General features: G+C 37.0%; 1 protein-coding gene across 1 annotated transcript; it reads left to right on the top strand.

The window, feature by feature from the left end:
* The first annotated feature begins 19,159 nt into the window (after positions 1–19,159).
* On the top strand, positions 19,160–55,384 carry LOC111151112 (T-cell receptor-associated transmembrane adapter 1). The gene is made up of 6 exons (XM_022508898.1): positions 19,160–19,374; positions 33,049–33,159; positions 42,231–42,267; positions 49,039–49,100; positions 51,129–51,217; positions 54,494–55,384. The coding sequence occupies exons 1-6, from the start codon at positions 19,368–19,370 to the stop codon at positions 54,749–54,751; spliced, it is 564 nt and encodes a 187-aa protein (XP_022364606.1). The 5' UTR covers positions 19,160–19,367; the 3' UTR covers positions 54,752–55,384.
* The last annotated feature ends 16,705 nt before the right edge of the window (positions 55,385–72,089 follow it).

Raw genomic sequence — 72,089 nt, 5'->3', positions numbered from 1 at the left:
TTGAGGTGGAGTACTTAGGCAAGCCCAGAGTCAATGTGGGATACAGAACATGAAGACAGTAGAAAAATTTGATGCCTCTGACAGCTACAGAAAATATTAAACAAAGCCCAACTCCCAGCTGAATTAACAAAAATCCTCACACTGGAGGCCTATTTAGTGGAGTTCCTATTTCTCAACACAACATATCTGGCTTTCAAAAAGGCATGACAAAAAACAAGAAAAAGCAGTCTTAAAAAAGACAAGTCTTCAGAACCAGACTCAAATATGACACAGATGTTGGAATGATCAGAACATCATAAACTAAATATGGTTATGTTAAAGGCTCTAATGAAAATGTAGGCAACATCAATAGCACATGGATAATACAAGCAGAGAAACGGAAATTCTAAGAGTCACCAGGAAATACAATGGCTGAATAAAGAACTGGTGTACCTAAAGACAGGTTACTAGAAAATCTCCAAGCTTAAACTTAAAGAGAATAAAAGATGAAGAAAATGGAACAGAATGTTGAAGAACTATAAGACAAGAAGAAAGAAAAGGGAATCAACTATTTGAAATAATGTCATGGAGAACTTTCCAAAATTCATGACAGACATCAAGCCACAAATTCAGGAAGCCCAGAGAACACAAAGCAGGATAAATATAAAAAAATACACCTAGCTATATCACAGTCAGACTTCAGAGAACCAAAGACCACTTGAAAAACTTCAAAGGAGCCAGGAGGAAAAAAGCAAACAAAGGAACTCCTTACCTATGGAAGAACAAGGATGAGAATGACAGCAGGCTTGTGAAAAAAGAGGAAAACCAGGGGAAAGTATAATGAAATATTGAAGGTGTTGAAAGAAAAAAAAATCCATCAATTTAGAATTCTATATGTGGTGAAATTATAGTTAACAAGTAAAGGAGAAATGAAGACTTTCCCAGACCAATTAAAATGGGATAAATTCCTCAACAGCACACCTACTGTGCAAGAAATGTTTAGAGAATTTTTCCAGGAAGAAGGAAAACCATATAAATCAGAAACTTGGATTTACATCAAGAAAGGAAGAGTTTTAGAGGAAGAATAAATGTGGGTAAAATATTTTTATTCTTAATTGACCCAAGACATAACTATTTAGAGCAATAATAGTAACAACATATTGGGTAATGATTACATCACAGATAATAAATGGTTGACAGCAATGTCACAAGGGGTGAGGGGGAGGAACTGGGAACTCTGTCAGAAGGTTCCTGCACTACACATAAAGTAGAATAGTTTTATTGAAGGCAGATTTAGTTACAAATGTATATTACAAACTCTAGGACAAATGGTATGTTATGTTTTTAAAAAGTATGACTGACATGCTAAGAGAGGAATGAAATAGAAAATAATTATAAAACACATGTTTTGAAGCATAGAAGGCAAAAACAGAAATCTCTGGCAATCAATAGAAAATAGTTCCAAAATTTGATATTAATCCATGTATCTCAATAATCATTTTAAATGTGCTGTTTTAGAGAGAGAGAGAGGGAGCATGCACAAAAGGAGAAGGCAGGAAGGGGCAGAGCGAGAGAGAGAGACAGAGACAGAGAATCCTAACTAGGCTCCATGCTTAGCATGGAGCTGCATGTAGGGCTCAAACTCACAACACTGAGGTCATGACCTGAGCTGAAATCAAGAGTCTGATGCTTAACTGACTAAGCCACTCAGGTGCCCCTAAATGTGAATGGTTTAAATGCACTAATTAAAAGACAGAGACTGTCAGGGTGGATTAAAAAACAATACTCAACTATATGTGATCTTGGAGAAATCGTTTAAATATAAAGACACTGACTTAAAAAAAAAGACACTGATTTTTCAGAAGTAAAGAGATGGAGAAAGATACACCATGCTAGCCCTTAAAATTGTAACAAATGTACCAATGTAAGGTAGGATTATAGGGGAAACTTGATGTGAGGCATGTGAAAACTCTGTGCTATCTTTGTCATAGTCAGTAAATCTAAAAGCCCTCAAAAATTGAAGCTTTGTTAAAAAAAATAGGCCTATAATAAATTCTTTGGGCAAGAAACAAGGCAAGACAGTTAAATGTAAAATTAAAATTAAAAATAAAATACTTCTGAATTAGAAAAGAAAAGAAACTGCTCTGAAATATGCATCTTAAAGATCATGGCATCTCTTAGCTTGCCACACCGCCCTCCATGATGAATGATCAGGCTGATAGAATATATAATTCAAAAACCAGTCTTCCATAAGTTCTGCTTATTGTTCACCAAGAACTGATACTAATTTACCCATTTATATACATTTGAATTTTAGGACAGATAAAAAATACAAAAGTCTATAACAATATGAAGTCCTTTACAATATTTAAGTGTAAAATGTGGATAAGTACGATTTAGGACTGTCTAGGTTTACTAGTTTGATTTAGCACTAAGTCCATTCTGTTAGGAAACGAACACTGGACAGCTCCTATATGTATGGAACTGTTTCAGGCATTACAGAGAATCATAAAAATGCATAAGAAACAGTTTCTGCCCTAAGAAGTTTACATAATACAATTTAAAGGCCTTTACATACAACTTCTATAATATTTACCCTTTCCTAAAAATCCAAATTCTTTTTATACTAATAGAGCCGCTAAATAAGTTGGACATTGGCCTGGTGGGGTTTTGCTGGACAGCGAGTTTGTGTGCTTCACCTGTGAGAGAGAAACAATACTGATTTCTTCTCCGCTACATGGTAGTTGACATTGAGCTATCAGTAGCACTATTTGATTTTTAAGAATTTATTTGCATTTCCTTACCTGACTAAAACTATTTTCTCATTTTTCTTGTGGATATAATTAATTCAGTGTTATTCAAACACAAGGAGGTTTCTGAAACAGCTGTGAAATTCCAATATTTACCCTCAGCCACGATTCTCAAAATGATTTATTAGCTTTTATTTTGTCCGGATGGTTTTAGGTGCTTCAAACTGGCAGCTTTTTGGTATCAAATGAGGACATGGATTCTGAGCAAAGTGATATCCTTATGCTGTAACCTCTTCCACCCAAATAGTTTTGCTTTTATTAATGACAGGACAATATTGAGCTTTTTGTATAATCATCATCGATTGCTAGCAATTTGTTTTGCTATTTTTAATACAACGTCTTCACTGACAGAAGAATGACAGCAAATAGGAACAATGTGTATGAGTATTTACTAGAATAATTAGCAAGGAATGGCTCTCAAGTATGAAAGTGAAAATGGGCAAAAGAGCCTTTTTAAAATTGTAATCTTCTCTGTAGTGAGAACAGGCTAAAGTTGAAAGGGTTTGTACCAATGTATGCAAAGCACTTCAGTAAAACTAAACAAATAACAGCTGTATACATAACACTTTTATGCTCCTCCCTTCTCTCCTTTTTTCTGTCTAGAAATGTGGATACTTAAAAATCATCATCATCATTGTTGTTGATGTTTGCTAACTCTACTGAGCTTTCTTGGAAATGATGCCAGTTAAGACTTGGTGGTGGGATGAGGAGGCTTAGGGGCAGAGTGGTGGTTTCCCACAGGAAATCCATCTTGCAATTTGTAGTAAAAATGATTTTAAGGGCAGGTTAACGAGATTACAACTTGCTAATCACCCTAAAACCCATCCCTTTGCAGTTTCGAAACAAGATGGCAACATTACACCAGAAGCCCTTAGGTCTATCTTTCAGTACTGCCATTGCAAATTCACCTATACATACAGTTTACAAAGAGTTTCAGAAATTGAATGGGTTTAGTAGCACGAACACCTCCTTACTCTAGTGAAAAACCACGCAAGTGCTTTCGGTGCATTCATTGTAGGTGAAATCATAGGGAAAATCCCTTTTCTCGAACTGTACTTACTATTCAGTTTAGCAAATATGTAAGAGAATACAGTGTGAAATCTTTGAGTTGGGCACTTTGAGAGGTACAAAGACAAATAAGGCAAGGCCTGCAAGCTGTGGCCAAGGCTAAAGAGAAGGGATTGGCAGAGGGACATGGGGCAGTTGTCATAATGCAGAAAAATGATGCTTTTGCTTTTTACTCCACCCCTATCCTTAGCTATCAGATGACATTTTGTCTAGTCCCACAAATATCCAGTGTCCATAGCCCCCTACTATAGAGCCACATCCAAGGGCATTATCACTGAGCTCCAGAAAAGTCCTCCATCTCAAACTGCTCCTCTCTCTGTCATTAACCAGATTCCTAATCACTGCAAGGAACACCAGTGACTTTTTAACCCAGCTTATAGAAAGCTTCAGCCACATCTATCCATCAGGCTGAGTTCTACAGAACAGTTTCCCCTGGGTCTTATAAGACCTTATGCTGACTACCCTCACCCTGGGGTTAACAGCTCACTGAGTCTTCAAAGTGACCGTTCTGGATGAGGAGGGTAGCAGGTTGGGGAAACCGCAGAATGGTGTCTCGTTAACTTTCAAAATCTCTTAATCAAATTTAGATAGCAATAATCACACTTCTGTCTATTGGCCAAGCCTATTAAATCCCATGTCGCCCCACACTTCCCACAGATGGCAATCAATAACTATTTGTTGAGTGAATAAATGCATGAATGAATTAGTATAAAATGAACTGAACTGCTTCTAGGAGCAGCAGTCATAATAACTGTTGTTATCCTCTCAGGCATTCCTGGCGGTTTTGAAGGGAAAGGAAAAGCACTGTATTTCCCATGGGGAATTTACACTGGATGTCAAACTAAATGAGGACTGTCATTCAGGGAAGTTGGTTAATGGTAGTTACTTTTTAAAATCCACAAATATTTGCTGAGCACTTGCCATGTGCAGTCCCTTCCTAGGCACTGGCGGGGGTGGGGGGGGAGTCAGTGCAGAAGGGACTGACTTCCTGGAGCTCAGATTCCTGTGGAGGAAAGTAGACTATAAACAAAAACATAAGCCAAGTAATTTCCATTCCAATGTGTCACACAGGAAATAGGATATAATAGAGTAGAGGGTACCTGGGGAGATGAGTGGCCTACTTCAGTTAGAGTTTGAAAGGAAGATGTTCTGAATATTTAAATTTGAGCTGAGCCACTGAGGAGGAGATAAAAGAAGCTTTATAAAGAAACATTTTACCCTCCCTAAGCAGTGCAAAGGCTGGAGGTAATATTGAGCTTATCTTGATCAAGAGGGTAAAAAAAGGCTGGTGAGGCTCTGGAGGAGGGCTCGGCACATTTTTTCTCTAACAGGTCTGACGGTGACTATTTTAGGCTTTTCGGGTCATGTGGTCTCTGTGGAAACTACTCAACTCTGCTTTGTAGCACATAAGCAGCAACAGATGTTCCTACAGGATTGAGTGTGGCTGTGTTCTAATGAAACTTTATTTGCAAAAACAGGTGATGGGGGATTTGCCCCATGAGTTGTAATTTGCTCTGCTCTAGATTATAGAGCAAAAGGAAAGTTATTACATGTTAAAGTTAGAAAACGTGCACAGTCCAGTGTGGGGCCTGAGGGCATACATAGTAAGGAGTTGGAATTTTATTCTTAGTGCAATATAATGTCATTGAGAGATCCCATTAAGCAAGGGAGTGACTCGGTCTAGTTCAGTTTTTAAAATATTATCCTGGATGATGGGTGGGCAATAGATCATAAATGTCATCAGAGTAGAAGGAGGAAGGCAGTGCTGGAGGCAAGAGATCATGATGCTTGGCCTACAGGGGGCAGCAGAAAGATGGTATGAATGAATGAATATGTCTTCTCAAGTCAGGACATGAAAACAGATTGGATGTTGGGTGGGGGGCAGAGGGGAAGGCCAAGGCAGCAAGAAGGAATTCTAGGTTTCTGGCTGATGATAGTGCTGTTATCAAAATGTGGCAGATGGAGAAGGAATCAAAAGTTCAGTTTTAGAACATTTTAGCTTGACGTGTCTGAGACATAAAATCATCCTTCAGAAGAGGAATGATTGAGTAACTGCAAGACAGACCATTCTGAAGCAGGTCAAAGAGAAGCAAGGCCAGTTTCCAGTCATTTACGCAGGACTGACTTTGTGGCGAATGTCCCTCAACCTTCTCTATAGGGGCTGGGGTGAGAAATTATATGAGCAAGTGCAACTCAGGGCATTTGTTGAAGTGACCACAACCCTTACTTCCTGTGTCAAAATAACGCCCTCCTTCTTCAGCATAAGAAGCTGGGCGTCTCCACATTATGTCTGTTTTAGCATAAAGCAAGCCTACCCAGGAGTGAAAGGGGGCTAACTGCAGGCAGATGGAGGACAAGGGGAGATGGAGAGGAGAAGGGAGTTGAGAGAAATTGGAAGGGGAGGTGAACCATGAGAGACTATGGACTCTGAAAAACAATCTGAGGGTTTTGAAAGGCCCTCGGGGGGGGGGGGGGGTGGGAGGTTGGGGGAACCAGGTGGTGGGTATTAGAGAGGGCACGGATTGCATGGAGCACTGGGTGTGGTGCAAAAACAAGGAATACTGTTACACTGAAAAGAAATAAAAATAAATAAATAAATAAATAAATAAATAAATAGGGGAAAAAACCCATAAATTAAAAAAAAAAAAAAAGAATTAGCATAGAGACACAGGATGTTAGTTGTGACCAGCAAACAGTTTGCAGGTTGGCTGTGACCTGCAAATGTGCTGCTCCATGTGTTTCTCTGCTAAGCTTTGACCACATCCTAAAACACAGACATACCAATATTTCCCAGCTAGTCTGTTTGGGTAATCCAGTCATAGTCACGAGGGGAAAAAAAAAAAAAAAGAGTCACCATGTTTGACTGCTTTTGCTTAATCCAACGTGAACTGGATGCTCCTAAGAATACTGCTGCAGAAAATAATCCCAGAAACAGGGAGTGAACCACATGTCAGAGCATGTGCTACCTGTTTCTTAATCTATTCCACAGAAGTAGGTGAAGGGATTTTAAAAGGTACTTTTTGGTCAAATACGTGTAAGAAGGATAAACTTTAAAACAGATTTATGGTAGAGACACCTGGGTGGCTCAGTCGTTAAGCATCTGACTTAGGCTCAGGTCATGATCCCAGGGTCCTGGGATCCAGCCCCTCGGGAGCCTGCTTCTCCCTCTGCCTGCCCCTCCCCTTGCTTGTGCGCCCTCGCTCTCTCTCTCTCTCTCTCTCTCTGTCAAATAAATAAAATCTTTTTTAAAAAATGAAATAGATTTATGGCAGAACCGTTTAATGCTAATAATATCATTCGTGTTAATATGCGGTATGCAACCCCAGAAGGGAAGCACTGTACTTGGTATTTTCAAACTTATTGAAAATATACCACAATTTGGTAACACACACACACATACATTAGATGTGTCAGTTCTACATTTTTTTTAAAGATTTTATTTATTTATTTGACAGACAGAGATCACAAGTAGGCAGAGAAGCAGGCAGAGAGAGAGAAGGAAGCAGGCTCCCTGCTGAGCAGAGAGCCTGACGCAGGGCTGGATTCCAGGACTCTGGGATCATGACCTGAGCCAAAGGCAGAGGCTTTAACCCACTGAGCCACCCAGGTGCCCCAGTTCTACATTTTCAATAGAGTTGTGATCCCATCTTATAACTCAACTCATTTTAGATTATGCTTTACTACCAGTGACAGAATATCCAATTTTAGCTACTTAAACAATTAGGAGTTATTTTCATTAAAGAGCAAGAAAGCCAGACGTGGGTTTGTGGTTTTATTCAGTGGTTCATAAATGTCAGAACAAACTCATAAAAATTCTCTTGACCTTTCCCTCTCAGGTGCAAGATAACTTCAACAGCCACAAGTACCACAGCTGTGTATGAGCTAAGAAAGAGGGAACTGAGAGGTCGTGAGAGGACATTAGCTTCATTTCTTCCTTTTAACCAGGAAAACAACCATTTTTCAGAATTCCTATAGAAGACATTTCCTTGAGTCTCATTATCTTATTATCGTCAGGCTATTTGACTACATCTAACCACGGCAGAGCGTGTGGGACAGCAGGTGGAAGCTCTAGGAAAGCAGAGAACAGGATTCTTAGAATTGGTTTAGACTCCGGTGTCATTTCCCCTGGCCTTGGCACATTGTTGTTTCAAACAAATTAGACCACAAGGAGAAAAAGCTGAATCTCGGCTGGGCAACTAACAGTGTCTGCTCGACAGACTGTGTTACAAGACACACTTCATGCAAGTGATTTGTCATTTTCAAACTGTAAGGCACACTGTAAAATATTGCCCAGATCGCCCCTCCGGCACAGAGCACTGATCACCCCGCTGCTGGGAGAGTTGCTCGAAGGCAGGCAGGCCTCAAGCTATCAGATCCCTGCAGGTATCGTCCCAACTGAGGCAGTCGCCTCACCAAGGACTCACCCCCTTCCCGGCACCATCTTCATCGACATGAACCTGCATAGGCTCGACCAGCTCCTCTGCCCCTTTAATCCCGCCTCCACCGCCCACACCCGCCCCACGACTTCTCCTACCTCTTTCCTCTCTCTCCCACTGTTTTTCCCACACTCCCAACAGCACTGGAAGGTCATCTCCTCTTCGGAGCTGGTGGTCTGCTGAAGGTTCGACGGAGACTGCATCGCAGCTTAACCCTCCCGTCTGCCTGATCCTGCTTTCCGTGCCTCTCTCCCGCAGGTGCGCTCAATGCCATGTGCCCCGCCAGGAAAGGTCCTGCCTGCCAAGGTCCGTCTGCGAGTCTCCTTCCTGGAGAGCCCAACCTGCTGCACAACAATAAAATAGGAAATTACATGTAGTCAAAACATGTTCCTTTCTCTATTTTACTTTTGATGCTTATATGGCATTTTTTAAAGATGTAATTTTAAAAATCAGAGTTATTAAAGTGAAAATGTAATTTGTAAGACGACCACGTGCCAATGACATTCTGTTATTTCGGCAGTGAATGCAAATATGAAGATATTTGCCATCTGCCTCGATTGTTCATTTCCCCAGTTGAACAGATATGTGATTTTGTTGGTTAAAAAAATGTATTTTTGAAAACAACTTTATTTTTCTGAATATTAAATGAACTACTGCTCATTGTAAAAAAAATTAAAATATAAAAACAAGTAAAAATATAAGTAGAAAAGAAAAGAAATCGCCTATAATCTTACCACCTATCTGTTATTAATCTTTGAGTGACATCTGTCCAGACTTTTAAAAAGGAGTTAACAGCAACTGTGTGATGGACATTAAGGAGAGCCCGTGATGTAATGAGCCCTGGGTATTATGTAAGACTGATAAACCGCTGACCTCTACCTCTGAAACTAATGATACATTATGTTAATTATTGAACTTAAAAATTTTTAAACAATAAAAAGAAAAACAGTTCATTAAAAAAGAGAGTTAACAGCTGTTTCTTTGACATTTCCTTCAGTCTCAAGAGCAGTCTGATGATCTGACCCATGTTTGATCCTCCTTGCAATATTAACTGAAAAAATCTGTATTAAAAAGAATCTGGCCAAGGACTAGGTATAGGACCAAATCACACCTTGTTGCGACCAAGTAATGACTCATTGGTATTTATGAGGCAAAGCTGTCCCAGAGAATTGGGGGTGGTTGCACACACCTGAGAGAGCTAGCTGATTTGCCAGGAATAAAAATGTAAAGGCTCCCAGAGCTAACGATTCCCTGAGCTGTGGCAGCATGCACATTTTCAGCTTCATTTCTTATGATCATGCATGTTCTGTAAGCAGTGTGGCAGACACATTGCAAGCCGTGCCTGGGAGGTACAAGACCATGGCTAGGTTGTTCTGTGGGCTACATTGTATCCTGTTTGCTTTTTTAAAAGGAAATAAATTTGGTGCTGGGTCAAGCCTAATGTGTGCTAAGCTGAAATGTAAAACTACAGCCAGCAGAAACAGACATTCTGTTATCACACAAACAATTGAGGACTATATTCTCATTGTAAAAGCTTCAAATAATGTATAGAATTTTACAAAGTAAATTCTCCACTGCAATTTCCCTCCTCTCTTGTTTTTTAATCACTAATTTGTCTTCTTTACTTTGCAGAAGTCTATTCAGACTTTCCATTACTTCTCAAGTCAGTTTTGGTAATTTGTATCATTCTAAGAATTTATCTATTTCTTCAAAGTGTTAAATTTGTAGGCATATAAAGTTGTTTATATTTCCTTAGAATTCTTGTAATTCCTGTAAGGTGTGTACTCACATGTATCAATTTTATGGATCTTTACAAAAACAGTTTGGGGTTCCACTGACATTTTCTCATGTTTCCCTGTTCCTATTCCATAGGTTTCTGCTCTGGTCTTCATTATTTCCTTCTTTCTACTTTGAGTTTGATTTCCTTCTTGCTTGTCAGGGAAGAAGATAAGTTTTGATTTAGATTTTTCATCTTTAACTGTGGAAGCATTTTATGACCTATATTTCCTCCTAAGCATTGCTTTTGCCACATCCCATACATTTTGATATATTGTATTTTTATTTTTATTTGGTTTAAAGTATTGTACAATTTCCCTTGTGAGTTCTTCTTTAACCGTCAGGTTTTTTTTTGGAAGTCTGTGATTTATTTTCCAAATATTTGGGGATTTTCAATTACCTTTCTACGTAATATTTCTTATTTAATAAATCTGTTATGATAAGAAGTACTTTGTATTATTTCAGTCCTTTTAATTTTTTTAAGACTTGCTTTATGGGATAGCATATAGTCTATCCTGAAGATTGTTCTGTGTATGTTTGAAAATGTGTATTTTGCTGTTGCCACGTGGAGAGTATTCTTTAAATGTCAATTAGGATCCTTTTGGTTAATACTGTTGTTCAATGTTTCTATATCCTTATTCATTTTCTCTCTGCTTTTATCAATTACTGAGGGAGGAGTAGCTAAATCTCAACTTTGGCTGTTGTATTTTCTAGTTCTCCTTAATTCTGTCAGGTTTTCCTTCATTTGTTTTCAGACATTGTTGTTATTAACGTATATAGTTAGTATCTGTTTCTGATGTATTGACCCATATATCACTATGAAAGGTTATAAAGAAAACCATCTCTAGTAATAGTCTTTGTGTGGAGGTCTATTTCATCTCAGGTAAGTATAAGCACTCTGTTAGGATTACTGTAGGCAGGCATTTTTTCCCATACTTTGACCCTCACTTATTTGTATCCTTGAATTTCAGGTATTTCTTTTGTAGACAAAAAGGAAGATCTGGCTTCTGGTTTTTGTTTTGTTTTGGTTTTGTCTTTTGTATTAAACAAAACTCTTTGGATACCATTTTAATTCCCTAATACTTTAGATGCATTGTTTGAGGTTTTTTTCCTTTTAGTTGCTTCTAGGGGTTAAAATATTCTTCTTTAAAGAAGCCAAACTCTCTCTCTTCAGAGATGACATATACTTTATGTGGAAAACCCAAAAGACTCCACCCACAAATTACTTAGAACTCGTACAACAAATCACTAATGTGGCAGGGTACAAAGTCAACCTACAGAAATCAGTTGCTTTCTTATACACTAACAATGAAACTGTAGAAAGGGAAATTAGAGAATTGATTCCATTTACAATAGCACCAAAAACCATAAGATACCTTGGAATAAACCTAACCAAAGAGGTAAGGAATCTATACTCAAGGAACTACAGAACATGAAAGAAATTGAAGAAGACACTAGAAGATGGAAAAACATTCCATGCTCATGAGTTGGAAGAATAAATATTGTTAAAATGTCTATACAGTCCAGAGCAATCTGTACTTTCAACACCATCCCGATCAAAATATCATTGACATTTTTCAAAGTTCTGGAACAAACAATCCTAAAATTTGTATGGAACCAGAAAAGACCCTGAATCACCAAGGAAATGTTGAAAAGAAAAACAAAGCTGGGGGCATCACGTTGCCTGATTTCAAGCTTTATTACAAAGCTGGATCACCAAGACAGCATGGTACTGGCACAAAAACAGACACATAGACCAATGGAACAGAGTAGAAAGCCCATACATGGACCCTCAACTCTATGGCCAAATAATCTTTGAAAAAACATGAAAAAATATACAGTGGAAAAAAGACAGTCTCTTCGATAAATGGTGCTGGGGAAATTGGACAGCTATGTACAGAAGAATGAAACTCGACCATTCTCTTAAACCATGCACAAAGATAAACTTAAAATGGATGAAAGACCTCAATGTGAGGCAGGAATCCATCAAAATCCTAAAGGACAACATAGGCAGTAACCTCTTCGACATCAGCCACAGCGACTTCTTTCAAGACACATCTCCAAAGGCAAAGGAAACAAAAGCAAAAATGAACTTTTGGGACTTCATCAAGATCAAAAGCTTCTGCACAGCAGAGGAAACAGTCAACAAAGCCAAAAGACAACCAACAGAATGGGAGAAGATACTCACAAATTGACACTACAGACAAGGGGTCGATATCCAAGATCTATAAAGAACTTCTCAAACTCAACAACCAAAAACAGATAATCAAGTCAAAAAATGGGCAGGAGACATGAACAGACACTTCTCCAATGAAGACATACAAATGGCTAACAGACACATGAAAAAATGTTCATCATCATTAGCTATCAGGGAAATTCAAATCAAAACCACATTGAGATACCACCTTACACCAGTTAGAATGGCAAAAAGTAACAAGGCAAGAAACAACAAATGTTGGAGAGGATGTGGAAAAAGGGGAACCCTCTTGCACTGTAGGTGGGAATGCAAGTTGGTGCAGCCACTTTGGAAAACAGTTGGAGATTCCTCAAAAAGTTGAAAGAAGACCTAGCAATTGCATTACTGGATATTTACCCTAAAGATACAAATGTAGTGATCCGAAGGGGCACATGCACCCGAATGTTTATAGCAGCAATGTCCACGATAACCAAACTATGGAAAGAGGCTAGCTGTCCATCAACAGATGAATGGATAAAGAAGAGGTGGTATATATATATATATATATATATATATTTTCATATACACAATGGAATACAAGGCAGCCATCAAAAGAAACAAAATCTTGCCATTTGCAACGATATGGATGGAAGTAGAGGGTATTAAGCTAAGTGAAATAAGTCATTCAGAGAAAGACAATTATCATATGATCTCACTGATATGAGGAATTTGAGAAACAAAATAGAGGATCATGGGGGAAGAGAGGGAAAAAATGAAACAAGATGAAACCAGAGAGGGAGACAAACCATAAGAGACTCTTAATCTCAGGAAACAAACTGAGGGTTGCTGAGGGTGGGGGTGGGATAGAGTGGCTGGGTGATGGACACTGGGAAGGGTAGGTGTTATGGTGAGTACTGTGAATTGTGTAAGACTGATGAATCACAGAATTGTACCCCTGAAACAAATAATACATTATATGTTAATTTAAAAAAAAAATCCATGTCTGGCAGGACAGAGAGTACCTATCTAAAATTAAGTTCATTCTCGGGGCGCCTGGGTGGCTCAGTGGGTTAAAGCCTCTGCCTTCAGCTCAGGTCATGATCCCAGGGTCCTGGGATTGAGCCCCGAATCGGGCTCTCTGCTCAGCAGGGAACCTGCTTCCTCCTCTCTCTCTGCCTGCCTCTCTGCCTACTTGTGATCTCTGTCTGTCAAATAAATTAATAAAATCTTTAAAACTAAGTTCACTCTCAGCACCTCTTATTTGCATATTTATCACTCAGATCTAGTCTTTGTTCTATATCTCTCTTCGACCCATGGGAGGCTGACTGCTATGGACAGAATCTTGACTTCCTTCTGACTTCGTTGGATATGACTAATGAGGAAAATGTGTGGGAGATTGGAGGGCAGAGAACAAAATTGGCATGTTTTCCCACATCTCCCTTTTTGCCTGGTCACAAAACATGATGGCTGCATTTTTTGTTCTGTTTTGTTTTTTAACTGAAAGCCAAAGTTCTTGTCAGGCAACCCTTTCTCACAGCTATTTATCTCACCAGGTTCCAGTGGTGGACATTCTTCTAATACTTTCAAACCTAGGAGTTGTCATGGCTCCCTCTGTGGTTAACCTGGAAGTTCACCATCCCTTATTCTTCCCTTTGGCCCAGACTGCACCTCTGTATAGTCCCTACTTTAAACTCATTCAACTAATCCTTTTGACTGCTGCATCTGTTTCCAGCCAGGACCCCAACTGGTGCATCTCCTTTTCCCATTCTGTTTCTAGTCCTTAGGGCCCTCCAACTAGAGCTTATATTCTAGAAATGTCCTAGTCCCAAATCTCTTCTTCGGATGAAAATTTAGTTTACCATATGTTTTATTGAGTGGAAAATCCACTAGAACTAGTCTCACTGGGAAGGCTATTCTGAGGATACTGGTGGTATTACCTGTCCTGGGACATCTGAGTTTTAAGGGCTTATCCCTTATAATCTCGGGCACAATATTTCTGGAGATGGAAATTCATATGTAGGCAGTAAAGTTGATAGTATCTGTGGTGTCCCTTAGGTAAGCCAGGTGCCGAATATGGGTGAAAGTCAGAAGACCCAGTTCAACAGGAACACATATTGCTTGATCCAGTGTTTTGTGAAGCACACACATCAGAGTGATAGTCCTGCAAAAGGCTTTGAAAAAATAATAAAATAAGAGAATGTTTCTCTTGTGAAATAATTTTTGGGAATACTGAGTATCGCTTCCTCTTGAAAAGAGAAATTTTATATTACCTTACTAATGTTCGGAGTTCCATGGTAAATTAACTGGATTTCCTTTGAGCCAGTTGTATTTCAAATAAGAACAGAATTTTTCAGAATGCTTTGAGTTTACTAATAGCATTCTCTCTGGGGTATTGTGTAGAAATTAGGAAGCAAATTGCTTTCTCCTAGAAAATTTGAATATTTAAGCCTTTTATGTGTAGGAAGATGACTGTATCTACTAATAGCCATTACTCTCCCTTGTTTCTGAATTTTACATATTTGATTTTCCAGGAATTCTGGTCCTATAAAGTTATAATAAGTATAATAAGTATAATAAAAAGTATAGTAATTATAAAAAAGAGCTTAGAATCTTATGACAAATCCATGCATTGTTCTATTACTTTTAACTTGTTTTTTTCTTTTCTACCTGAATAATTATGTCTTCTATAAACTCAATGAAAATACGAATCACCAATATAGTCTAATCAGATGTAATTGTAGCACCATGATTAATTTTGAATAATGTCATATTTTAAAATTGCATAATTGGAAGCACAGGACCCCTCCCCTCCTGTCTTTCATAAAGTTGTTCCCATACCAGAGTCAGTCTTACTAAAGAATGATTTACCAGAATAAAGAAAAATCACACAGAGATTAGTTCTGTTTCTATAAAAAAAAAAAAAAAGTATTCCAAAGATCCTTTAAAATAAGGAGTCATCGGGGTGCCTGGGTGGCTCAGTGGGTTAAAGCCTCTGCTTTCGGCTCAGGTCATGATCTCAGGGTCCTGGGATGGAGCCCCGTATCACGCTCTGTGCTCAGAAGGGAGCCTGCTTCCTCCTCTCTCTCTGCCTGCCTCTCTGCCTACTTGTGATCTCTCTCTCTGTGTCAAATGAATAAATAAATAATTAAAAAAAAATAAGGAGTCATCCTTAGTGCCTGGGTGGCTCAGTCAGTTAAGTGTCTGACTCTTGCTCAGGGTCCTGAGATCAAGCCCTGCATCAGGCTCCATGCTCAATGTGGAGTCTGCTCCTCCTCTCTCTCTATCTCTCTGGAATAAATAAATACAATTTAAAAAAGTAAGGAGGCATCTTTTATTCCAACCATTTTGTTTAGTGCATGTTATTGGGAATAATTTAAACAATGGACAGATTTGTAAAGTGTAAAGCCAGAGTTCCAGGTAATCCCCTATTAGTAACTACTGTTAATGGTCTGAAACCCTGTAGACTTTAAAATACATATTCATATATATGTATGTGGAGTATATATCCTTGTATGATATATACAAACATAAATAAATATACTATGGTGATAAAGATTAAAATAAAGATAATAGGTGACCATCAAAAAAGGGACTTGGAAATTGGGCTTCTTTCTATAAACTATGACCCATTTTTCTGAGTGTGGGAGCTCCGAATGGCAGCTGCCATTTTGATCTGTTTTTCTTTTTCTTTTTTTTTGTTGGGGGGGGGCGACAAAACTTCAATTTTGTTGGCCTTAAAATTCTCATTTCTTGACAGGTGCCCATCAGAGTCACATATTTTCCCCCAAAATTCCCTATATTTTTAACTGCTCCAAGCTTGTCAGGACAAATATGCTTAGTCCCGCTATCTGCTAAACTTCATTTCAATAACCCAACTCATTAAAAAGTACTACAGAAGCCTCATGTTTATTTATTATTTGAACATGACTCATAAAGCCATCATTCAAATCTCCAATTGCACTCACTAGTGTATTTCATAACAAATATAAATCCATAGGCTTTTTTATATTCTGATAATGTCTCCATGTGTTCAGCCACCTATATTTAATGAAAAGCTATCTTTTTTTCTCTCCTGACAAATTTCAAACATATGTGAAGCCACCTAATGCACAGGCACAGACTTTCTGTGTGACCTTGGACAATCTTGCTCTATCTCCTGATTTTATAAATCTACAGAATGGGGAACATTGTCATGCAGATCACTTTTCGAAAGTATTATAATAATTAGAAATTGTGAAGTAGTTCAGATCTATCAGCAGATGTTTTATCATTTTAGAAATGTCTGTCATGGGTCATGTTCATTAACTGGGTAAAACCATTAAGTAATCATTCAACATGTACCACAGGCTGCCTTGCTGACCTGAAAGAATAGGATATACCCTTTCTTGATCCCCACCTGTCTCCTCTGCTCTCGCCTTCCCCAGATTTCTGCAGACTGGTAGATGTCACATAGACTTGAGGCAGGGAAGCCCTCAGATAGCTTTGGGTGCTGGCCCAACTGGTTCACTTGGTTTGAGACTATGTCCCTGTTGGGCTGTCCTGAGATGTACATCTCTGGGGTAACTGCAGGATTCCTGCATTTTCACCTGAATTATTCTCACTAAAGCTGACCTTCTCTGTAACCGAAGCCAACCACTGGTGGATTTGAGTTCTGTGGATCAACCAGGGTATCCCTGTTCCTTCTTTCCCCATCCTCTACACTATTCTTGCTTGAACAGAGGAGTCCTGCACAGAAATCTCCAGTCCTGAGACCCCTTTTGTCTCCCACATCTTCTCTCAGCCCCTGCTGATATAAATGGGTTTCTACTTTGCCCATGTTTCAAGATTGTGAGGTTGCCATGCTCCTACTTAGGCCATCTATGCAGTTCCCTTTTTTTTTTTTTTTTTTTAAGATTTTATTTATTTATTTGACAGATCACAAGTAGGCAGAGAGGCAGGTAGAGAGATGGAGGAAGCAGGCTCCCTGCTGAGCAGAGAGCCTGATTCGGGGCTCTATCCCAGGACCCTGAGATCATGACCTGAGCTGAAGGCAGAGGCTTAACCCACTGAGCCACCCAGGTGCCCCTGCAGTTTCCTTTTGAGCCCAAGGCTTCTATTTTCCTTGCTAGGTATCCTCTTCTAGGTCCAAAATTCAGTCCCTCACAACCCCTCACAACTGCCCCACAGCTGGGCTCTCTCCTCCTGAATAGATCTCCATTCCTATGCCCTACCTAATTATTGGATGGATTCTTCTAATTCTTTGTTGTCCTCTGGTCCCTACATGAACCGGAGACTTCTATTCCCTTGAGCTCTTGGTCTCTGGGCATCCAGGCCTCCTTCATCCCAACCTGTTACCCTGTTAATGGATGGTGCTGAATCATGTGTTCTGGCCAAGTAGGTTTAGAAAAAGCTCTGTTAAAGTGGTTATTCAGGTTTACTTTTTATAGAACTTACCTATGATTTTAATATACTCATAGGCATCCATGAAGGTGAAAATAATAGTTTTTCCAAACATATCTGTTGCAGGAACATTTATCTCCAAGTTTCCTTTAAGGCCTAGTGTTCTATGAAATGTATTTTGAAAATGCATTTTTAGAAGAGTAGGGAATCTCCATGATCTTTTTCTGTTTTATAGATTCTGATTCAATGATTCACAAGAAATATTTGGGGGAAAGCAATTGAATTGGAAAAATCTGTTAGTGTTAAGTCTTTATTCATTCAAAGAATAAAGAAGCACTGTATTTTGGTTACTAGGAAGTTGTTTTCTATAATGGAGCAAAGAAAAAGCAGAAGATTAACATTCTTTTATTTATTCAATCATTGTGAGAATATTTATTGAGAACTACAGTGTGCCAAACATTATTGTAGATGCTGGGGTTTTCATGGTGAATAAAATCAGTACTCTTCCTGCCCCAAGAATCTTATAGAAATCAGCAAGGTAAGATATTCTGCTAGCCATTTAATATTTTTATTTGGAGTCTGTGCATCAAAAGTCTCATTTTTAAATTTCCCTTAAAGTTTAACTTCTTAAAGCTTAAGTGCATTCCCTTTCATAGTAAACTGGATTCAGGTTTGTCATTTTTCTATAGCTAAAGAAAACTGGTGGGATCCATAATCAAATATCCATAGACACACAATACGCAGCAGGTATATGTACCCCTAAACACATACAAACCATATATTCAGATAACTGCCCAGATCATCTTTGACTAATGCTAAAAATGAACTCTACCATTGACATATACATGTGTTTTTCAGAGCATTATCGAGAGCCTTTATATTTTAAAATAACCATGGGGCACTTGTGAAAATGCAGATTCCTGGACTCTGCTCCAAATATTTGGGTTTAGTAAGACTCAGGAATATGAGTGTTAAACCAGAGCTGCATAGCATACTTATGCATACTAACATTTAGGAACCTCTGATTACTGAGATACTGGAGTGTGCATTGAGAGCTAGAGCTCGTTGCCAAGTGGCCCTAGACTACACAGACTCCCATTGGCTGGAGTGAGAGTTGGCGGCAAAGAAGGCAGACACCCGGTCTTCCAGTGGGACCAGGTAAACAAGGCACCTGATACGCAGTAACGTTCAAAAAGCCTCAATCCCCTTTCCTCCATTGTGCCTCAAAGAAAACACACCCAAAAGCTGAACACACCTGGGAGCTTCTCACTGTTTCCTCCCCTGTTTACTATATTTGAGTTTGTTTCCATGTGAACTCATTTGTGAGGAGATTCTTGGATTCTCTGTAGAGGCATGGGGGACTCCCTCCTGGGCTAATTCATACTTTGCCTTCATTATCATTTTAAAATTAGATTTAGGTATTGATAAAAATCCAAATGCCAGAATACAGAAGCTTGTGGGATTTTTTGTCTCATGTAACACAAAAATTTAAGAGCATACTGGTTTCAGATCAAACCTCTAGAAACCTCCATCACCACATTTCCTGTTTGTAACTGAACAAAGTACACACAAAAGATTTTAAGACACAGAAGAGAGAAACCCGAGGTACGGTTACAGACACGTTTTACTGGCACACTGCTTCTAAAGTGTGTACCTTTACTGAGAAAAAAAGAGTTTGTGGGAGCCTTTTTAATCCATACATTTCCCTTATGGCTACATAAAGATTTCTCTGACAAAGGAAGCATGTCAGGTAAGTGGCATTTTTAATTTTTTCATTCTATTCCTGTGCCTAAAAATTCACGAAATAATTTCCACCACTCCAACCAAAAAAACACTTAAGATTTGGGGATTAAATTAGTTTATACATTATTTTTTAAATGTGAGATAATGTTTAGTATAATTTAGAACATACTTGGAAATATTTTAGTGAATATAAGTTGATTATTTTCTCTTAGAAGAAAAAAAATGGGAAGTTGCATAAGATAAAGCTAGTTGTAACTGTTCAGTTAGTGTTCATTGATAATTATGCCATTTACAGTATCTGTTATTTTTAAAGAAACTTTTGTTGATCATGCATATTCCTCTTTAGTTATAAAACAGGTCGGTAGTAACCACATTCTAATTCCTTTGAGTTTAAGAATTGTAATATCTTCCCAGAAATTAACCCAATTGCTGATATCAGAGAGATGACCGTTCTGCAATGGCTGGTGAAAATTTGATCTCTGTGGCATGGATCACAAGGCTTGAATCCCCATTGATTAGCTGAGTGTCTGTTCCACGTTGATGGTTCATACCCCTTTTAAGGTTTTGTGTGCTTTTTATGTCTTTAGTAAGTATCTTTTTGTTGTAAAAGAAAAGATACACACTATACGAAATAAGAGGACTGAAATATATATGAAAAAGAAAAAAATTTACATAGTTCCCACCACCTCAATAAAACACAAGGTATTATGTTGTATTTCCTTCCCACTCTTATTTCAATACATTCTACATGATTTGCTTTTCATACCTGAAATAATAGTGAACATAAAATATACTGAGAATTTTTTGCTAACATTAGAGTATAAGTTTTTCCCTTTTCATGATGATTTCTGCCTGATCATTTTAGAAGAATGTAGACAATGACATCCCTTAGACTAATTATAGTTTCCTTAGCTATTTCTTTATTGTTGGACATTTATGTTGTAAACAGTTGTGTTATATTTCAAATGACAGAAAGATGAACATCTCTATACTTTTCCTATATTAAGGGTCATTTTCTTGGGAAAAATTTCTAGACTTGGCTTTATTGAGGAAGAGGTTACAAACACTGTAAATCTCATTATTATATAGTTGCTTTTCCAAGAGTGATGCCAATCCACTCGCATTCTAGTGTGTTTCTCCTGAATAGGCTGGTATCACCTAAAAAAAATCTTTACTGATAAAAGCGTAATATGCTAACCCATTGTTGGTAATCATTGATTATAATGAAGCTGAACAGTTTAAATGGGTTTTTAAACTGTTTAGTATCATACAATCTGTGCATTGTCTAATTATATCTTTTGCTTCATTATAGTGCTTATAGTACTTTTAATATCAATTTGTGTGAGCCATTGATAGGGTAAAGATATTATATATAATTTCTGTGAATTTTCTTCCCAGTATTTTATTTGCTGGATTTTAAAATCAGTTGATTGGATTAATCACACAGGGAGCATAAGGCTGACATATGATTTACATACCTATCTTTATTTTTTCTAGGTTCATAGATTAGCAAAGAACAAAACAACTGTTCCAGTTTGGCCAGTGCCCTGAAAAAAATAGACATGGCATTATTACGAACAGTTGTCATGAGCTGATGGTGTTGGGGGAATTCAGGAAGCGTGGGAAGGCCAAAGGCATTGAGTATAACTTCAACTATTTCCAGGATTCATTAATGCTAATTTTATGAGGGATATGATACAATTTCTTCCCTACAGTTTTGTAGTTTAGATGTTCCCTTTATAGGTAATACAGGAGTTCCCCATTGACAGTTGAGACCTTCCACAATGCCACAGAAGAAATAAAAATATCAAGGATTTGCTGTTAAAAACTCATAGATCTTAAAAGGAGGGGAAAAGACCTTAATGTGAGAGAAGAGTCAGACAACAGTATTTTTTACATTTAGATAGGCGAAGTTAAAAAGAAAATTAGTGTGAAAAAGCAAAATTATTCCTAGTTAAGTAAAGCAACGTAAGAAATTAAACCCCAAGTATCCTTGTGTTTCTCCTGCCTAAATGCCTTGCACTCACTGCATTCATAAATCGGCCAATATCATAATTCCTACCATGTTTCTGCATACACATAAAATCAATATTAGCTGAATCAACTGGTGAGAACAATTCCTGAGGGCTACCATTAATTTAGTTTACAAAGTGATCCGCAACTTAGTTACAGATTGTTGCTTTTCAAAAAAAAAATTTTTTTTTCATTGTCTTCACTCGTTTTTCTCTTTCCTTGAACCTCAATCGCCTTTCTGAGAACAATGAGCCTTTCCTTTAGAGATGAGATAGGACTAATTTATTAATCATCTTTTAAACTTAGGTGTTCTTTAAATTAAAGATGGGTCAAAGACAGTGAGTTTCATCATTTAATTTAAGTAATATGTGCAGTGATTTTAAGGAAGGTCAATCCAGGAAAGATCATCAACATCATTATTGGTCACATTTCCAGGCATTTTGAATTTTATTTAATTCTCTCAGTATTCCAGAACTAGAAAGAGGAAAGAAAAAAAAATTAACAGGTCTTCTTACAACAATAAAGAAACATAATAGCTAAAATTTTGTTGGCTGAAGGTTTCCCACACACCCATGACATCCTAAGAGGATCTCGCCAAGGTGCTTCTCCAACAGAAAAAAATAAGTACATATATAAAATGGAGCCGCCCAGTGGTGGGTATTAAGGAGGGCAGGGATTGCATGTAGCATTGGGTGTTATACGCAAACAATGAATTTGGCCAGCACTTTAATCCCAATAGGGTTTCTCAAGTTGACCAATCCCAATTAAAGTTTAATTATAAAATTGACAAGTAGTCCAGTCCTGGGGAAATTATAACATAGTGTCTTTTTTTTTTTTTTTTGAGGTTGTGCATTTTATTTTTTATTTTTTAATTTAATTTAATTTAATTTTTTTCCATGATCCATAATTCATTGTTTATGCACTACACCCAGTGGTCCATGCAGTGTGTGCCCTCCTTAATACCCACCACCAGACTCACCCAACCCTTCATCCCCCTCCCCTCCAAAACCCTCAGTTTCTTTCTCAGGGTCCACAGTCTCTCATGGTTTGTCTCCCCCTCTGATTTCCCTCAGCTCACTTCTCCTCTCCATCGGAGAGTCTTAAAATCTCCCCCACACCTCCCTCCACAGGTATGTTCCCTTTAAACAAATTCAGTTAAGTGTTGGTTAAGGGCAACTATGATGTACTAGAAAGATGTCACACAGATGAGGATTTGAACTCCAGAGTTATAATTGGCTTAGTGAGGTTCAGTGAGATGCAAAAAGTCACACAGCTAGGAAGTGCCTTCTCTCAGTCTCCCTCTGCACTTTGAAGCAGGCATTCCAATGCCCTGTATTGCTATCGTCCCTCTCCCCATCACTGTCCTTCCCCAACAGACACCATCCATTTCTCAAATAACCCTCTGTTCATACCAGATCCTTACTTAAGGTGGACAGATACCAAGTTTTGCATTAAAAACAATATCTTATTTACTTGAAAGCCTGAGAGTGGATTTCAGAATACCTTCCAGTGCTTCTATCAATGACTCTTAATGCCTTTTATTGATGGGGTGATGGGGATGGATGGTGGTGGGATGGGGGGCTGTGTAGATACTGACAACGTGCTGCAAAGAGGCCTCAGGAATGCACCTAGTTCCACAGCAAACTGTCATTAACTGTCAGTAAGAAAAAACTCTTTTTATGCATAGGATCCATGGGGATGTTATATCAGAACTTTTTCTTTGAACTTCCTGGGGTGCCTAAAGCAGATATACCTACTCATGGAATGCAACAAGGAGACGGTCACTGCTCTGACAGAATTTGCAAGCCAAGGGAGAGAAAACATGTTGAAAAGCCATATCCTATAAACTATAAACTCATACAATTGTGTCAGTTACAGACTCCCTGAAGGAAAACAATTAAGGCATCATATGTATTGCTTTTTTCTTTTTTTTTTTTTTTTGAAGATTTTATTTATTTATTTGACAGAGAGAGATCACAAGTAGATGGAGAGGCAGGCAGAGAGAGAGAGAGGGAAGCAGGATCTCTGCCGAGCAGAGAACCCGATGCAGGACTCGATCCAGGACCCTGAGATCATGACCTGAGCCGAAGGCAGCGGCTTAACCCACTGAGCCACCAAGGCACCCTGTATTGCTTTTCTATTGTTAGTTAAGTGAAGGCTTCTGCATGAATCAAACCTGCCAGCAGAAAAATGATACATTTGCTGGGTTTCCCTCCAGAGCACAAGCAAATGTGAATTCCAGCTACAGTGCCTGCCAAGTACTGTTGGCATTAAAGGAGTCAGAGGTCTTATAATTAGAATGACTACGATTAGCCCCTGACAGTTGAAAGCTAGATAGAAACTTAAATCATGCTTTTCCTAGCTGTCATTGCCTCACTAATAACTTCTTGAGGCCTTTGGCTTTTTAACAGTGTGAAGAGCTAAATTCAAATTGTGTGGGAGTTCTTTTTAAATTGATAAAAGCTTTTTAAATGAAAGTAATTACAATTATGGAATAATGATACTGAAGATTGCATTTGTTGGGCAAGAACTTTTGAGCACTTTGTGCATCTAATAGTATAAGCAGCATTATCTGTGCTGAATAGACACCCACATGGGTTTGGAGATACTTATACTGCATATGGGAAATAACTGGGTGAAGGGAGGTATGAAAGTATGTGTGAACTCTTACATAGATCTGTCATTCAGGTTGAAAATCCCCACCATTTAGCTACTCAATAGCTAAATGTGTATTTTGTTTTGTTTTGTTTTTCTCATCTGTGTAAGTTTTTTTTTTTTTTTTTCCAAAATGGGGGCATTTATTGTTGGCAATCAAAAAATTATGAAAGCTGAGGCACCTGACTGGCTCAGTCTTGATCTCAGACTTCTGACTCTGAACCCCACCTTGGGTGTAGAGATTACTTAACATCTTTTTTTTTTTTTTTTTAATTTTATTTATTTATTTATTTGACAGACAGAGATCACAAGTAGGCAGAGAGACAGGTAGAGAGAGAGGAAGGGAAGCAGGCTCCCGGCCAAGCAGAGAGCCCGATGCGGGGCTCGATCCCAGGACCCTGGGATCATGACCTGAGCCGAAGGCAGAGGCTTTAACACACTGAGCCACCCAGGCGCCCTACTTAACATCTTTTTTAAAAAATTATGAAAGCTATCAAGAATGTCATGAAATATAGTTTCTAAATGAAAATATGGCTGTTTAAAACTCATATCACATTACACAAGGAAAAAATCTTGGAAAACAGAAGGTTAGATAGGAGTTGGAAACTCCCGAAATCAGAAAAAACCAGAGACCATGCTAAACCAACCCCACGCTTTAGAATTTGGCCTAAGTTTTCAAAGGCCTCCAGTTGGTTATGTGAAACAAATTAATTGTTACAGTAAATGACAAAACTGAGCCCTAGAAGAATGTATGGTGTGGTCTAAGTTCTTGCCTTACTGTTGCTAATATATTTCCTGAAAATTACTAGGATTTTGTTAAAGCCTTTACATAAAATAGTAGGCTCATGACCTTGATATGGTTGTTTCTTTGTAGTTGAGAGCAAATTATTTTCTTGTCCCAATTAATGGACTGATACAACTTTTTTGTGTTCCTTTTAGTTAAAGAAGCTAAAGGGAAACTTCTAATTGAAATATAATTTTGTGCAAATGATAGGATATTTTATAGCTAGAATCAGTATAATTATAAAAATAAGATGAGGGGTTTTGCCTTGAAGTATGCCTTTTTATACAGCACTCTATTCTATTTGCCCAAACCACAGCTATTTATTGAATATAGACTAAATACTAGATACTATGAGAACTGGAAAGAAAAGAAACAAAAACTATGAGTACGAAGTAAATCGTTAGTTCTCTCAAGGATAAGTTCTAGACATCTATTATTCCTTCTTTCTTTCTTTGCTTTCTTTGCTTTCTTACCCCTCCCCCAGAAAGAGAGGTATTTGAAGTACATAAAGCATATAGTCCTGTATAAGGGTTAACCAAATAGATTAAGACAAAGAAAAATAAGGAGAAATGGATACAATTAGGTCAAAAAAATGAGTATCATATAATCGCAGAGATTTGCTTAAGATAGATTGTTTGTCAAATGATACATAATTGCAGCCAGATGGCTGACAGTAATAGTCACATGAACCATAAGGGTGAAAACGTGCCAGTTCTTGGGGAGATCCCAGCTTCTTCTACCAGAGATGCCAAGTGATATCTTCAACGATGTCTTCTAGTCCATAGACTCCTTATAATTAATGAATTCAATAGCAAGTTTCATCCAGCTGGTTCTTTTCCCTAAAACAAGATTCATTTTGCCCTGATAACATAGGCAGAAATTGTATAAAATGGAAGAAAACAAAAAGAGCGACAAAGCGTTTTAATTTTTATTTTCTGATTGTAACCTGCAGGTCAGGATTCTGTTGCCATTTGAAGGCAGATTGTCAGCTGAAATGGAAACAGCTTTGATATTCTATTAAAGCATTTTAGGAACATAACTGGTATGTATCCCAGTTTAGAGAGCCATCAAAGCCCATTCTACATCCATTCAGAGGCAGATCCAGGGAGAACTTATAGACAGGGTGAAAATTTCCTTCCCCAAACAGTTTTGCATCCTTTCAGCATATGCATGAGTGAATGATCAAGGTCCCAAAGTATATGTTATAGGATTTGATGCAATAATTCTAGACTGAACTATTTTTTCTAATTACAGATTTTCTAAAGTAAACATACATTTTTTTCTTTTTTTCCCAAGTTTTTATTTAAATTCCAGTTAATTAACATACAGTGGAATATTAGTTTCAGGAGTAGAATTTAGTGATTCCTCACTTACATACAATATCCAGTGCTCAGCACAAGTGCCCTACTTAATGCCCATCAACTATCTAGCCCATCCCCACCCACCTCCCTGCCTGCAGTTTGTTTTCCTCAGCTTGCCTTTCTTTTTTTTCCCCTTATGTTCTCAAATTCCACATATGAGTGAAATCATATGGTATTTTCTTTCTCTGACTTAGTTCACTTAGCATAATACTCGCTGGCACCATCTACATTGTTGAGAATGGCATGATTTCATTCTTTTTGATGGCTGAGTAATATTCCATTGTACATATATACCATTTCTTCTTTATTCATTCATCAGTTGATGGACATTTGGACTCTTTCCATAATTTGGCTACTGTTGATGCTGCTGCTATAAATACTGGGGTACACTTACCCTTTGAATTAATATTTTTGTATCCTGTGAGTAAATACCCAGGAGTGTGATTGCTGGGTCATAGGGTAGTTCCATTTTTAACTTTTTGAGGAACCTCCATACTATTTTCCAGAGTGGCTCCACCAATTTGCATTCCTACCAACAGTGTAAAAGGGTTCCCTTTTCTCCACATCCTCACCAACATCTGTGGTTTTTCCTGTGTTGTTAATTTTAGCTATTCTGACAGGTGTGAAGTAGTATCTCATTGTGGTTTTCATTTGTATTTCCCTGATGATGAATGATGTTGAGAATCTTTTCATGTCTGTTAGCCATCTGTAAAAATTAGATTTGACTACTTCTAACACAAGATTACAAATTACCCAATTTGGTTACCAGTAAATCATTAATACATCTATCAAATGCTTCATTAGAAACAAAGCAACTTTCTGGCCAACTCTATAAAATATTAGCTATGATAAGTGTTCTTAAGTAACCTATACTATATTATGGTATATATAATTACTAGGCTGAAAAAAAATGGATATTTGCCTAAAACAATAATTTGATCTTGAAGTAGTTACTTGTCCATTCTTTCTCTAACAATAACCAGACAAAACAACTATTTCATGAGATTGGCCATTCTTTCTCTAACAATAACCAGACAGAACAACTATTTCATGAGGCCACTCTTGATTTAGGATAACCATGTTATCAGTACATAGGAAAACACTTATTTTTCTATTCTCATACTGGAAGAGTATGCATTTAATAAGTGAACATAAAGACATTGATCTTTAAGGTAAAGGTTGAAGAGAGTGAAAGCACATCTCATTTCATGTCTCTGGAAGTTATTGTGTATTCTATGAGGAGATTATTTCTCCTCACTCTGACTCTTAGGTCATTACCATCCCAGCATTATGCAGGTGTAAATTTCCTAAGGTTGCATCTGATTCATACAGCTTACCTCAACTAGTGGTATTTTCTAAATTCCTTTTCCCAGAGATTTCGCTAACCCCAACCAAACTCCTTAAAGACTTATTTTTACTTTTTAAATTTTTAAAAAAGCTTTTATTTACTTATTTTACAGACAGAGATCACAAGTAGACAGAGAGGCAGGCCCAGAGTGACAGGGGGTGGGGGTGGGGGTGGGCAGGGTCCCCGCAGAGCGGACAGCCCGATGTGGTGCTTGAAACCAGGACCCTGAGATCATGACCTGAGCCAAAGGCAGAGGCTCAACCCACTGAACAACCAGGTGCCCCAAAGACTTATTTTTAAACAAGAAAAGAAAATTTTATGTTTAGAGTGGTGGACACCCCATAAATTTAATCAGATTAGTAGCTGTTAATGCAAACCACTTGTTCTAAGCTTCCTGGAAAAAAAAATAATCTGTAGGTTTTCAGTAAACACAGATTCAGGGCAGAGAGAATTAGAATGTTGTAGATGAGCACTTACACCAAGATTACAGTGGCCTAATGTGCTATTCTCCTTCTCACAAGGATCTGGTCCCTAGCTGCTGGAAGGTAGGTACTTTCTCAACAGTACTAGAGACAAATGTAATAGAATCTTCAGCTTGTCTTCCCAAAGTTGTGGGTGTGTTTAGACCTCATACTTGATCAGAACCTTTCTGTTGGCCCTAGTCATTACATTACCCATCTTCATGCCACTCATTTTCTATTTAGTTAGTTGATACATGCTTAGTGAGAAACTACTTTGTACTGAATAGGTTGCAGAAATAAAAATAGGAATTTTACTGGTAGTAAGATGAGAATAACAATAATTTTCAGTTATATATTGAGGAAGTCATGAGAATAAAAGGTATAGCATAGAAAACACAGTCAATGGTATTGTAATAGTGTTGTATGACAGCAGAAGCTAACTACACTTGCGATGAGCCTAGCATAACATATAGAAATGTTGTACCTCTGAAACTAATGTAACATTGTGTGTCAGCCATACTCAAATAAAATTTTTTTAAGAATAATAGCTAACATTTATTGAGCATCTTATTAATGAGGAACACTCTTCTATAAATCTCAATCTCCACAAAAATAGGTACAATGAGGAAATTGAGGCATGAAGACCACAATGAATATGACCTTCTTTCAGTCCTTCAAGAAGTTCAGTTAAGTAGGGAGAGAATTTTACACATAAATGATTACCTCAACAAATATTATCTCAATATTTGTAGAAATACAAAGATATAAAAGATATCACTTGGTGGGGGAGAGGCAGCATAGAGTGAATGCTTCAAAGAAAATGCAGTCTTGAAGGATGACTAGGAACTTGTTAAATAGTTAAGGGGGAAGGCATTTCAGGCAAAGGGGCAAATACACAGAGACCTAAGGACATGAAATGGTAAGTATGGTATCTATTGAAAATCTTAAGTGCCTCAGAATGACTGGAGCATGGTGTATTATTGGGCAGGCATAGCAGATGAGTCCTAAAAGATAGGAAACCTAAAGTAATATTTTGTGGAAATAGTTCATGGTGAGGAAAGAAAAGTGTGATGTTCTCTATGCTTAGGGCAGAGAGAGGAGCAAGTTCCTTCTCCTGGGAGAAAGACAAGGGAACAATTTCCTCCAAAAACCACAAAGGAGGGGACTGTATGAGACAGTGTGGAAAGATAGTAGCTACCAGGAATGGTGTTCAATGAACCAAAAGAACCATAAACTTAAAGTCCGGACCAACTGAAATAATAGGAACAGAGGCCAGATCAACCTGGAAAGGGTCTGCTTAATATTGTGTTTTAAAACCTGAGCCATCATTATATCAAAATCCTATAAGATGTGTATATCCTTTGATCTATCAAATCAAGAATTTCTAATGTGGGAAAAATTAAGATTAGATATATAGTTGTAGCTACAGCTATTCATCACAACATTGCTTATATAACTAAAAATCACAAGCAACTTAAATATCTAATGATAAGGGATTGTTTAAATTATGGAAAATTCACTCGGAATGTAGGGCAGCTAAAAGAAATGAAAGCATATTTTATTTATAGAAAAGGAATGCACTATAGATTATTGGAGTGAAAGTAGATAATAGTATAGTCAGTATAAATGAATCATATGTCTTTGTCTGTAACAATTTCTATAGGGAGAAAAATAACTGGAAGTATATGAACCAAGGTGTTCACAGGGGTCATCTCTTGAAAATAGGATTGTGGTTGATTCTTAGCTTTCTGTTTTTGCTTGTCTCAGTTTACTAATTGTTTTTAATTGTGAACAAGAATGATACATACAGCAAATATGGCCTCTGTGTAGCAACTGAAGTTCATTTATTTGTCACCAAATACAGTGACTGTAGAGGGTGAATGATTCGATTCTACTTGACAAACTGAATATCCTGAATTGATCATTGTGATCTATCTCGATAGAAAATACAGTATGTGCCCTCAAATTGCCTTAAGACTTAAGATGTGAAAGAACCTAGAACTGCCTCTAGACTGTGGGTCCATAAGTGACAAATACAAGAAGTTTTTAATAATAGAATTCATTGATTTAACCATTAGTTTGATAATAGAAAACATAAACCAATACCTTTGTATTGTGATAGCAGAGAGAGAAACTGAGACCCATCTGGCAATTGAGACAGCTTGCTGGCCCCATTTGTTCACAATTATAGTCACATTAACCACCTGAGAAGGACTATTATCAATACGCAATGGGGAACAAGCTCCCTTTGAAAGCATGTCTTAAAAATTCCCTGTGATCCAGCAATTATATTCTCAGGAGCCTTTCTACAGAGGCCTTTACAAAAGGCCTGTACAGTAAAGTTCATTGCATTATTGTTTATAAGAGAAACCATTTTAAAAAATCAGATGTCCATCTTAGAGAAGTGGATAGGTGAATTATAGTTCAGCAATACTGTATAATTCCATGTAGCCACTAAAAATAACGTAATAACATGGCAAACATCCCCCAGACACATTGGTAACTTTTTAAAAAAAGGCTAATTAGTATAAAATTTGTGACCCATTTATGCTCTAATAGAGAATCTTACATGTTATTCTAGGAATTGCTCGGATTTTTGATATTGCTAGGATTTTTAAAATTTATACTCAGCAGGCACGTGTATTCTTTTCATAAACATAAAAGTCAAAGAAATAATTCTAGGAATATAGACAGTACCACGCAAAACCTAGAATTTCTGGTATATTTTAAGTAGTTAATGATTACTATGTTGTAGAATTCTCATAAATATTTATGGGATGATGTTCATGATGAATAAATAAGGCCTTTTTAAACCTTAGTGTTTTTAACCAAATGAATTGATAGGTCTATTGGAGAATTAAAAAGTATTCAAGTCTTCTCATTTTTCTTAAACTTTATGAAACATAAAAATTCCCTTAAAGAAAATAAAACCAGGGGCTCAGTCATTAAGCATCTGCCTTCAGCTTAGGTCACGATCCCAGAGTACTGGGATTGAGCCCTGCTTCGGGCTCCCTGCTCAGTGGGAAGCCTGCTCTTCCTCTCCTACTCTCCCTGCTTGTGTTCCCTCTCTTGCTGTCTCTCTCTCTGTCAAATAAATAAATAAAATCTTTAAAAAAAGAGAGAGAAAGAAAATAAAACCACACATTTCACTACCATTATCAGTTAACTTTTCCCATTTATTAACAAATTCTTTAAAAATCTTTATAAACCATGTGTATTATGCCTGGCACTGCAGAGCAGAAGGCAAGGATGGTTCTATCCTTTGTGGACTTTATGATATTTCGAACACCTAAATAACATGGTATGAAATTAAAAAGGAGGTAGCAGACATTAGTAGACAGATTTGTTTATGTTTAAAGAGCCACAGACTAGTTCAAACAAAAGCAAAGTATATATAAATAAGCAATATGCAAATTATATGCATATATGTAGATGTACATCTATATCACAAATGTTCATTTAAAAATAAATGATGCAAAGGAAAGAAAGAAGGAAGGGATAGAGGGAGGGAGGGAGGGAGGATGGAAGGAGGAAGGGAAAGAAGGAAGGAAGGAAGGGAGGGAGGGAGGAAGGAAGGAAGGAAGGAAGGAAAACAGACGACCTCTAATACACAGGTCTCTGATGGCAATTCAACAACCACACTGCAATGTCAATAAGTACTCAAAAACAAAAAAAAAAAAACCTATTCAAACATCAAATTTGAGATATGGAAAATAAGTATAAGAGAGCAGCACAAGGGACATTTTGGTCTAAGGATTATTTGCTGGTTTAAAGAAGGATAGGGAAGCAAGACTGATTTCCCTCCTGTTAGGGGTTTGCCTGTTCCGCATCTAACATTATGCTATTTAGATTTCTTGAAAGGGCCGAGAATGGTGTCTGATTCGGGGAAGTCCTGGAGGGAGCCGAGGCTGGGAAGGAACATAAGCTCTGTTGTAGCTACTGTCACATGCCATTTCTGCTTGTCTTTACACATCTGTGTCCCCAGCTGAACAGTGCCTTGAGGGCCAAGATTCTGTTTTCTTTACCTTTGATTCCCAAATATAAGGCACAGGTCCTGACACAGAAGAGATGTCTGATGTTGGTTGAACACATAAATATATAGTGTTAGAGAATCATAAGCTACTTTTCTGGGATCAGTATTCACATGACTATTTGGCTACTAAGATAATTGTCTAATTTTTATACATATATATGTATACATATATAAATATATAAAATTATAATATATCATATATAAAATATATATGTATAAAATACATATTAATAAAATATAAATTATGTAACAAATATACATTTACAATTAATGTGTAATGTTTATATAGTATATGATATATGGTATAGACTATATGTATACACATATGCATATTATATATGTATTATATATAAAATCAATATATTTATATGTAAATATAATGTATTTTATACATGCATTATACATAAATATACACATAATGCATATATCTAAATACATAAAATCAGGGTAATTATCTTATAAATCACTCATATACATGTAAAGATTACCATAAATAACCAAGGACAACTGATAGGCAATAGCCCACAAACCCCCTATGGCTCAGGAATGAAAAAAGAATCTCTACACAAGGGTAAAGAGAAGCATAACTATTTATAGAAGGGGATAGGTGGTTTTCCATAAATAAAAGTATATATGACTATATCTGAAGATTAAAGAAAGGGAAAAAGTAGGGCAAATTATCATTCTGGATAATCTGGATGATTTTCATTTTGAATCAAAGTCTTAATAATCTGTCACCAGTTGTCAAATATTAGCAGCTAGACTAAAAACAGCTTTCATTTCATCAACACTGAGAATGAGGGAAACTTGCTTCCTTTTGTCCATGCTGAATACAGGGACATAATAGCAATACCCATTTGAAATCTGTAGGGTAGCTTTGTTTGTCAATGGTAATTAATTTCTTGGCCGAGGATTTGTTCTTCATTATGAATAAAAACTATGGTTTTAATTGTGGGAATATTCAATTCAAAGCAAATTGGTGAGCAACTATTATGTTATAGGTATTTTTTGTTTGTTTTTTTCCAGGAAACTCTGAATGCCAGTTTTATGCCTGGATAATTGTAGCCTTTTTGGGGTTAGCTCTGGTTGTATCACTGATCTTCAATATTTCCCACTATGTGGAAAAGCAGCGACAAGGTAAGACATTTTGAAAAATAGCCAGATAGTACCAGCTTGAATAGAAACAAGTCACTGGAAAACCTACAGAAGAAGACAATTTTATGAAATGTCATGAAATAGGGTATTTTCATCTGTAGGAATCCTATATGATACTTTTTTTTCTACCCTTAGGTTTCTCTTAATTTAAAAATGCCATCATATTAGAATATAAACAGACTCCCAATCTTGGCTTTATCTCTGCCTTAACAAATATAGAGTAGGAAGGAATTGTCCTGGTAAAATGTAGTTTTCCTCCTCCAACTCAACAGCTCATGAAATTGTAGCCCCTTCTGCAGCAGCCATAAAAGCTCTCACTGATAGCTGATGTAAAGTGTGGAAACCCAAATCCTCAAGCTTCCATTCAAGCCTACTCAAACCCCTCAGCATCAGTCAGAGGCTCTGAAATACAGTTAGCTGGACTGGGATCAGAAGAAAAATGGCAAAGCAACAGGCTGACCCACAGGCTGACCCACTGACCACAAAGCAACACTCCTGGGGTCAGCTGTTCCTTTAAACAAGCTGGTCAGAAGTTTTAGCCCTGTGGCTTTCACCCTCATGAACATGACTGAAATAGTTCAATGCCCAGCGATGGCACAATCTTTGCACACCACTGGCATTCAATACAAGTGTGTTGGGTAGATGGATGGATGGATGGATTGATGGCTGGATGGATGGATAGATACGAAAGTCCAGCTATTTTGGGGAGCAGGACATTTCAGTGGTTATAATGATAGAAAAGAAAATGTCGATACATTTTAACAGATGAAAAGAAGTAAAACAAAGTTAATAAAATTGCATTAGACACATGACCAAGAAGAACTGCATGAAGCTAATTTAGACAATGGTTAGAATCTGGGAGAGTCCTTGATCCTCTTGGGATAACACAAATATAAAATATGAAGATGGTGTTACTGTCACACCTCTCAAAAAAGATGAGAGGCACTAGAAAGTGAAGCCGTATAGCTGAGGTCACATGTCTACTCAATAACAAAGTCAAGGATAAGGGTCCTGTCTAATTCTCTGTCCAAAGTGGTTCCCACCAGCACACGCTGCTTTTACATTGTGTACCAACTATCCTCGGCCAGAAACCCAACACTCCTTTAGGATCTCTATTACATCATTTCTAAGCCTGAAATGCCAGGCAGGCAATGCTTTTTCATTAGCAATGATTTCAATAATTCTTTTTTTTTAATTTTTATTTTTTTATTAACATATAATGTATTATTAGCCCCACAGGTACAGGTCTGTGAATCGCCAGGTTTACACACTTCACAGCACTCACCATAGCACATACCTTTATCAATGTCCATAACCCAATTAATAATTCTTTTTTAAATCAAATGTTTTTTGAAACAAATTTCATAAGTCAGATGCATGAATGACCCATCCTCTAACATTTTTGAAAAAGGCTTCCGTCATAGGAAAAAATGAGCTAAGAGCAGCACTTTTCTTTATATAATAGCTTAAAATGGCTATATTTTAATTTCTCCACTAGGATATTTTATGAATGCAGATAATACTGTCACTTGTATTAGAAAAAGGTGAATTGAGGGGGATCTGGATGGCTCCATCAGTTAAACATCTGACTTCAGCTCAGGTCATGATCCCAGGGTCCTGGGATCAAGTTTCACCTCAGGCTCCCTGCTTAGTGGGGAACCTCCTTTTTCCCTCTCCCTGTGTCCCTCCCCTTGCTTGTGCTCTCTCTCTCTCAAATAAATAAATAAAATCCTTTAAAAAAGAAAAAGGTGAATTGAGAGCTATAGAGTTGAAATAATTTAGGACGGAGGCCAGGACAAGAATACCATGTGAACTAATACTTCACTCTCTGTTGATTTTGGTGCAGGTCTCTGGAGTCTCCGGTCCCTGTGTGGGACCAAGGAACAAGTGTTCTTCTCAGTTCTCATTTTTTTGGTAGTTTGTGCTTTGGAATTTATTTATCCATATTCATACCATTTGCCACCATATGGACCCCTTTTGGGAGTTGTTCTCTTATAACGGTTAGTTGACCACTACCAAAAGACAGTAGACTAACTTTTTAAGAAAGAAAACAAGGAATAAAGGAAAGGAGGAAGGGAGGAAGGGAAAGAGAAAGTCTTTTTCTTAAAAAAAAACCAACAGATTTTTTTTTTTTTTCATTTCAATTGTACAAACCATGTCTCAGGCGTGTCACAAATTACTTTGTCTAAAAGCAGTATGGTGGGAAATAACATTAAAAAAACAGGAAATAGTCAATTATATTCATTGTTCTATTTTTAAAAATTAATTTTGATTCTCTCAGTTTGTTTTTAACATCATGGCTTTTGAAGTCAAGTGCCATTAATTAGAATGTTGCTTTCAATATATACCTGGGAGACGTCTTGTACCAGAAACATAGTTTCTCATAGTTTCCTTGCCTACAAAATGTGGAAAACACTGTTCAGACCAAGGGTTCTTATAAGACTTCTAGAGATCCCTCAGCATCGTGCTGGGGACTGAGGAGGTCAGTCTTGTTCAGGGCACAGCCCACAACACCACTCTCGGTGGCCCCAGTGCCTCCTTTCCTCCTTCCACTCGTATTTGTGAAGAGCTTGCTCTAACTATATCTTTCCCCATTTAATTTTAGTGTCAGGTTCAGGGAACGTTAGTTCCTCTGACTCCTCACTCCTAGAGAGAGGAGAGATCTCTCTAGAGGACCTAGAGGATACATCTCTGTATTCTCTAGGTCCTCTTCTCTAGAGGACCTAGAGGATACATCTCTGTATTCTCTAGGTCCTCTCCAGCTCCCATGTCACTTCCTGCCCCATGTCTATATCATTTAACGTGTCCATGCAATAACCTGAGCTTTAGCAATGACGCTGTGTCCATTGAAGTCCTGCACAGATGCCTTTTAGAGCATTTTCCATAGGCTTTCATAGACGGTTCTAACCGTTAAGTCTACTGCAAATTATTTTATTTAAGCAATAACATGCCAGGGTCTTGCATTTTATTAGCGTGCAAACCTCAGATTAGCCTTGCAGCAGTGCTCATGGATGCCAAAATGCCCTTCATTCTCATCCCACCTCACCATTTTCTCACTGCAACCTTCTCCTAACTGCCCCAGCTTCTCCTGACGTCTTTCCGCTAGCATCAGTAATAAATGTCACCCTTTGCTAGTCCACATGAGCAAGTATCGCACTGTCTTGTCTTTCTCACACGAAGGCTACAGGTCGCTCTAGGGTTAGCTCTGCAAGCTGACTTCTGTCCTGTCCTGCTAAAGCCTCCTCCCGGCTTGCTTTGTCGTAGGCAGAGGAGATTCGATGACATTAGCCAGCTTTTCTGCCACTTGGTGTGCTATTATTTGTGGCTAAGAAACTTGAAAGATAGGACTCCACCTATGGCGAACAGTGAGTGAATAAGTTGTGCTGGTGTATTAAATGACTTACGAAACAAAATCTCCATCCCAGCAACAACGCAGTATCTCCCCATTCAATCAGATAGACATGATAAGCCTCTCCTTGATGTTTTCTACAGCAGTGCTAGCTAGGTAAAAGCTTTGTAATGGAGTTCTCCCTTCCCCCAAAATAAACCTTACATTTTTAGGTGATTCTTTGTCTGTTCTTTAGGAGGATTATATTTATTTCTTTTTCTGCTAGGAAGGTATTAGCTTTGTCCTCCTTTAAATCCAAAAAATTTTCTTTATCCAACCTTTCTTCTCTGTTTTGAGAAGAAGGATAAGTAAGTGTATGGTTTGCTCATACATCAAAGTCTTATCAGTACATCTCCTATTCACTAGAAAATTATGGCACATTTTTCACATTTTCACATTAAGAATGTATCAAAAAATGTTATTATGGAGTTTGGGCCATGTGCTGTTTTTCTTGTTATGTATTGCACATGGAAGAGTAAACACTATAAAGGAGAAAACATAAAAGCAAATGTTTGCTTACCTGCTCTCAACCATGAACCTGACCGCAAGTTGTCTGTATCTGAATCACAGAGAGGATTGTGAAAACTCACCCACCTCTTCTCACACAGAATCTTGCAAATGTAACTGCTTCATAGCAACATAAAAACTGCTTTTAGTTTTACTAAATATCATTGAGGTTATGGACATTGGGGAAGGTATGTGCTATGGTGAGTGCTGTGAAGTGTGTAAACCTGGCGATTCACAGACCTGTACCCCTGGGGCTAATAATACATTATATGTTAATAAAAAAAATTTTTAAAATATCATTGAGTTGATTAGGTAGCTTCTAAATCATGCCATTTATTTGTAAATAAACTTATAAGCCTTCATGAACAAGCCAACGCTCTTCAGGAGACTAAGCTTGCTGACCTTTCTCCTTGGTCCAACCTCTAAACTTTTGATTACCACTCCTCTATTTAAAGAAATCATATGCTACCACACTTCTTACCATAAGAAGGAACTTACTGAAACCATACGAGTACAGACTGTCCAGCTTCAGATTATACATTTAAATTCTAAGAGGAGTACAGAAGGTGGTGACCTTGAATGTTTTAAGAACACTTTCAGGCTACAGTTTTAAGAACGCTGATTGGTCTTGGTGCATAATGTCCTTTTCCCAATACTTATTTTCTTCCTCACACTGTTTTAGCTTCTTTTCTTCCATGTAAGCATCACATCATTAAATCATAATCCTTCATAGAGTTGCTTCTGTTTCCTTTTTCTCCACAAAGCTTTTTGGTCCAAGCCTTGTTTTCCTTCTCTCTACTGATAACACATCCAACAACATTTTCTTTCCATAAAGCTATCCTTTTAGAGGTGCCTGGGTGGCTCAGTGGGTTAAAGCTTCTGCCTTCGGCTCAGGTCGTGATCTCAGGGTCCTGGGATTGAGCCCTGCATTGGGCTCTCTGCTCACAGGGAGCCTGCTTACCCCCCTCCCCCGCCCCCGCTCTCTGCCTGCCTCTCTGCCTGCCTCTCTGCCTACTTCTGATCCCTCTTTGTCAAATAAATAAATAAAATCTTAAAAAAATAAAATAAAAGCTATCCTTTTACGTATCACATTCGTGTACCTTCCAGACACCAACATTCACACTCCAAGCACTCCCAGCTGGAAAATCCACATTATCTTTAGAAAATATTAGTCTGTATATGGAAACATTTGACCCTATGCCTATTTTTTTTCTTATTCTCTGTAAGTAATATCATTATTTTTGTTTTCAAATTCTTTATTTTTTATCTTTTCATTTAACACTCACTTGGTGACAATCCTCTTGCCAGAAGTGAGATTTGGTCATTGCACTACAAATCCAGCTTTACTTATAAATCTTGTAAATAGCATTTTAATTGTATCAGCTTGTTTTCAGCTACTCCATTTAATGAAGAGACTCTATTCCAATCAGCACAATAAAATTGTGGCTGAAAATGTGATTGAATTTAGAATGTATAATATTGAAAATCAGCTTTGTCATTTTCCAAAGTGTTTTTAGCAAAAATTATTTCATTCATCTTCCGTATCTACTCACATGCTATAGGCATTATTATCTCTACTTTATAGGTAAAGTGAGCATCAGAGTTTTAAAATGATTTGCATATTGTCACATGTAAAATGCATTGAAGATCTGCTACCCAAATCAAAATCTTGCGATATCTCAACCTGAATCTTTTCCATAATACATTAGGTTACAGTTTGACTAAATTCTTGTATATATATTTTAATTCTTCTGAATACACTAAGACATGTCTGTTTCATCCTCCAACATAATGATTTTAATAATTTGTTCCAATAATGTTTCTCTGCTAGTGACCCTTCTGGAGAATACTTCATCTTGGTCACATATAAATTTAACTAAAAATAATCTTTCTAGTTGTTTGGTGACTAATTCAGTCATTTGAGATATTTTTGCTAGTTCCTTACCAACACAATATTTTTTATATGTGAAAACTGAAAGATCACCCTTTGGTTACTATTTTCTCTGTGTTATTCCCAGAGACTTAGATAATAATGGGCTTCATTTTTACAGAAATATCTTTTGCAAGATTTTGCTATTCAATGTCACGTTGAATAATACACAGTCAAAATATAATAAGTATCATAATATACACATCCATTGATTTCAATATCTAAGAAAATTTATTGATGAACAGATACAGACTTCTTCATAATATTGAGCTTAATTATTAAAATTGTGCTCTAAATTCCCCCTATTTTCTCTCAATAATTCATTAGGAATCTATTGCTTTTCACTAAAAAGATTCTTAAAACTTTTTTTAAGTTTGAATATAAATATTTAATTTTTTTAAATTTAATTTTATTTTTTTTCAGTGTTCCAAAATTCATTGTTTATGCACCTCACCCAGTGCTCCATGTAATACGTGCCTTCCTTAATACCACACTAGGCTCACCCAACCCCCAACACCTCTCCCCTCCAAAACCCTGTTTGTTTCTCAGTCCACAGTCTCTCATTGTTTGTCTCCCTCTCCGATTTCCCCCACCTTACTTCTCTCCATCTCCCAGTGTCCTCTGTGTTATTCCTTATGCTTCACAAGTAAGTAAAATCATACGATAATTAACTCTCTCTGCTTAACTTATTTCACTCAGCATAATCTCTTCCAGTCCCATCCATGTTGATATAAAAGTTGGGTATTCATCCCTTCTGATGGAAGCATAATACTCCATTGTATATATGGACCATATCGTCTTTATCCATTCATCCATAAAATCTATCTATGAGAAACCTCCAGCAAATATCATCCTTAATGGGGAAAAGCTGACAGCCTTCCCTTTGAGATCAGGAACACAACAGAGATGTCCACTCTCACCACTGTTATTCGACATGTATTAGAATCCTAGCAATAGCAATCAGACGACAAAAAGAAAAAAAAAGGTATTCTAATTGGCAAAGAAGAAGTCAAACTCTCTCTCTTCGCAGATGACATGATACTTTATATGGAAAACCCAAAAGACCCCACCCCCAAACTACTAGAACTCATACAGTAATTCAGTAATGTGGCAGGATACAAAAATCAATGTACAGAAATCAGTTGCTTTCTTACACACCAATGATGAAAATATAGAAAGGGAAGTTAGAAAATAGATTCCATTTACTATAGCACCAAAAACCATAAGATACCTGATAAGATACCTGGGAATACACCTAATCAAAGAGGTAAAGGATCTGTACTGGAGGAACTGCAGAACACTCATGAAAGAAATTGAAGAAGATACAAAAAGATGGGAAAACATTCCATGCTCATGGATCGGAAGAATAAACATTGTTAAAATGTCTATACTGACTAGAGCCACCTATACTTTCAATGCCATCCCAATCAAAATTCCACTGGCATTTTTCAAAGTCCTGAAACAAACGATCCTAAAATTTTTGTGGAACCAGAAGAGACCCTGAATTGCTAAGGGAATGTTGAAAAAGAAAAACAAAGCTGGGGGCATCATGTTGCCTGATTTCAAGCTTTACTACAAAGCTGTGATCACCAAGACAACATGGTACTGGCACAAAAACAGACACATAGATCAGTGGAACAGAGTAGACAGCCCAGATATGGACCCTCAACTCTATGGTCAAATAATCTTTGACAGGGGCGCCTGGGTGGCTCAGTGGGTTAAAGCCTCTGCCTTCGGCTCAGGTCATGATCCCAGGGTCCTGGGATCGAGCCCCGCATCGGGCTCTCTGCTCAGCGGAGAGCCTGCTTCCTCCTCTCTCTGCCTGCCTCTCTGCCTCTGCCTACTTGTGATCGCTGTCTGTCAAATAAATAAATAAATAAAAAATAATAATCTTTGACAAAGCAGGAAAAGATATCCAGTGGAAAAAAGACAGTCTCTTCGATAAATGGTGCTGGGAAAATTGAACAGCTATGTGTAGAAGAATGAAACTCAGCCATTCTCTTACACCATACACAAAGATAAACTCAAAATGGATAAAAGACCTCATGTGAGGCAGCAATCTATCAAAATCCTAGAGGAGAAGAACATAGGCAGTAACCTCTTCGACATTGGCCACTTTAAGACATGTCTCCAAAGGCAAAGGAAACAAAAGCGAAAATGAACTTTTGGGACTTCATCAAGATCAAAAGTTTCTGCACAGCAAAGGAAACAGTCAACGAAACAAAGAGGCAACCCACGAAATGGGAGAAAATATTTGCAAATGACGCTACAGACAAAGGGCTGATATCCAAGATCTATAAAGAACTCCTCAAACTCAACATGCACAAAACAGATAATCACATCAAAAAGTGAATAAAAATATTTAATTTGAAGCAAGAATACTTTCTTTTACTTGCCTTTGAACCACCAGCTTCAAGGTTCAGCAGTGGGTTACTATCTGAGACTTGGTACAGAATTTTTTCATGGTTTTATGATCCTACATCAGATCTCTGGTCAGTATGGTTACTGCATACCAGCATACAGTTTCTTTTAAAAGCCAATCAATGTTTTGATTATTTTTAGACTGTGTTCCCAACTTTTTCCAGATCTCTTCTCCCTAGAATGTCATCTCTCCTTACCTCTATTTGCCATGTAGATGAGATAAAAATCACAACCAGAGAAACTTCCTGAACATAATTTTCATGTTGTTGTTCACATGACAAGAAGTGTTAACAGACACTTCAAATATAGATAAATAAATAAGCCTTTTAGGATTTGTTTCATTTTGTGTTTTTGTTTTCATTCATCTGTTTGTTTTGGGTAAGGAAGAAAAGCTTATTCAAATCAGCAAAAGCAAAGAGGGAAATCTGACTGAAGGAAACAGAGGTGTTTCATGAAGTGCGAAGGCAGAAAGGACAATATGTCCCACTCATGATGGACTGTCCCACAGCAAAGGCACTAGTAGAGTTCCCCATATTTATAGCTTGGTTTTTCCCACCCATAAAATGGCCACACATCCAGGCCCTATATCACCTCTAAGCTGTGCTTGTGTTTCCATCTCAAATTATCAAGAGAGAATATATGATTGGGCCAAATCACAGAAGATCTTTATGTCTGGTGGTGGTGGCCAAGTGCCTTGATTTAAGATATCAACTGACTCTGAAGCTAAGCTCTCCTCACAACATTCTCTAGAAGATTTAAATGTATGTCAATATTTCTTTTAACTTGACTATTTTTAATATCTTTCAGATAACATGTACAGGTACCCTGAAGACTACATTCCCAGGTATGTATAAAATAAGTTATGTATTATGATTCCCAAGTAATAAGGGGGCGTAACAAATGTTATATTACTTATAGGTTTGGCTCAGGGATGTCACGTTTGGGTAAAAATAAAATTAAAAGTGAGCTTTAATTACTGTTATTTCTCTCTGAAGATCAAAAGCTATAATGTTATTATCTTCCTTAGTGACTTACTTATCCTGAGTCAGTAAGAGAGCTGGTTAAGGGACAAAATGAGACTCTAACCTAGTATTTACAGAATTCTTGTCAATTTCAGATGGATATATCCTAGATTATGAATCAGATCAGATTGTAAGAATGTAGTCTAATTATACATGGAATTGTGGGGCCCTTAAGAAGCCAGGGTGGAAAAGAAGTGTGGCAATACTAATAAAATTTAAGATATGTATACATACATACTTAGATAAGGATGCTTTGTGCTAATGCTGTTGTTAAGATTAATGTCAATCAATGGGGAAATGTGATAAATCAACCCTAAAATAATATATGGATACAGATATAGTGTATTCTCTTTAATACCTGTTAACTGAATTGCAGAGAAATTTGTATGACTTTTTTTTAACAAAAGAAGGTTTATGGCATAAATCATAGCAAAGAATTTTCATTTTCTTTCACAGTATATTCTGACCCAAATGTGTTATTAGATTGGAGATTTCTCCTTTAGGATGAAAACACATCTAAATATAGAGAATTTCCTAGAGGACTCTTCAAGACCTTTCTGAAATGGTAGGCTAAAAGGCAGAAAGGTCTTTCACAAACACAGAGCTTTCTCACTGGGTAGGATAAGATTATAAGCTTTCTGTTAGCCTCTAAAAGGTCTTTTTAAAATTTTTCTCCATGTGGAAATATCTCTGTCAGATTCAGGATGTAGGCTGCAGGCAGATTCACACAAAAAAGAAAATCTTTATTTTTGCGATGTATCATTGAATTCTATAACAAGATAATCTTCAATGCATTATCTCGTATCAAGAGAGATTTGCTGATTTGGTTAAAACAAACAACATAACAAAGAAAATCCTCTATGGATTTTCCACGTAGAAGTTAATCTCTCGGACAATTGATTTGATACTTGTTATTTGAGAGGCAATTAAGATGCAATGTGATAGAAAGTTTAGTGATTTGATCAATCTGCTAAAGAATGGGTTGGTACTCTTGGGTTGGAATGGCAAGAGTCAGGAGGGAAAATTGGTAAAATACCCATCTCATAGCAAGCAGGCTCTTACTTATAGGGCAAGTATGGAAAAGAAATTGGTTCTTTTATAACATTCGTTCATTCAATAAGTATTCGTTCAACACATAGGAGTTGTGCTAGACAAGAGATGCAAAGATGGAAACATGCAGATTACTAAATCGTGGATTTAGCAATCTGTTGTCTATTGTAATAAATCTCAATTTAGGCATAATTTGAATATAAAATGCAGATTTTATCTATAACAAGAGGCTGGCATGTTAATTATGTATGTACTTCACAGTTTGTCTATTTCTGACTATGTATTTAGGGAGCTAACTTCACCTTTGTAGGAAGGACGTGGAGACTCTAGGAGATAACAAATGTGAAACTATTTCCAGCCATTAAAACTTCAACATTAAATCAGCACGTGGAAATAAAGGCTATTTCTTAGGTAGAAGGTAGAAGTAGAAGTAAAATTAGTGATGCCCCTCAGTTCTTAGGTGGTTTGAGGCTATGGCTCCCCATTGAACCCTCTCTCTGCCCCTACTCAACATTGGTTTAGGTAGGAACCCATGCCTCTCTGATCTTATCTTCCTGTTTCCCCAAAACCCTGCCCTTCCTGCGCTGTAGGTCAAAAATGTGATCACTTGAAGGACAATGTAGCATCTATATGTAACAGAAAGTCAGGTACATACTCCCTGGGATTTACCCCTGGACCACTTTATTTTTCCTTTAAAACAAAATTCTAGGGGTGCCTGGGTAGCTCAGGTGGTTAAGTGTCTGCCTTCTCAGATCATGATCCCAGGGTCCTGGGATCAAGCTCCCAGTAGGGCTCCCTGCTCAGTGGGGAGCCTGCTTCTCCCTCTCCCTCTTTCCCTGCTTATGCTCTTTCTGTCAAATAAATAAAATCTTTTAAAAAATTATTTAAAAGATAAGTGTACACAATGCTGGTCTTTTGATCTGTGTTAGGAGGATAATACAGTGGGAATATTATGGATTTGAGATCTAGACAATTCTGGGTTTTAATTAAACTCTTGTAATTACTAGGCTTGTAATCTTAGCTAAATGAGCATTGCTGAATTTAAGTTGTATCATCTGAAAAATACAGATTATAATGTAATACTTCCCTTACAAAGCATAATTGATTAAAAAAAAAAAAGATACTGCTTTATCAGATGAAAATTAAAGTCTAAGAAAATTCCTGCCCACTTATTGTATGTTTATCCTCTAATTTAGGAAATCAGTTCAGGTTTACGACTACTTTAAATTTATCATGACTCCTCAGTTTCAGAGTCTCTCTCGAAAACCTTAGAACAGATTCCCAGCAGTTTTTACTTGTTCTGTTCCTGGGTGGCATTGAAAGGTGCTTTTATGGCAAGGCATAGCTCAGCCATTCTTCTACCTTAAGATGATTTCTTGGATTTCTGCAGCTCTGCAAGCTCCTTTCACTTCCCCTCTTTACTAATATACTAACCTAGTATCCTGGCCCAGACTTTTGGTCTCAATTGTCCTCCTCACCTGAGGATGTTTATGACAAGAGAAGTTTTTTGAAGAAAAAAAAAAAAAGATTTTATTTATTTATTTATTTGAGAGAGAGAAAGAGAGAGTACAAGCAAGGGGATGGGCAGAGGGAAAGGGAGAAGCAGACTACCTACTGAGCAGGAAGCCCTACTCAGAGCTTAATCCCAGGACCCTGGGATCATGACCTGAGCAGAATGCAGATGCTTAACCAACTGAGCCACCCAGGCGTCCCAACGAAAGAACTACTGTGTAGCCTTCCCAGACTTCTGAGACTTCCAAGTGGGTGCACAGATGAAGCCCTCACTATGATCACTGCCATGCTTATGACCAAAATAGCTCCAAGTTTTCCAGCCTTTTGTTTATTTGTTTTAATGTAGAAGCTCCATCCCTGTGTGACTGCAAGATGTCCAGTCCCTTCTTAAGTATTGTTTCTTAAGAAACCTTGAGAAGTACAGATAGGTTCTAAATTGTCCAAATTGTCCAATTGTTCCAAATTGATAGGTTTCAATTGTCTTTTTGTCACTCCTAGTTCTGTTTCACTGCTCTCAGTGTCTTTGCCTTTATCTTTAGAATTCTTCATGCTGGTAGATATTGCTAGTCTCCTTTCCCCAAAACCTTGGCAAAAGACCCTTCTTTTTAAGTACTCCAAAGCACTGGCAATATAAGTGCCTTGTGTTTTATAGACTTTACAAAGAAGTGTATATACTAGAAGAAAATTGGAACACTGATAAAGAGAATAAAAATTTAGTATTAAGTAGTATTTGAAATCATTGCTCTGAGAGTCCATTAAGCATCCCTCACAGGGAACACCACTGGGTTCACTTCTTAGTCTCCAACCATACAAAACCAGTGCTGAGGTTTATACTCTTTCCCAGGACCAGGGGTCTGTATTTGGCCCTCTCACCCGAGGTTCAAGACACCTACACCCATGGTATGGTCCCTGCCAAAGAAAGCAAAAATTCAGTGAGCATGTACTCGGTGACACGTCCCACCAGCAACCTTCCCTTTTCTCTCCTGCATTATTGCTTTTTCTGTCCCTTTTTTATTATTCTCATCAATATGTAAGAGTGTCTTTTCACACCTGAAAAAAAGAAGGAAGGAAGGAGAGAAGGAAAAGGAGAGGAAAGAAAGAAAGGAAAAAAGAAAGCTTTCTTGATACTAGATTTCCTACACCTACCTCTCCTTTGCTCTGTACCCTTTATAGTAAAACATGAAAGTTCCATCTACATTCTGTCCATATTTGCTGGCTTCTCCTCTTCTCTTTTTTCTTGAACCTACTCTATAAAATTTTGTGCCTTCATTAATCTGCCAGCTCAGCTCTTGTCAAGGTCAACAGTGAAATCCACATGGCCAAATCTTAGTGTTTTCCTTTGCAGTCCACCTGCAGCATTTGACGCACTGACTCTCTCCTTGAAACACTTACTTCTCCAGGCTCTGGGTCCTCTCATCCCTAGTTTTCCTCCTCACCAGTGGTTCCTTGCCCTTTGCTGATTTCTGAACCTTTGACATCAGAGTGCCCAGGGCTCATCTAAAGAACCTCTTCTCTCTCTGTATATATACTCATTCCAGAATGTAGTTTGGTCTTTCCCTATGGCTTTAAATAACATTTATATACCAATGGAGCCCAAACACATATATCTGCCAATTTAAAGAAATACCTATTAAGCAAATCAAGGTAACATCAAAACCAATTTTTAACAGACCCCTCAGCTTGCTTTTTCCTCAATCTGACAGCTTTCCAGCCCCTTAAAATAGCTTTATTTTATAGAAATATCTTTCATTTTTCTTTGAATATTGGAACCCTACATTTATAATATAGAATTTCAGAATTGAAAAGAACAACAATGATTAAATAGTTTAATAAACTTGTTTTAAAAATAAGGAAATTGAAACTCACAATTTATGTCCAAAGTCACTCAGATAGAAGTAATGATTTTTTTAAAAATGAATTTACTTATTTAATCTACTTAGATAATGAAGTATTTAAGAGTTCACAATAAAATAATGATGAATTAAAAACTTTAAAAATAGGGACTAAGGAAAATATACCTGAAAGTAGAAAATAGTAAAAGATACAGTTAATATTATTTTAAGTTTTGGAGTGTCAGCAATTGTGCTTATTGGTCAGAGGGCCATTTCAGACATGTTCAGAGCAATGCACTCACCTCTGGGATGTGGACTTATTTATTAATCTATTTTTGATAGTAACTAATCTACATAAAACACTACCAAACATTGTGCTTAAAGTTTATTAGATATTTGCAATAGGCTGGAGCTATTTGGCATTGCTAAGTAAAATTTTATTTTTTAATTTGTTGGTTAGGCAACTGTTCCTTTATAATACTTTATTTGGGATGATTAATCATTTGAGACCTGCCTGTAGACACAGGGCACTGCATTATAAATCACATCTTATTTTCATTCATAGGGAATGAAGTGATATTCATTTTTTGGACATGATTTATCATTTGCAGGTTGTATCTGCTATCTATGTGAGCTAGGAAAATGGATGGATTGCCTTATTAAAAATTCTTCACATTTTGCTATTATATTCTCAGCATAGCCAGAGAAAAACCATGAATAGGGACAACTCCATATTCCAATATTAAGCTGTACCGAATTACTGATGAAAGGAAGGGTTACAGATGAGTTCCTTTGTTATCAGATAAGAGAAATACATACAAGCATCTGGACTTTTCAAGCCATTTCATACAAGTATCATTTGATCTGTTTTTTTTAAGGACACCTACTTACTATTTACATATACTTTGTCCTCTTTCAGAAGCATAGGGAGTACTATAGGTGTTATGCCTTGAGATCAGTGTTCTTTTTTCTTTTCATGCAATTCCCTCCAGCTCTTGCCAATCTGTAATCTCAAAGTTAAAGCAGTTGCTACTATTTTATGAAATGCTACTCTCACTGCCTGATATGTTCCTCTGTTCCCAGCCTGCCATTGTGAAGGCTGGTCACCAGGGCCATTGTCGTTGTGTGGTGGCAATGATAGGCTGTCCACTCTAATCCTAAAAGAATTTCTCAGATGAAGGTGTAAGGAAAATTAATCAAACATCAAAAGCAAATAGTATTCAGGGCTTTTGGACTAGACTTGCATTACAATCCTAGCTCTGCTAGTTACTGTCTTTGTCTTTGGACAGTTTAACTCTAGGAGTTGCAGATTCTTTATAGGCACAGTGGGAATTTAAAAACAAAGTATCTCAGAGTTGTTCTGTGTGCTGAATGAGCACTGGCATAAAGAAAAGCTTTCAGAATTGTTACTTATTGCTGGCGTTACACATAAGGCCAGGGAAAATATGTTAATCTATCTATCTGACTCTCAGACTTCCCACCTATAAAGTGGGAAGTAATATTTTTGCAGGATTTCCCTAGGACTTTGGTATAATGTATATAAAACATTTAGCATAGTATATGGATGTAATAGGTGATCAATCATTTTACAACATCTGGACGTCTGCCAAGCTGAGTCTACAATATCTCTTTGGCCTTGTATTTTTTTAAGCATCATTGTCAGTTAGTATTTAGATAGGAAACATAGTTTTAGGGGATTATTTGGAACGATATTCTGGGCAAGTAAACTGGCAGCACAATGTACGGTTAAAAGTACAGATAACCTCAGTTCTAGTCCCACCTCTGCCACTTACTAGCCTTCCGACCTTCAAATTATATGACTTCTCTGTGCCTCAAATTTCTTATATATATAATGAGAATGTGATAGTGCCTGTCTGGTCAGACTGTTGTTAGAATGGTATAAATGAATATAGAAAATGAAGGTCAAGTAGCATCTGACAAACATAAATGCTAAATAAGTATTTGCTGTTATTTCCTGAAAAATCCAAAACCACCTGTTCAAATGTATGCACACACACACACATGCATGTAGGAATTCATGTACTTTTGCATCCATTCACTTGTACATGAATATATCTACCTTGGTTGACTGAGGATAAACAAGAACGTGCAATCATATATTGAATTTAGCTGAGAAATTAGTTAAGAACTATGTGTAAGGTGGATTCTAATAAGATAAATTATCTTTCATTATTATAGAGAGGATGAGTATTATATTGAAGACACACCAATTTATGGTAACTTAGATGACATAGTCCCAGGTAAGTTGTATTTTTGCCGAAATTATATTTATCTATAAATTAATATCTCTCCCCTTAATTCCACACCATTTGAGGTAGCTTATTTCTGGTTGCAATCACATTTAAATATCCCAATGGCAATCATAGATTCAATAATGTTTAGTATATTATTTAGTATACATTTCCAAAGCTGCATATTATAAATTGTATTACAACATTCTGTCTTTCTATATTCTCCTCATTTTACTGTAGTAGAAATGTGAATACAAAAGACTATCACCATGAATTTTGACACACACAATTCTATGAAATAAAGCTATTTCTAGAACAGAAAATGGCTCAGGGAAACAGAGTCCTGCACTCTGTCTACAAAAGCAAATCTATAGTGAATAATCTGGAACAAGGAGCATGTTCTTTGGTTCCCCTTGTTTTAACTGCTCCTGTTAAGCAAAGAACCTAGGGCTACATCGATGGCAAGTGGGTAAAGAGAAGAGCTAAATCACCACAGACTAGGTTATACATTTTTTACTCTTAGGTAACAAGTACTTTTCAATTCCCAGCATCCCTTATTACTTGAAACATCCCAACCACCCCAAACAAAATGCCACTAAATTCCTTAAGGCAGACAATCATGATCTGATCCCAGAACTCTGATGAGAGAAGCCATGAGGCTAAATGCTAACACATTCATCCTTGCACCCTCAAGCGCTTCAATTCATTCATGAATGGGGGTTAACCAAGATTTCCAGAAATGGACTAAACTATCTGAATCTCTGTATATCAAATCTAAGCTATCTAAATCTCTGAATATGCAATTCTCCTAAAGTTAGGAATAACTAAAGGATTCAAAATTTTATTTAATTATTAAAAATGTATTTAATCTTTGTCTTCCCCTTCCTTTTAAAGTATCTTCTAATCTCTGTGCTCTGAGAAATCAGAACTATTTTTTAGGACTATCTCGTTAAACATAATTTACTCTTCTGCTTCACCCTGCAGAATCATTGTGCCCACATGTAATATTTGAGATTTCAATTCTTCTGTACTCTGGTGGTGCAAAGCCCACCACATCTGCAATTTCAGTATCTAAGGGGGGCATTGGTGCCACCCCACACATTCTGATCCAGTAATGTTTAGGAATAGGGTTTAGGAATTTACTAGTTGACAAATTTCCAGTAAGTCTAATGCACGTTTTCCATGGACCATACTTCAAAAAACATCACTCTGTTCTTTTCAGAAGGGGTTGAATGATTGATTATAAGATAACTTGCACTATAGTGAATATATCTTTTTTCCTATGGGATCAAATCAGTGCAATCCACATTTCTGCCAGGTGACTGGCCATCCTATGAGTCACTTTCTCTTTATCTTCTCCCTTTCAAACACACATATGTGGGGGAAGAACGGGATGGATGGTTTAATAAGCATGTTCCCACAGGATGAAATGACTTCAGGTCTGCCACTATTGGACACTGCACAAAACCCCTAAATACTTAGGACCAGCATTACAGAGCTCCAGACCCCCCAAAACAGCCTGTGCTGTCACTGATTTATGGGACAAAAAACAGGATCTAAACATTCTTTTTAAAAAATAGAGATGTTTAAATGCCTCTGAGTAAAACCTCTTGCTCATGGGGAAAATAACCAAATTGCAATCATCTGTGCATGTGCCCTGCACTCTGCCGCCATGACCTTTTGCAATCACACACAAATATAAGCAAACACATGGGATCTCTATATCATTCAAATGGAAACTGAAGTTGAGCCTGTCATGTCGTACAATGGCATAAATTAATATGATCTAGTCCTTACCCCTAGTGACCTTCTTTTGTCTTATTATTAACTCTCTGGGGTAAAAGACTTCTTCACATTCTGATCTGCAGAAAATGGTTTGTGCTTCCTCACTTTTTTGCGTCTCCACAAAAAAAGACAAGTCGAATGATTCTTGGGGGTTTCACATGTACAGCTAAGTATGGTTTGGGTCATGTATTTTTATTTGTGCCAGCATTTTTTATTTTTCTATTGTAAATCATGATCTTTTAAACCCCCAAGAACCAGTGGATGAAAATTGTTATGAACAAATGAAGGCTCGACCAGAGAGATGTACAAATAAACTGCAAGAAGTGACCCTGCCTGCACAGGTGAGTTTTGTTGTCTGTATTAAGGGTCAGGCTCAGCCTAGATCACAGCATGGCTCATGTTTCAAGAATCTAAGAGCAGCACATTCTGATTCGTATCCGAAGCTGAAGGCCAATTCAGTGTCAAGTTCTAGGACCTAAGCTCTAAAGGGAACCTCAAAGACAAATAAACAGTACTCAGAACCAAACTCAAAAAGTCCAAAGTGTATAGCATTACAAAGGCAATAGGTTAAAGGGAAAAATAGATTCTCTTCTTAATCAACTAAGCTTTTTCTTTCAGATTGAAAAAAAAAATTGGGTACATCACAAAGATAAACATGAAATTTTACACTTATATAATGCTCATAAGACCTTGGTATCAGGAATTTATGGGGGCAGGGGGAGAAGGGGAGAGGGAGGGAGAGAGAAAAAAAGAGAGAGAGAATGGGAGGGAGTGAGGGAGAGGAAGGCAGAGACACAGAGAGACAGTTCTTTAGTTAAAAGATAAATTAGCTAGATATAAAAGACCATATTTCTATTTTATAAGGCAACTGAGTATAAATTTTAACACAAGTTCTATGGCTATGGACTAATGGCAAGAGATTTTCACATATCTTATGTAGGGTTAGGGAGGACATAAATGTAAGCAGAAATATGTGAAGACCCTAGAAGAAATGGATAGTTTTTCCTTTTCCTACCACAATCAGTTCAACTTCCTCAGACATAGCACTGATTTTACCAGAAACCATTCATAATTTTTCATATGCATGCTGTTGACATGTTACAAATTTCTGTTAAAAGAGTTCTTTTTTCTTTCCCTTCTGGATCTTGTCCCCTCAATTATGTGTTCTCTTGCTATTCCCTAGAAATAGTCAGAGGGCCAGCCAGCATTTCCTACATGGTCGTTATGTGTCAGGCCTTGTCATATGTGTTTTACATGTATTATCATCTTGAGTTTTATGAAGGAAACAGCATTATTTCTCCCATTTGACAGAGGCTTGAGAAGGATGAAAAACTTACCCTAAAGCACTCAGGTACTAAGTAGAAAGAGAATCTAAACTTAGTCCTGCCTAACAGAAAAAATTTTCCTCCCTAAGATGGGTCACATCTTGAAAACTTCCCACTAAGATAGAATTTGTCTCCTTTCCTCTATATGAATCCACCAAGAAGTCAGAATTCTTGAAGTCTTTAAGAAACCAAGATGTGGTAAGGTTTAAACGGACTATGAAGTCACTTTCTGATGCACAAATCTGTCATCTGATGGTCCATTAATGGCAAAAAAAATTTTAGATAAAACGTATAAAAGGCTTCTAATACAAATTGCTAAATCCAATATAATAAAGAGAAAACCTCTTAGAGAAAGCTAAAATATAACCATACCATCTGAAATGTGAGATTCACAGCACCTTAATTGTAAAAGAGTTGAAAATTCATAATAAAAGTTGCTACTTATTACATATGAATTGTGGTGCATCTGGTTTTTACTCAAGTGGAAATTGTGCAAAGCTTAAAATGTCTTAAAAGTCTGCTATTTTATAAATTATGTATTTAAAGATACTTCTAAGGATATTACCCTTTATTCTATTACATCCTTCTCACAAATTTAGTTTCACAAATTAAACATAATTTCTTTATATTTGCTCAATTCCATTTTATTAGAATGATCATGATCATCAAAATCACTACCCAGTTTGCTACTACAAGACTTACTTTGGTCAATTACAAAAGCGCTCTATATTATGCAGAGAGCTTTATGGGTAAAGTGTCTGTTTGTTGGAAAAAGAAATCAGCTCCTTGCCCTTTAAAAATGATAGGCACAGTTCAGAAGTTGTAATTTCAATATCTACGTCTACCATTAACTAGGAAGAGTTCATCAGGAAACCTAATTAAGAAAATGAGTCCATAGAGTTCCTGTATCATAAAACAGAGGGACACAATTGTGAACTTATTCCTCTCCTCTTCATGTCCCAGTCTCCAACCAATCTCAACCTTTCCCTTCTATGTCAGAAGTATCCACTCTCCTTTTCCAAGCCAATAACAATTTATGCTCTTGATCATTTCCTCTACTGCTTTCAAGATCGTGCACCTTCAATTAATTGTCTCCATTTTCAATCTTTTCTTTAAAAAGAATCATTACTATTTACCTACCAATCTGCACAAATCATCCTAATACTTAAAAACAAAACAAACAAAACAACGAAATTTGACTTCTACCTGTGTTTCTCTCTGATTCTTAAGCTGATTCTTACTTTCCTTGACTGTTTTCATAGATACACATTCTTTTACTCCTGGCTATATTTTTTCCACCCATACACTCAGCTGAAACCACACTCCGGAAGTCACAAGTGACTTGTGTACAATCTGTGATCCTTTCTCAGGACTCACATTCTTTGAATTCTGCAGCACTTGATAAAGTTGACCAACTGTTGACCAAACATACATTATTTGAAATGCTTTTAGTTATAAGTACAGAAATAAAGATCTCTAAGTCCAGCCTAAAATGACCTCAAAGGGAACCTGGGGTCTGGCAGGCAAGAAGGAAATAATGGGGGAAGATGGAAAACTATAATTCTTGCCAGATGCCAGTCACAGAAATGGATATTGTCATCTTTATACTTCTGAATCTTTGTACTTTATACTTCTGAATCTCAAGAAATGTAGAAAAAGTGGGGACTTTTGTGGGTACCATCAAATGACCAGTAATTAAACATATGCAAAGTAGATTTTGAGATTCATTTAATTCCTTCCTATTATGCTTGTTCTGGTTTAACAAATTGGAGTATTGTCACTTGATGAAAGCAACACAGGGCAAGAGCTACCTAAGGTGAAGGCAGGGGGAGAGGCATGTAAGAGTCCATCTAAATGCTTGTGCATGGGATGCCTGGGTGGCTCAGTTGGTTAAGTGTCTGCCTTTAGCTTAGGTCATGATCCCGGGGCCCTGGGATCAAGTCCCACATCGGGCTCCTGCCTGATGCACAAGGAGGGAACCTGCTTGTGTGTGCACACTCTCTCTGACAAATAAGTAAATACATAAATAAAATTGTTTAAAAAATAAAATATTCATGTATATTTTGTGTATAAGAAACAAAAATACACACACAAAAGTTTCATCTAAGCATTTTTATACTCAAAAGTCTTGGTTGACTATTGTTTTTTGTTGTCATCCTACCTGACCAATTTGGCAAAACAAGGTAGCCAAAGCCCAGAAAACAGCTGCTTGTTTTTCACAGATCTTAGAAATTCCCAGCAGTCGTCCAAGAATGAGATAACAATGAAAAATGAACGTGACTTTCTTTTTAGGCAACCGAGGAAGGACAGATGCTCTATGCCTCACTGGATCACAGCTGTGGGGGGAAGAGCAGGATGCCCAAGAAGGAGAACGGTAATTTGTTAGACAAGGATGAAGATGGGCAGTTACACACAGGGGATGCCAGCCTTTCCAAGGTCACTTCGGTAAACAATTTCCCACTTGAGAGCCAGGAAATAGAGGAAAATGTTCATGATGATCCCATCCGATTGTTTGGATTGATTCGTGCGAAGAAAGAATCTATAAACTAGATGGACTGTGATCGAGCTCAATAATCCAGCTCTTACTGGAGATGTTAAAGCCAACAAAATCCCTATACGACACGACATGATTTGGGAGGGTGACGATCTACATCATTTGTTAGTGAGATGGTGGCTGACCTCTTATCCAGAGCTTATGTTCTTGCACACCAAACGTAATGCCATGAAAATCAGTTATTTGAATTTGCTTAACAAATGCCTAAGTCGCAAAATGTAAAATAAAATCAAGTCTGCACACGGAGCCTAATTATGGAGTCATAACTTCACCGACAATACTGAATACTCAGAGAAATAAAACAAACAAAACAAAAGTTTTAAGCACAAGTATATTCTAGAACACATTGAAAGAAAAATAAAAGCCACCTTTTAAAAAAATATTTCATCCTTTTTCATCCACGTAACATCCCTTAATTGAAAGAAATTTCTGATTGAAAGACATGGGACATTAAATACATTCCTACAAGAAGTGGAAGAATCTTCTTAAGAAGAATTGTTCCGAAATGGAAGTATCTTTATTGCTTTTAAAAATTATTATAAAGTTAGTGCATGCTCCCTATAACAATAGACAAATATACAAAAGAAGTTGGATATCACACTAGCCAGAGATAATTACAATGAGCAACTATCCATATATACAAGCATACATCAGTTTTCTTTCTTTTTTTCTTTTTTTTACCAAGAAAAGGGAGTGATTATTTTATACATATTATTTAAACTTTTTCCACTTAATATATTGGAGATTTATTTTCCTTATTTTTTTAACTATAACTAAATACAGTTATACATTATCATTTTAATGCCTGCATAGCATCTCATTGATGACTACATTAGAATTTATCCAAATAATTTGAAAGTACATTTAGCTCATTTCCAAGTTCTGTTTTTCACTTTTACAAATAATATTGCAGTGAGAATGCATCCCCACCGGTGCTTACACACTTACCTGACTTCTCAAGGCTAAATGCCTGGGAAAAGAACTGTTGCTTTAAAAGGTGTACATAGTGAGTCTCCATCGAATATGTTTCTAAAAGGTCAAGAGTTTGGTCAAGTTATGTGTCCAATTTAAATTCCTAAACTGCCCTCCAAAATGTTGTTTAAAAAAAATCTCTCTGTTATCTTTCCATTTGGAATAGGAGTTTAATTGGGTCTCAAGTCATCACTGACCAAGGAAAGTATACATGTGAGCTGTCCTGCCCTCTAACCACAGCCTAGTGGATTTTACTCATTCTTTCTTCAGTTCTTTGTTGAGTTCCTAGTGTAGCAGAGGCATTAAGTTAGAAGTCGTGTACAATGAGGGAAACAGAGGTAAAACAAGGTAGGCCCTGCTCCCATGGAGTTATAAATGGGTAGAAAAGATGAGTATCAGGTTAATAAAGTATCAGTACTAGTAAAAAATTATATAACTAAGAAAATATAAGAATGAGAAATAATGATGGAGAGAAGGGCATCTCTGAAGAGAACATTTTAGTTCTGAGAACTGACAATGAGGAGCCACCCATGTAAAGAGAGAGAGGAAGGAAGAGCATGTTGTGGAAGAACTCTGTCCATACTTGGAATTACCAACATCTGTCAGTAATTGTTTTCTGTTATGAACTGGCATAAAATTAAATGCCAGTGCTAAAGTAAAATCTCTGAAGTTGTCCACAATGCCATGAAAAAAAATCTAAAAACTCTTAATGTCTAAGGGCAGAAGAAAAGAATTGGGTTTCCAATTTTAGAGAAGAAGCATAAAAACATAAGAAATAATAAGTATATATCGACTTTAAATTTTCAAAATATTTGCTATTATACATTTGTGTTACATTTTTATACATACCATGATTTAGTAAAAATAAAGTTTGAATATATTTTTGGCAGTTACTTTTTCCCATAACTGATCTCATCATTCACTTGTATTATTTACCTAGAGCCTAAAGATATTTGAATTTTTGCCTCTGGTTTATATCATTTGAATTCCACTCAATATTTTTTTTTTAAAGATTTTATTATTTATTTGACAGAGAGAGAGATCACAAGTAGGCAGAGAGGCAGGCAGAGAGGGGGGCGGGAAGCAGACTCCCCACCAAGCAGAGAGCCGGATGTGGGGCTCGATCCCAGGACCCTGGGATCATGACCTGAGCTGAAGGCAGAGGATTTAACCCACTGAGCCACCCAGGCGCCCCACTACTCAATATTTTGAGTTTTATGTTTCAAATGTACTTGATGACTGATAATTTGGAAGGTTTTTAATGAGAAATCTATATTCCTTAATAAATAAAAGCCTATTCAAGTCATCTATCTCCTTTGAGTGAATGTGTTAGTTTGTATCTTTGGGGGAGTGTATCCCTCTCATCTAAGTTGTTTAATTTATTAGCATGAAGTTGTTCAAAATATTCCCATACTTTCCTTTTAATATCTATAGAATCTGGTGATTTAACTTCTCTTTGATACTGGGAATTTGCTTCTCCCCACCCCCCATCTGTCTAGTTAGAGATTGATCAACTTTTTTCCTTCCTCAAAGAACCAGTCACCATTCACATAATCTTTCTATCGTTTTTATATTTTCTGTTTCACCAATTTGTCCTCTGATCTATATTATTTCTTCTGTTTATTGTGTTTTCATCTGTTCTTTTTTAGCTTCTCAAGGTAGAAGCTGAGGTCATTAATGAGACTTTTCTTCTTGTCTAAAATGGACATCTGGTTTCACAAATCTTCCACGAATTTTGATATATTGTGTTGTTATTTTAATTTCAAGTATTTGTAATTTCCCTTTGGTTCCTTCTTTGGCCTATTGGTTGTTTAGAAGTGTGTTATTTAATTCCAAGTATTTGAAGAGTTTCCAGATCTTTTTTGTTATTGATTTTGAATTTAATTCCATTGTGATAAGAAAGCATATGATTTGAATCCCAAATTTATTGAGGCTTCCTTAAATGCCCAGAATACAGTCTATCTTGGTGAATGATGATACGCACTTGAAAAGAATGCATAGTCTATTTTTATTAGATAGAATATTCTATAAATGCCAATTAGGTTAACTTGGTTGATAAAGCTTTTCAAGTCTTCTATACGCTCTCTATTTAAAATGCATTTTTATAGGCAGCATGTGGTTTATTTTACTTTTTTTAATCCAATCTGATAATCTACGACATTTACTTGGACTGTTTAGACCATTCTCATTTAATGCAGTTATTGATACGGTTGGGTTCAAGGCAATATTCTTGATCTCTGTTTTCTATTTGTCTTCTATTTTTCATTCATCCTTTCTATCTTTTTATGACTTCTTCTATATCTTCTATATATATCTATATATTGATACATGAACAATACAAGAGCTAGAGGCACAACCCCCAACACAGTCAAAAACCAACATAAAACTTTTGACCCCCCCCAAACTTAACCAGTAATAGCCTCCTGTTGACTGAAAGCTTTACCAATAAATGTAAACAGTCTGCTAACATGTATTTTGTATGTTGTGTGTATTACATAGTATATTCTTACAATAAAATAAACCTGAGAAAATATTAGAAAGAGAAAATATAATGCAAGATGCAAGAAAGAGAAAATATAGTTACAATACTATACTTTATAAAAAAAAATCTGCATATAACCAAACCCATGCAGTTCAAGGGCCAACTGTACATTGGTATATTTTTATGACTCTATTTTATCTTCATTGATAGATTATTAGTTAGAAGTTTGTTGTTGTGTCATTTTAGTGATTGCTTGGGGTTTATAATAAACATCTTTTTCAAAAAGATTTTATTTAGTTATGGAGAGAGAAAGAGATAGCAAGAGAGAGCAGGGAGAAGAGGGAAAAGTAGGCTCCTCGTTGGGGAGGGAGACCCACATGGGGCTCCATCCCAGGACTCTGGGATCATGAACCAAAGGCAGGGGCTAAACTGACAGAGCCACACCAGGCACCCCTATGAAAAACACCTTAAACTTATCACAGTCTACATTCAAGTGATATGCTACTACTTTGGTATAGTATAAGAACCTTAAAATGGTGCAATTCTATTCTGACTTTTGTGCTCTGGGTTTTCTTTATTTTACACATTGTTATTATTTTTCTCTTAATAAGGAATTATCCATGTTATTTCCTTTAATAAGGCCAATTCTCTTTTTTAAAGATTTAAATAAAAATAAATATTGTCATGCTTATCCCTGTATTTAACATTTCCAGAACTCTTCAATCCTTTGTGTAGATCCAAGCTTCTAACTAGCTAGTATCATTATTCTTCAGCTTAAGGGACTTTCTTAAACATTTTTTTTAGAACAAGTCTGCTGGTGATTAATTCCTCCAGCTCTTACATATCTGAAAAAGCCTCTACTTGCCTTCATTTTTGAAAGATATTTTCTCTGGGTAAAAAAATTTATGATTGAGTTGACTATATATTTCTTTCAGTATTTTAAAAATATTGCTTTACTGTTTTCTCAGTTACATTTTTCTGAAGAAAAACTCTAGTGTCATATTTGTCTTTGTCCCTCTGTTATTTATTTTCTCTGATTGTTTTAAGATTTTCCTCCTCACTGATTTTAAACAATATGCCTTGGAGTAGTTTTTGTTTGTTTGTTTTTATGTGTCTTGTGTTAGGAGATTGTTGAGCATCTTGAATCTGTGTATTTATAGTTTTCATCAAATATGGAGAAAAATAACCAATATTTCTTTAAATATTTTTCCTGTTCCCCGCCCACAACTCATTTTCAAGATCTTCAATCACTTGCAAATCTCCTACATTTCACTGATATGTTTATTTCAGTCTTTTCTCTGTGTTCCATTTTGGGTAATTTCTTTTGCTATGTCTTCAAGGTCACTAGTCTTTGCTTCTAAAATGTTTATCTGCCAGTAATCCAAGATGGATACTTTTTAATCTCAGATAATTTGTTTTTACCTCTATAAATTCAGCTCGAGTAATTTTTTCTTCATTTTTCACATCTCTATCATACATGTCTAACCTTTCTTCTTACTTCTTGAACATATTGCGTGTAGTTTTAACAACTGTTATAATGTTTTTATTTGCTAATTCTATCATCTCTGTCATTTTTTTTAAAGATTTTATTTATTTATTTGACAGACAGAGATCACAAGTAGGCAGAGAGGCAGGCAGAGAGAGAGGGAGGAAGCAGGCTCCCTGCCGAGCAGAGAGCCCCATGAGATCATGAACTGATCCGAAGGCAGAGGCTTTAACCACTGAGCCACCCAGGAGCCCCCATCTCTGTCATTCTGAGTTTCAACTGACAGATTTCCCTCATTATGGGTTATATTTTCTTACATTTTAATATTCCTAGTATTTTTTTTAAGATGGGGTACTTTATTATGTAACTTAAAAGTCTGTGTAAAAGCTACAAACAATGTATCAATTAATATTATACATTTATATATGTACAATACAGAATATATATCCAATATTAAGGTAAAAATTCCTAGGCTTACAGGGGCTCCTGTGTGGCTCAGTTTGTTAAGCAACTGCCTTCAGATTCAGGTCATGATCCTAGAGTCCCAGGATCAAGTCCCACATCAGGCTCCCCACTCAGCAGGGAGTCTGATTCTCCCTCTGACCCTCTCCCTTCTCATATTCTCTCTCTCACACTCTCTCTCTCAAATAAATAAAATATTTTTTTAAAAAATTCCTAGGTCTACAGAAACACTTAATAAAGAGTTATAGTTGGACATTTTAATACACTGTTTGAAAAACTTCGTGGGTCAAGTAAACAAATAATGATCTTATAATACAGAGGACTAAGTAATAAAATCAACATGCTCAGTTTAATAGGTATTTTTAGAATTTTTAACATCAGAAACAAAGAACATACATCCTTTTCATATGTCTCTGGGAAGTTTACCAGATTAGTCATGTATTAGTCACAGTGGAAAGTCATAAATTATAAAGAGCAGAGATTTCGCAAAAAAAAGTATGCTCACTAATAGGCCATTGAAACTAGAAATCAGTAAGATTGACCCCCAAACTCCCTCAACTATCTGAAAATTATAGAACACTTTCTTTTTTTAATTTAAAGATTTTATTTATTCATGTGACACAGAGAGAGAGAGAGAGAGAGCACAAATAAGGGGAGCGTCAGAGGGAGAGGGAGAAGCAGGCTCCCCAATGAGTAGGGAGTCCAATATGGGGCCTGATCCCAGGACTCTGGGATCACCATCTGTGCCGAAGGCAGACAGTTAACCAACTGACTTACTCAGGCTCCCCCGTTATTTTCTAACATAACTTCTAGGTCAATGAGAAAATTGTAATTAGAATAACGGATTTTCTAGAAAAAAATGAAGCAAAGAATATATCTAAAAACCTATGCAGTATGATAAAGATTTACTCAAAGGAAACATTATGACCTCAATTCTTTTTTGTTAAATATTATTATTTTTTTAAAGATTGTATTTATTTATTTGACAGAGAGACAGTGAGAGAAGGAACACAAGCAGTGGGGGTGGGAGAGGGAGAAGCAGGCTTTCCACTGAGCAGAGAGCCCTACACAGGAGTCAATTCCAGAACCCTGGGATCATGACCTGAGTTGAAGGCAGAAGTTTAATGGGAGCCACCCTGGTGCCCCTAAATATTATTTTTAATTATTAAATTCAATTACTTAACATATAGTATATTATTAGTTTCAGAGGTAGAGCTCAGTGTTTCGTCAGTTTTATATCATACCCAGTGCTCATTACATCTATTTCTTTTAAGACTTATTTATTTATTTGAGAGAGAGAGCTCTGGAGAGTGCGTGTGAGCAAAGAGAGTGGCAAAGGTACGGGGAGAGAAAATCTCAAGCAGACTGTGCTCAGCGTGGAGCTTGACTCGGGACTTGATCTCAAGACCCTGAGATCATAACTTGAGCTGAAATCAAGAGTTGAATGCTTAACTGACTGAGCCACCCCTGTAGAGTCTTGCTTTTAAACTTTGTTAGACAGGTCCAGAGGAAGGACTTGCCTCAGCAATAGGCTAAATTTAACTTAGATTGAAAGCAGCTCTGGCCCTCACGAATTATGAGGTGTTCTACTCTGGCTGTGGAAAACAGGTACTCTGCCCAGTCTTGGGTGAGCCATGGGCATTGTTTTCTCTTTTAAGGCGGGTCTTTCCCCCAAGCTTTTGGTAGCTTTCTTACATGCATGTGCTGATCAGTATTCAGCTAAATACTTGAGGGGGACTCTTTGCACATCTTCAGAGTTCTGGGTACAGTTCTCTTCCCTCCAGAACTCTACCTTCTTGGCTTGACATGAAGTTTCATCTTCTCAGTTCTGGGAATCAGTGGACAATACCACAACCCCTCTACCTGCTCCAGGGCCTGAAAACTTCCTCTAGACAACAAGATATGGCAGCAGAGTTCACCTTACTTCCATTCCCATCTTTCAGAGATCATTGTCCTTCTTTACCTGATGTCCAAAGTCTTGAGTGCCATTGTCACATATATTTTGTCTGGATTGTAGCTGTTTAAGGTGGGAGGGTATATGTATCCAAGTGAGAAGGTAAATCCAACATGTAATTTCACGTTGAACAGAAGCAAAACTTCAAGTACCTCATAGCCCTTTAGTGTAATTCTACAATATATTTTTAGTATAATTTAGTGTAATTATGTAACCAAACCTGTAGTCTTTTAAATGTTAATTAGTAAGCTATGAATTACTGATCATTATGCAATTATTAAGGGAATATATATACTTTACCTGTGGCAGTTCTCAGGGCTTATGTCCCAGAGGAGTCTCATTATAAGCTTTCACAGTTCAACCAAGAAAAAAATGTACAGACAGGAATAAAGAGAAAATCTGTGACTAAAAAACAGATGAATTCCAGACTCTCGAGATTTTCACTGAGAATGTTAAAGTTCCAAAAAGTTCAACTCAAATCTCAAGAATAAGAGCAATAACTCATTTCCCTTTGGTATTAAAGGGCTTATTTCTGGCAAAGTAAAAGTAGGGTGATTAGTTTTAAAATATTCTTTAAATCTCTCTTTGAGGTTTTTCCTTCACTTGATTAACAGAATAGACAATTTATATTAAGATGCTAAAAATAGGAAACATCAAAATTTAGAGACGGGAACAAGAAAGAATACATATGCAGTACAGGTGCTCCCTTAATGCTGCTTGTCATTCCTCCAACCTGCTCTATAGGAAAACACCCTACCCACTCACAGTTTACTACCTAAGAAGTCATGGCTGCCTGGATCAGAGGTGGATACTGGAATCATGACAGTTAACTCATCTACTGAACCAATCTGTACACAGAAGATTAAACAGTCATTACTGAAGGCAGAGCCCTAAGGATACCAGAAGGCAGAAATGGGGCCTTGGGAAACAAGGCAGGATTACAAAGGACAGAAACTAAGAATAAACACAAGATGATAGTTGCTAGAGAGTGGGGTTCAAGACTCCATAACTAATCACTAATCAGATAACCACTATAACAACAACAACAACTATTATTAAAAACTTGCTGGACGCCTGGGTGGCTCAGTTGGTTGGACGACTGCCTTCGGCTCAGGTCATGATCCCGGAGTCCCGGGATCGAGTCCCGCATCAGGCTCCCAGCTCCACGGGGAGTCTGCTTCTCCCTCTGATTTTCTCCTCGCTCATGCTCTCTCTCACTGCCTTTTTCTCAATAAATAAATAAAAATCTTAAAAAAAAAAAAACTTGCTAAGTGTAAGACACTAGTCTAAGAGCTTACTTGCATACTTAATTTAAACATATAAAACCCTAAAAGATGGATGCTACTAAATCTTAATGTTACAGATGAGAAAAACAAGAGTGATGAAGATTAACTTGCCTAATATTGTACAAATAAATTGTAAGTTCAATATTTGAGCACACAGTCTAAGTCCAGAGCTGGCTCTGTAGAGCAGTGATCTTTTAATGATCTCTCTAGTTGGTTCCAAGCACTTTGAGTCCTATTTTTGGATTGTCCTATGCCCTGCCTATTTGACCATAATTAATCTCTACTTCCAATAGATTGGATTTCTGTTATTTAAATAATAAAACTTTATTTATATTTTTATATCTATTTATATTATTTATTTTTATATTTTATATTTATATTATATAAATATAGTATTTGTATATATTTATATTATATAAATATAATATTTGTATTATTTATATTATTTATTTATAATAAAAATAAGACCTTAAATAATAGAAATTTAAATAATAGTTATTTAATATTTAATACTTTAAATAATAGTTATTATTATTTAATAATAACTTAAATATATATTTATATTTAATATATATAAATGTAATATAAATATAAAATATATAAATATATAAATGTATATTTATATTTAATAACTTAAATATATATTTATTTATATATTATAAATAACTTAAAATATATTTCTTTAAAATGTTGAAAAATAATGCCCGTTTATGTTAGCTTTCACACACTAAGAGCCTCTGCAGTTTACATCTAATCCAAATATAAGTTCACTTACATGACAGTCTATAGCTCTCAATAAACACTAAGTCATCTACCATAAAATGTTCATATCAAAGTGCTTTTATAGGTAAGCATTTTATCAATGCCACTTGCTTTTAAATACCTTGAAAGACAGAAGTCATCATTTTGGTGATTTTGGATACAAAAGTCATGCTCATGCCCCATAACAGAGAAAACTTAAAACTAACTTACACACACACACACATTTCAACACTAAAGCTAAAACCTTATTTTATGCTCAATTTTGTCCAGCTTTATCTTGGGGGCGGGTTAAAGTTATCTCACTTAGAAAAATCTTTGCTATTTAAACCAAAATGAAAAAAGAGTAAGCGTTTCAATCAGTAGTGTTGTTGGCCACCTCTGATACAATGGACAACTCTCTTTGTCATAAAACTGGACAATTAGTAGAACTTTTATTTTGTTCTGTTTTCATCCCAGTTGATTGAAGCAGTAGTTGGTAGATTATTAAAATTAAGCACTGAATTGGGGCACCTGGGTGGCTCAGTGGGTTAAAGCCTCTGCCTTTGGCTCAGGTCATGATCCCAGGGTCCTGGGATCAAGCCCCGCATCAGGCTCTCTGCTCAGCAGGGAGCCTGCTTCCTCCTCTCTCTCTGCCTGCCTCTCTGCCTACTTATTATCTCTGTCTGTCAAATAAATAAATAAAATCTTTAAAAAAAATAAAAAATTAAAATTAAGCAATGAAAAATAAAAAGTATCATAAACATTTTAACCACAAATGCGTAAGTTTATCTTTATTAACCTGTAGACCTAGGACCAAGACATTGTCCTGATAACATCTATGATGGGATTTCCATGTCATATTTTTTTCTCTAAATCTCACTGCCTGTAAAATACTGTAGATAGCCCCAGTCTTAGTTTCTTTAAAGTGGAATAAAACTTTAAAACATTTGTGATGAAATCTAAGTGCAGGATCTCTCCAGACTTTTGGCCCTTCTTTGCAAGACTTTTGTAAGTATTTGGTAAGTATGGCTACCGTCTAAATTGGCAGCAATTTTTAAGCAAGTCATGTTTATTGATTCTTTGCAAAGCACCAAACTGAATTATCAAAGAAAATGCTCCATCCACACCCATATTTCATTAGGAAACATAACAATTAATTATCTTATGTAACTACACTAACAGGTATAGCTAGAACAACCAACTTCAGAAAGGAACACCACTGACTCTTGGAAAGCATACCATGCTGGGACTGGAGGAAATTCAGTAGGTTATGAGAGTATCTAGTGGTCTGAGTGTTTTTCATGCTGTGGCCAAAAGTCAGTCTGTTTATAGAAGGAAGAGAGAGTAGCTCACATACGTGGAGATCACTTAACAAATGTTCTACTTTTCAAATCCAAGTCAGCTTTACAGAATGAATTTTTAGAACACTGGTAGGGTCCCCCACATCCACAAAATCTTTAACACACAAGTTATAGGAGTACCTGAAACTCTACCAATAAAATTAATTACTGAATTAAACATTATTATATTTTGTAATTTTTCTTCAAATAACTGAGAGAAAAAAGTATTAAGGCAACTGGGGCAAATTGCCAGTTGTCCTCCAATTTCCATTCTCCCATTCTTTCTTAGTACAGAATCCTGATTTTTAACTGGGGGGCCATAATATTCTCCTCAGCTTGACAAACCTTAGACAGATTTCTTCCTGACTATAGGACCCTGACCTCACTTTTCCTAGAGTATTTCCTTTAAAACAATGTAGTTGCAAATTATTCCTCTGCCTCCTTTGAAATACATACAAATTGCTTAAAAGCCTCTTGGCGGTTTGATGACCCAGGTACCTGGGAACCATCTGTTTTGCAATGTGAACATCAAAAGAAGACGGTGCCACTATTTCCCAGTGTCCACGGGAGGGTAGAAGCTTAATTTCAGTGGGTATTATTCTCAAAGTTGTAAAACTGCCCCCAGCCTCAAAGATAGAAAAAAGTTGGGTTTTCGTTTGGGTAAGTCCAGTTTAGTAAACATAGGTGGCCTAAGGTTACCTCCACCCAGCTTTTAAAATCTCTCCAGTTTTTTGGTTTAGTAGAGTGGAGTTCAGGTTCCTTCCTTTACTGCAATAATCTTGAATAAAGTCTTCATTGTCTGTTTAACTTCGTTCAGTGTAATGGACACTGAATGCATAACTGCAGGAAAAACCCTCCCCCTATAGCTGGTGCGGTCTTCTCTGGCCCTCATTTCCTCTAGATGGGAGAAAGATATGGTGACTGAATTTAAGCAACCATATTAGATCAGAGGAAAGAAGCCATAGGCTGGGGATGGCAGAGAAACAAAATAAGAAAAGCCCAACTTCCTCCCATGTGGAACATCACACCAGCCTTGGACCAACTATCACTAGCTTTTCAATTTGAGAGAGAAGATTCTGTTTTATTTAAGCCATTGTTATTTGAGTTTTCTGTTACTTGTGGGTGGACCTAATCCAGTTAACATATGCACGAATATCTTGGTTTCAGTTTTTAGTTAACTTTTCCCCAAAAGGTAAGAAGGCTTGCTAACATGACACCATGTGGGGTGCAATGTGGGTGGCAAAGTGGGGTCTACAGTGGCTTTCTCTACAGACTGAATCTACTCCACACTACTCAGAATATTCTCAGAGATGCTTAAAAAGCCCATTTTCAGGAAGATGAATATTAAAATTCCTCACAAATGCATAAACTTGTTCCTCACAATTAAAATTTAGAATACTTTAGGGGTACCTGGGTGGCTCAGTCATTAAGTGTCTGCCTTCAGCTCAAGTCATGATGCCAGGTTCCTGGGATGCAGCCCCGCATCAGGTTCCCTGCTTGGTGGGAAGCCTGCTTCTCCCTCTTCCACTCTCTCTGCTTGTGTTTCCTCTCTCACTGTGTCTCTCTCTGTCACTTAAATAAATAAATAAATCTTTCCAATAAAATAAAATAGAATAAAATTTAAAATACTTTATATATGACAATGGAAACTAAATTTGTGTAGTTGTTATGTTCACCAATTCAGAGGACGTATAATCAAAAGACTAAAATTGTGCCTAAAAGAGATCCCTTAAAAGAAAATACTTGGCAAAACATTTATTTTATTTATTTATTTATTTGTTTATTTATTTATTTTTAAAAGATTTTATTTTTTTATTTATTAGGCAGACAGAGATCACAAGTAGGCAGAGAGGCAGACAGAGAGGGGGAAGAAGGCTCCCTGCTGAGCAGAGAGCCTGATGCACGGCTCGATCCCAGAACCCTGGGATCATGACCTGAACCGAAGGCAGAGGCTTTAACCCACTGAGCTACCCAGGCGCACCCTTTACAGGTACTTTTAATAAATATGAAAAAAACTACTTTTAAAAAACCAATAGTTAATCCCTTTGTTATTTATACTTCATTCACTCTCTAAATCTTGCTATCAAATTGTTAAGGACAGTATCATTTGCTGTAGTTTCAACTATCCAGCTGATATTAGTCCGACCTAATTCAGTCAACATAGCAGGACCTGGAAGACATGTTTCCAGCCAAGATATACATCGAGTGGCCTGCAGAGTTCAATTCCGATACAGGTGAGAGGAAAGGTATGGAGAAGTGGGACAGTCAGATCCCAGCCAGGAGGCAGGTCTGCAACTCCTTGCTGTAGGGCACTTGGGTGAACAAAGAAATAAGCCCCTCTCACCAAGAGTGCTGCTGCATCCCCAGCTCTGTAAACTTTAAACCTTGGATTATCTTAAGAGGAAAATACCTCTGCTGTCAATTTCGTCATTCTTGCAGTCATTGCAATCAATGAGAAACAGCCCATTCCTCATTTGCAAAATCAGAACATGCAAAGTTACTGTTAGATGCACCTTCTTTCACTGTTAATAAGTAAAATCCTATTCATCCTTTACTCCACCTCTGCAAATAAAAAATGAGATCTTAGGCCTGGTTTTGACTTCCTGGGCTAAGTAATGAAGTTAGCAGAGCCTCGCCTAAAGAAAAGTATTAGTCTTCACAATTAACAAAAAGAGTCTAAAAGAGATGAAGAGATACCCCCTCTCTCCTGAAGTTACAGAGAGGGAGAGCTTTCTGCATCATAAAACACATTCAAGGAGTCTGATCTGATAAGGTATTAAATTGAGAGCGTTCACAAGAATATCAATCTCATTTCCCCTATAACAAGGGGATTTGTGTGAATGTTCATAACAGCTACCGACTTGTACCGTTCTTTTTCTTCATATAAATTTGTCCTTGGAAGTGTCAGGAAAGATTCTTCTAATGCTTTGAAGACTTTAGAGACTGTTGGCATGCCCTGTGACAATACCAGAAGAAACTTACAATTCTGATTGGCTATCTTACTTGACCTGGTAATATTATCATAATTGGTGTCTCAGTGCATTTAAACAACATAAATACTTGGAAGATGAGCAGATCATAATGGAAAAGAATTGCTGGCATGATGGAAAAAGTTAAAACCTATGACAGCAACCTTCTTGTTTTAATAAGAGACGCGTCTACCAACTTACCAGGGACAATATTTCAAAAATATTGTTAAAATGGGGAACTAGTCCAATTACCCACTGCCTATTGGTAGTATATCTAAAATATGATGATACAAAAGTTGAAAATAAAAGGAAGAAAAAATATAATAAGCAAATAACATAAAAGAAAGTTGACATAGTTACACTAATGTTAGGCAAATGGACATGAAAACAGAAAGCAATACTAGAGATAAAAGGGTCACTGCAATTGAAGACATTAACATTAAATAGGAACATTTAAGAATTTGAATTTACATGTATATAATACCATCTATAAAGCCAAAATCTACAGAACTACAGAGAGAAAGTATAAAAATAATGGATTTCAACACAACTTGGTCTGTAATTAATAGATTAATACACAAAAGAATCAGTAAGGCTTTGAACGATTTGGAAAACGTAGTCAATATTGACCTAATGCAAAACTGGTAGGCTGCCGTGCTCCGGCAAACCGTCGTACTGTGGAAGGACTACAAGTCAGACCAGACTCACTGCCTCTGTTCTAGGGGGAGCTGAGGGCGGGCTGCCCGTCTTCACCATTACAGATCTGTCTCATCCAACCCCACAACCAACATCATCCATTTACCCCAGTGAGACATGATCAGAAAATGTTTGTGAGGAAGGGGGATAAAGGGCTTGTATAGAAGACTATATTTAGCAACTGGACATTACTTTCAAGAACACATGGAAACTTTATGAAAAGTATTGACAACATCCTAAGCCATAAATAAGTCTCAATATGCAACAAAACATCAGAATTACACAGATGTGTTCCTTGACAATGAAACTAAGTTAGAAATCCATTTTCAATAAGTTTAAAAGTTTAAAAAATAAAAAAAAGTTTAAAAAAATAAGAATAAGTTTAAATAAGTTTAAAATAAGTTTAAAAATAAGTTTAAAAATCCATAAATTTGGAAATTATAAAAAACATGTTTTTAAGTAAACTGTAGATAAAAGAGGAAATAATTAAAGTCAAAACTGAAAACTAAATCTGAACTATAATTCCACTTCTTGTTGTAAACGGAGAGCCTTGAATGCTTCTGTTAGAAAAAAAATAGGGTGAAAACTGAAGGGTAAAATATTAATCATAAAAATTTTGAAAATAAACATCAGTCTAAACAGAAAGAAAACATACAAAGGTAAGAAGAGCAGCAAAAAGGAAAAAACAGAATTAACAAAACCGAAGTTCATTCTGCAAGAAGGCCAGTACTGCCAATCTTCTAGGTCAATGGTTTGCCACTAAGAGCAGTTTTGCTCCCCCCTCCCCAAACTTTCTTCCTCAGGGGTCATTTGGCAAAGTGTGCAGACATACTGTAATTGGAAATACAACCTGGGGTGGAGGGGCCCTACGGGCATGGACTGGGTCCAGGCCAGAGATGCCACCAACCATCCTACAGGGCACAGGACAACCCCAAAGCAGAGTCATCCGACCCAACATGCCAAGGTTGAGAAGCCCTGTGCAGCTGGGTGAATTAAGAATAGAGGGAAGCCATGAGTAAACAATGCCAGGAATGCAAAGGACATTCTCACGTCCGCAAATACAGGACAAGATTTAATAGGATAATAAGAACAAACATACGCAAACATGGGTAGACACTTAGACAAAAATGCAGACATTCACAGAAAAGTACAAATGATCAGAAGTAACTCAAGAAAAAAAAAACAACAACAGAAAAGTAAAAGATTTGTATCACTGTGGAAGAAATTGACTGAATAGTTTTCAATCCCCCAGCAGACAGCCAGCACTCTGTTGTGTAACACTACACCGTTACAGAAGAGTGAGGGGGAGGACACGCTGGGGGACACAGGGACCACACTCACAAGAATTACAAGTGCATTTGCTCTTTGACACAGGACCCCAATTTTTAAGAATTGATTCTGTGGCTACGTTGGTATGTACATAGTGATATTTCCACACGGCATCCACTGAGGCATTATGTGCAGTAGTGAACGTTTGGAAACAATAGGGGTCTCGTTCAGGGAACCCTGGGACCGCCACCAAATGGAACACCATAAGGGCTGTAACGAGGACTAAGGACATGCTCTGTACATTGATGTGGAAATGTTAACATTTTTTAAAAAGCATGGTGTATAAGAGTGCATAAAGTATGCTCTCTTCTGTGTAGGAAAGTCCAGGTGGAGAAATAAGAATACACATATATTTGCATTTCCTTGTATTTGCATGAGGATGACTAATGAAAGACTCCCTCTAGGGAGGTAGAGGGGCCTCCCAGAACATACTCAGAATTGCATTTCGTACAACCTTGACAACCAAAGGCATGAATCCAGAGTTAATTTGCTTTACCCGAATAAAGCAATCTACCTTTTCTTGTCCCAGAGTGTTGTAGAACAAATTCATACCTTCTCTAATGTTTTCAATAATTGGTTGGTTTTGCATCATTTTATTTGAAGACCAGCCCTCCTTTAGAGTATACAAAGGAAAACCTTGTGAGTGAAAGAGGTTCATATTTCATCCAAGATCATGTAGTTATTACTACCGCCTACAAAGACCCCCAGTTAGATCATCTGATCTACTCAGAAACATCAGCCCTAATGAATAGGGCTTCTCACAGAAGTACATCACACCATGTACTTACAACTGCCCTACTTTCCAGCAGTCCAGCTCTATACTAGAGAGCTGACATAAAGTAAACCTTTCTTGATGGAGGAAAGGTGTCAAAAGAGAAGACTGAGTGTTATAATATAGAATAAGAAATAGAATTCATTCCTACAGGTATTCACTTTCGTCAACACTGAATTGTTTGCCTACAATGTGACAGGCACCGTCCTTGGCAGTAGGGTTATGAAGAGGGATGAGTCATGCATTCTCTGCCTTCGAGAAGCTCCGTGCAACACCGTAACATCCACTCTGCATTGCAGAATTACATCGAAGCCTCGATGCTTAGTTAGCAGAAGGGGGCAGAGTTGCATTCTTTTCTCATTCTGTCTACCGGGCGACTTGGTGTTTCATTTCTCAGGATTTTATAGCCTCAAGGTATTATTAGAGCCAGAGGGAAGAGGAAAAGGCAAAAATATGGAGCATGACCTCTTTCAAGGCTTTTGTTTAACGATTGCCCCAGATTCACTATCCCTCAGATGGCTCTGCCAGTCCGTGTGCTAAATATTAACAAAGCAACATAATAAAACTTTCTAAATGTTGACATTGTTGTGTCCTGATTATTTTACTTGGCTGCTGTTTATCAATATAAGCTGTACTAAAATGATACAAATTTCTGTCTTGAAAATTTTATTGGCCTCATTTTCTAGCAAGGATAATTAAACAAGTAAAGATAATTGGACAAATAAAGATGAGAAAAGCGTGGCAATCGCTTGTCATTCTATTCTCATCAGCAGATAATTCATCTAGCTCAGACATGCTGCTATTTAATCTCTCTCCTTTCAATTTGGGTAATGTTGCACTCTAAT

This window comes from Enhydra lutris, unplaced genomic scaffold (genome assembly GCF_002288905.1).
Source record: "Enhydra lutris kenyoni isolate GAN:26980312 unplaced genomic scaffold, ASM228890v2 scaffoldscaffold2, whole genome shotgun sequence".
Taxonomy (NCBI): domain Eukaryota; kingdom Metazoa; phylum Chordata; class Mammalia; order Carnivora; family Mustelidae; genus Enhydra; species Enhydra lutris.
Note: the sequence above shows the minus strand (reverse complement) of the source record. Positions and strands in the feature narration are given on the sequence as shown.

What these genes read in the sequence shown, in the direction of transcription:
- LOC111151112 (XM_022508898.1), top strand. An exon ending in CCTGAAGACTACATTCCCAG is followed by an intron (nt 42,268 to 49,038) that starts GTATGTATAAAA and finishes TCATTATTATAG; the next exon opens with AGAGGATGAGTATTATATTG. An exon ending in AAGTGACCCTGCCTGCACAG is followed by an intron (nt 51,218 to 54,493) that starts GTGAGTTTTGTT and finishes CTTTCTTTTTAG; the next exon opens with GCAACCGAGGAAGGACAGAT.